This window comes from Fundulus heteroclitus, unplaced genomic scaffold (assembly GCF_011125445.2).
Source record: "Fundulus heteroclitus isolate FHET01 unplaced genomic scaffold, MU-UCD_Fhet_4.1 scaffold_676, whole genome shotgun sequence".
Taxonomy (NCBI): domain Eukaryota; kingdom Metazoa; phylum Chordata; class Actinopteri; order Cyprinodontiformes; family Fundulidae; genus Fundulus; species Fundulus heteroclitus.
Window position 1 is genome coordinate 1 of NW_023397117.1, and position 64,605 is coordinate 64,605.

General features: G+C 39.9%; 1 protein-coding gene and 4 long non-coding RNA genes across 6 annotated transcripts; 3 read left to right on the plus strand and 2 right to left on the minus strand.

Moving 5' to 3' along the window:
- The first annotated feature begins 4,433 nt into the window (after positions 1–4,433).
- LOC105921842 lies at positions 4,434–13,202 on the plus strand. Its single transcript, XR_001165542.3, has 4 exons — positions 4,434–4,488; positions 8,345–8,371; positions 8,460–8,645; positions 11,155–13,202. It is a non-coding gene; the product is annotated as an uncharacterized LOC105921842 (long non-coding RNA).
- A 9,795-nt stretch (positions 13,203–22,997) lies between these two features.
- On the plus strand, positions 22,998–24,753 carry LOC105921843. Of its 2 annotated transcripts, none has more exons than XR_001165543.3 (4): positions 22,998–23,145; positions 23,661–23,684; positions 23,776–23,955; positions 24,209–24,753. It is a non-coding gene; the product is annotated as an uncharacterized LOC105921843 (long non-coding RNA). The 2 variants fall into 2 exon arrangements; XR_002427544.2 differs by having other exon boundaries at positions 24,212–24,753.
- Positions 24,754–34,987: 10,234 nt separating this feature from the next.
- LOC105940270 (interferon-induced protein 44-like) lies at positions 34,988–37,744 on the minus strand. The gene is made up of 5 exons (XM_012882755.3): positions 37,554–37,744; positions 36,996–37,130; positions 36,536–36,704; positions 36,133–36,233; positions 34,988–36,033 (listed from the first exon to the last, which is right to left on the minus strand). Exons 1-5 carry the CDS (start codon positions 37,605–37,607, stop codon positions 35,872–35,874), a joined length of 621 nt encoding a protein of 206 aa, XP_012738209.2. The 5' UTR covers positions 37,608–37,744; the 3' UTR covers positions 34,988–35,871.
- A 1,332-nt stretch (positions 37,745–39,076) lies between these two features.
- Positions 39,077–39,623, minus strand: LOC118561585. Its single transcript, XR_004930149.1, has 4 exons — positions 39,579–39,623; positions 39,299–39,316; positions 39,188–39,205; positions 39,077–39,091 (listed from the first exon to the last, which is right to left on the minus strand). It is a non-coding gene; the product is annotated as an uncharacterized LOC118561585 (long non-coding RNA).
- An 11,511-nt stretch (positions 39,624–51,134) lies between these two features.
- LOC105940266 lies at positions 51,135–55,314 on the plus strand. Its single transcript, XR_004930150.1, has 4 exons — positions 51,135–51,191; positions 54,096–54,121; positions 54,206–54,385; positions 54,563–55,314. It is a non-coding gene; the product is annotated as an uncharacterized LOC105940266 (long non-coding RNA).
- The last annotated feature ends 9,291 nt before the right edge of the window (positions 55,315–64,605 follow it).

Below are 64,605 nucleotides of genomic sequence, written 5' to 3' on the forward strand. Positions count from 1 at the left end.
CGAGAGTTTCAAGGCAGCGCCTGTAAACTCCGTTTAGTCGGGGTCGGGCAGTTTGGAGGAATGTTGGCCTTGACAGCTGCGCTTGTTAGCAGCGGCTGGCTGGCTGCGTTTCCTTGGCAACGCAAGGCCTCAGTCAATCGTTCCCCCAAATGTTTGTTTGTTAAGTGTATGTGATGGACGGTTGTACTGGAACTGACTTTTCGATTGCAATGCAAATTGTAATTGACAAATAAATTTGATTGATTGATTGATTGATTGATTGATGATTGATTGATTGACTACCCGATCCGTACCGGTAGCATGATCCGTACCATTAGCTCATTTGCGGATCGGGTAGTGACAGTGTCACTGCACGCTATTATCCAAGATTGTGACGACCAGTGCGGCAGAGAGTTATAGATTAATTAGCGACAGTGATGGGCGATTTTTTTGTTTTTTTCTGTGTGTGGTGAGTGGGGCACAAGGGAGGGATGGTGTGAATGAGTTTTCTATTTTATTTATTTATTTTTTTCCCAGGTATGGGTGTGGTCCGCTCCCTCTCCCAAGAACATCTCAAGTCTCCGCTAGGTGCGGAGCCCATCCCCCCACGTCCTGCCCTCCTCCACTTCGTTGGCGGGCGCTTGGCCCTCTGGCGCATTGGTTGGCTTCGGGTTTGGGGCGGGTTCCCGGGCGTGCGCCGGCCCACTCCCGGCGGCCTCTTCGCGGGGCTTGGCCCCCGGGGGGCGGCCGGGGGCCCTCGTCGCGGGGGCGGGGCACCCCTGGGGCCTCTGGCCCTCAGGGCCCATGGCCGGGACCACTTCAGCGGGGCTAGCTGCCGGCGGAGCCCACGGGCTCGTCCCCGCGGCTCTTGAGGGCGTCGGCATTGCGGTGGCTGGGGGATTTCCTCGGGGTCGTCTCTGCTCCTTCCTTGGGGGCGGGGGGGGGGTTGCAGATATCCTGTGTCGGCCCCTCCTGGGCGACCTGCTTTAGGGAGTCCGGGGTTACGGGTCCCCTGACGCCTGCCTCTGTGCTCGGGGAAGGTGGGTCTTCGGTTCTCCACAATCACTATCAAGCTATTTCTGGATAATTTTCACCTAAACTAGTGTACTCTCACATCTCCCACAGGTGCTGGGTCCCAGGTATTAAGTGTTCACTTATATACAGTAATCTTATAATTTATTTATTTATTTATTTATGTTCTCTCACTTTCTTTTTTCAAGTATCACATTACACATGTCAGCTTACATAATAATATATATGATTTAGCAATGGCATCTAGGTGTTATTCGATTGTATCTGTTGCTTTATGTCTGTTGGTTGTGCTGTTCTTTTTGCATCTCTCTTTCCAGGTGATGGAGCAGACGGAGAAGGTTTTATCATTCTCTCCCTTTTATCTCCTCTTTCTTTCACTTCTACTCTTTTTTTCTTTTCTTTCTCTTTCGCTTTTTGTTCTTCCTTTACTCTCCCATTGTCATGTCCATATAATTTGAAATTCTCCTTGCAGGAATCATAATAAAGCTATTTACAAGCATAAATCAAGTGGAGCACTATGGCGAAAGCTATTCGCTCCACTTGTAAAAGCAAAATCTGTCGAGCTCTATCTGGCATTGAGACATCAATTCCTATTGCCATATTGCTAGACAGGACACTGGGGAAAAAAAAAAAAAGAGAAAAAGAAGAAGAGGCTCTATTTGTTATGTGTCTGTCACTACCCGATCCGTACCGGTAGCATGATCCGTACCATTAGCTCATTTGCGGATCGGGTAGTGACAGTGTCACTGCACGCTATTATCCAAGATTGTGACGACCAGTGCGGCAGAGAGTTATGGATTAATTAGCGACAGTGATGGGCGTTCCATGGGTTTATCATCATCATCTGATAGCAGTTTGGAATATATATAAGACTTTCTTGATAGCAACCTGACTTTTGACGAAATACAGCCATACCAGTTTGAGGCAAGGAGACCAAAAAGGGACGATGTGAGTTAAATCTGTCTGCTGCGGCAGCCGTCTCCTTATTTTTGTGTTATTCTTCTCAGTTTGTTGTTCTTGCCGATGAAATATCTCGGTGTCCCTTTTTCTAAAGTCGCTTGTAAATTTCATGAGTTGTGGGTTGCAGGGCTTGTTTCTGAAAGTGAAGTCGCTTGTGCTCTAAACTAAGTGACACTGCCACACAACAGACACCAGCTGAATATCTCTCCGCCTCATAACTGAAAGGTGAAAAAACTAATGTTTTTTTCACTTTTACCCGATGTATTGCAACATCAACTACCATGCACGTGTGCATTGTTGAATTTCAATGGTGAATTCCTCTCAAAATCCGAAATAATTGTTGTTGATCACAGCTGTGTACAACACTTCCTATTGAATTAGCTTGTAGAGCGCAGTGCCTCTCCGCTAAGAAACGTCACAGGATGTAATGTCAGGTGGCCATTATTGCCCGGCAGCCCCCAGTATCGTGATCGCGTCAAAAATTTATGTTTTTATTTCTTTACTGATTAACACTAAACTCATTAAATCACCAGGAACGTATTAGTTTTAGGTATAGATAATAATCCCCAGATTTTTCCTTGTTAACCGGACTTTCACTTTAAATCATCTCCTGTTTCACCGTCTCCCCATGATTGCTTCAACGCCATATTGTGGTATCACTGACTAATCGCGTCATGTTGTAATAACGCGAGACTTGAGCTGTGAGCAATTCAAATTCATGCTTGGATATCCGTAGTCGCATCAGCGCGTTCTAGATGACAGGTACTGGCTATTATTCTTAATTCTATGAACGCTGTTTAAAATTTCGGGCTCTCAAAAAATAATTTTGGTCTCCAAAAGGGGGTGCGTGCGCCTCCTGCACCCCCGCCTGTATCCGCCACTTGGTGTAAAGGTGAAGGTAATCAGTATTTTCGCACCTCAATTAGTAGCTCAAGAAAATATTTCTATCTAAATATTTTAGCCTAAATATTTAGGCTAAAATATTAATCTTTTTATTTATTTATTTTTTTCAATACGACCCTTATGTTTAGTCATTTCTGCCAAAAACTGCAGCATTTTGATTTATTCCATCTGAATACAGTGTTTGCAAGCCATACTCTGATTGGATGGAACGAAATCTGTCTGTAATTGGCTGGTGAGGTGGACAGTTTTTGAAGTCGCAAGCACACAGAGAGTCGAGGGAGTGGAGAAACAGTCGAGCGGAGCGGAGAAACAGCCACGCGAGCGCACAGCTGGTGTTAAGCGTGGAAGGAGCAGGTCAAGCGCGCAAGCAGATTTGCGTGCGAGCAGAGACAGAACCGAGCGCGAGGACAGTAGGTTGAGAAGAGATTATCAGAGTTGAGGGTGCGCTCATAGCGCAGCGGGTAGCGCGACCGACAAACGGAGGACCCACATACAGATTTATAACACACTGCACCATATGATTTTGTGTAATTTAATGCTGCTTAATTAAGGTGGTTACTATGAAGACACTTTACTTCTTTAGACATATTTAAAGGAGAGACATTATGCTTGTATTGCTTTCTTTTTCTCATTTTAATCATTCAGTTGGGGTCTATAAAAAGTGGAACTGCAAAGCTATGTTCTGAATTTCTCGTTATCATTGCTCCACAGCCCGCTTTTTGTTTCCCCTGTTCTTTGTTGCACCTGAGAGCAACTCTTTTGGTACCCTCTCTTTTAATGCAAATGAAGCACTTTACACCCCACCTGCCTCGGAGGTCACCCACTTTGGCCATTTTTGTGGTATACTGGTGGACAGAGTAATGAATTGTTTGAGTTAACACACCCAATGAAACATTGTTACTTTCCTGCTGCCCTATCTGACATAGGTGAATAGGAGGCTTTTGCAGCACTTCAAGTCATGCTGGGCAGGAACCAAAATTATTTGAAGTAAAAATCCTTCAGTTTGGACAACAAAAAAATGTCAGACTCACAGAATTGGCAAGTCTTTTTAGAGCTAAGCAGCAAATACTGTGACATAGTCAAAAAACAGAATTGAGTAAACAGAATGGCTTGAAAAATATGACCCAAACAGGACATAAAGATATCTATACAGCACCTGGAAAGACTGCATTAAAAATTGCTTAACTCCAAGTACATAGCAAAATATAATTAAGTGCTAAAAAGGAGGATTTTGCATGATATATCCCCTTTTAAAGAAAAAATTAATTTGAAAAAAACAAACAAAGTCACAACAGAAATCACACATCTAGGAAGAAATTCTTTATTATGGTACGAAAAAGAAAGAAAAGAGTAGAATCTACACCAGTGATGCAAATTGAATGAAATCACTTACACTGTGTTTTAATTTTTGCCATTATTATCCTTACTTACATAAGACATTCAAGTGAGCTGTTACACAGTAAATGCCCTGATGTGATTGGTTGGGTTACCTGTAAGCTACGTGGCTTGTTAGTCTATAAGTGAAAGTGAAAGTGTCTACTGACATGTTAATCCAGCAGCGGCTGTCACTGTCTCAGCAGGAGCACCAGCAGCACCAAAAGTAACACCGCAAAGGTAACAATCGAGCTTTTTAACAATTGCATTGATGATGAATATTAATTTGACAGAGTAACAAAAGTCATATAATTCAAGCATATATTTAATGTTATTTTGATAATTATGGCCATGTCCTGTTCCTCAAAAAAACTTTAATGCAGAAAGATCCAGAAAGCTTGATCACTGTGCAGTTTTTCAGAACAGAGAAGCTTCCCCCCACAACAAGGAGGGTAAACCATGAGATGTCATTGTTAATTCACCTGATCGTTAAGAGACTGTCGTATCTAAGTACAGTAATGGAAAGTTAAGTACAGGAAAAAATATAGTTTAATGAAAAAGCCGAAGCCTTAAAGGTCCCATGAAATCACTGTATAAACCATTTCATGTAGTCGATATTGGTGCATATGTAATTTTTTCAAAGAATTTCGTAAAAAAAAGAACACCAGCTGGTTGTTTTGTCAGGCCAAAGGTCCCTCCTCAGTATAAAGAATGGTTGTGATAATGATATGAAGCTCTACTAAGTTGACAAACCTTTTTTACATTTGACAAATGACTACAATCGGAGGCGGTCAATTCTTAACGCACAATGTTATATAATCATATTTTAGCTGTGCCACAGTAATAATTGAACTAGTTTGTTAAGTGAAGTCATTTTTGTTTTAATTTCTTTATTATTATCGTCATCTATGGTTTAGTTGTTCCTGGGTTTTTAAAAATGTCCAGTTGAAAGCCTCCCTCTCTCTCTTCCCTGCGCAGCCTGATTGGTTCCACCTGTCAGGCTGCAATTATCACTGATTTGTTTCCACCTGTTGTCACCTCTATATACACCCACCTCATTCTTTTCTCGTTGCCTGTCTGTAGCGTTCAACTCCTGCTCAGTTTCAGCCAGTATTCCTGTGTCAGCTTTGTTTTGTTCAGTCAGCCAGAAGACTTGTCAGCTCTGTTCCAGCTCACCCTTGGCCAGAGACACTGTTCCAGCCGTCTTCTACCATAGAAGGATTGAGAGGATATGCCAGCAGTGGTCGACAGGGGTGGCTGTTTGTTGGCCATCTTGGATTCAGAAGAAATTTACTTGCAGTTACAATGCCTGACCACTGAATTTACCTCAATGGTGTGTGGCAGCAGAGAGCATTCTAGACACTAATATGCAGTTTTACCATAGAAACCATAGAATTAAAGAGATATTTACTTTTTAGCAGTGTTGTATAAAGAACTGAAATCTCGGAGTCAAGTAAAAGTATAAGTATCTCTCCAAAATATGACTTTGGTAAAAGTCCAAGTCACTGACTGAAATGTTACTTGAGTAAAAGTCTTAAACTATCTGAAATGTCTTGTACTTAAGTATGAAAATTACTGTAAAAATAGATGTACTCAAGTAATGTAATAAAAAGTATAAGTAAAAAGTAAAACAAAGCAAATGCAATTTGTACGACAGTTTTTAGATTTTGGTAAACTTTGAAAGTCAAATTCACTTAAAATAATATAAACAACCAAGTGCAGGAGAAATTTAGACCAAGTTTAGACAGAAAACACAACCTTTTTGTAAGCTTTCAGTTTTCCTTCTTCAAGTAAGGTCAGTGCTATACACCAAGTGCATGCAAAGGGGGTGTATACTAAGAACATGGTTAAGTGATAAACCAGGCTTAGTTAACCCCCCCCCCCCCCTCTACACCTGCTGCCACCACACCACACACACACACCAAAAAAAGTCAAATTAACTGTATACTTCATGCACTGGAAATCTCTGTATTTTATATTGGATATTTTCAACCCATCTATTGAATTTAGTGCACTAGTTGATCTTTTCTTCATAAGAGAACAGCAAGCACTGCAGCCAAAATATGGCCTTTTTTGACCTGCTGTATATTAGCCAGTCCTTAACAATTTGTTTCCCTTTCATTGCAGGAGGTAGAATATGTTAGATACTTTGGGAATTCTGTGCCCTCTGAATCTCTGAAAAAGGCTTTGTTTTTGCCATTAAACGCACAACATTCATTCGATCAGAATCAGTCAATTTGGTTGGCCATAACATGGGATCATTGAAATTTACGCTGTGATCCATCCCCGAGCAACTATGCACAGACTATCCAATCGGGCAGTAAGCCTCTCCACCTGCACTGTCTCTGTTATCGCTAGGAATGGCTCTCTCTGTCTCCTCCTCAAACACACACATTGTCCTAATGGTCAAACCATTTTATGTTTGGGTGGGGGAGTTCATTTTACTGATCATTTTATTTTTTAAATAAGTTGAATCTGCGGGATCTGACATCATCAACGAGTAATAGTTATAATGAATAATATTGATTGTTTTAATAAAACAAGAAAAGAATAATGGTTAATCAAGTGTTTGGTCAATGTAAACGCCCAAGAGGGGTTGAGTTCTACTCATCAACTTAGAAATATTTCATGGCTGTGAAAGAGAAATGTTTGATTGAGCTACTGTATATCCTGTAAGAGATATTAAGTTTATATTAAGGTAGATTTACAACTCATGTTGGAAAGCTTTTGATAAAAGTTTTCCTTTTTTCCGGTTGATATATCATGATTGTTAAAGTGATCTTGTGTGTTATTTGGTTGACTGATTGTACATTTTGTGCGGAGTCGTAAGCGCAAAGTTTTTTGTTTTTTTTTTTGCTTCAGCACAGTAGTGCGCTAACAGCATGTTCTTATGTGTTTAATAGTTCTGTGCTTTTAACATGAGAGAGTTTGAGATTTGGACTTGTTTTTTTCTTTTAAGTTGGACAGGTTTTATGCTGGTTTGGCCTGGAAACCATCCTTGAGATATGGCAACCTGTAGAGCTGTTTTATGACTCAAAAGTCAAGAATAAGCAGACATGCTGATAAACATAAGCGCTGGTGTCAGGCTGAACACTGAAAGAAAAATTCATACCAGCAGAGGTTCTGTAATTACAGCAGGAAGGGAGCACAAGGATCAGAACAAAGCAGAGTTCCCTTCTGCCTGCAGCAACCCAAGTTTTTTCAGTTTGGCAGAGTTTTCCTGCTTGGTTCTGCTCCTTGTGCTCCTAGCAGTCTAGCTAACCCTCCTAGCGTGAATGTTTACTCCAGTGTTGACTTCAATGCTGACGTTTCAAACAGAAATTAATAGCACTGCTTCCAGCTCACTCTCGCTTGCTCTCGCTTGCTTCGTTGTCATTTCTTGTAATTATTTGGTAGTCAGACCGAATATCCATCCCGCTCCACCGACACCGACGGTGACCACCTTCAGAGGCCAGGGTGTCTCTCTGAAGGCTGAACGTCTGACCCAGCGACCCGCCCCTCTCCAGCTGTGATTGGCTAGCACGTTGCCTTCAGTCGTTGATTTGATTGGTTGAATTGTATGATTGACACATTAAAGATAGTACTAATTGAAAGATGGCCACTCCGAGGTTAAAAAACAAACAAATCCACTTCCAGTTCCATTGGGCACGCTGATGCCTCGCTTTTTTTTGTAACGAGTAACTAAACCAAACATTGAAAATGTATTGGAGTAAAAGTATGCAATTAAGTTCGGAAATATAGTGAAGTAAAAGTAATCAAAAAAAATTATACTCAAGAAAAGTACAAAGTACTCCAAAATATACTTAAGTACAGTAGTGAAGTATTTGTACTTCGTTACTATACAACACTGCTTTTTAGTAGCTGTCCACTACAGTGACCGCTATGCACCAGAGGGCTAATGACAGCTTATGACGTGAATCTTTTAGGATCTGTATAAAATGTTTTTAATCTTGATTTGTCTTATACAGTAAACCATATAAAATTGCACCAAGCAAGTTAGAAATAGTACACATATAGTATTGGACAGTGTATTTTTTTAAAGGCCTTGCATAATCACAGAGGGACATTATCATGTTCTTTGTGTTTGTTTCTAAAGGAAGCTACAAGATGCCCTGTCTTTCAAGTGAGTGATCATCCCAGCTCATGTAAATACGGATTGCTCTGTTTTGTTCTGTGCTCATGCCCTTTCTGCTTTATGTTTTGTTAAATAGAACCAGTTAAAGTCGAAACAATCACTAAAGGGGAAACCCTCGGTGCTGATGTAGCTCTGATGAACCAAGTGAAATGGAAAGTTAGGCTGGAGGGAACAAACCAGGGTGGACAATGCACCATTGTTTTCTGCCCAATCACCTCCCGTGTTGGCTCAGATGTGGAGGCAGCCATGCAAAACGTGCCATGTAAGTGATCAACTTTTTCATATAATTTTTCTCTTTCTGCTAAAAAAAGAGAAACAATTTCACTGTGGCACTTCAAGTGTATACAGTATATACACCTTCACAGTGCTGTGAAAAAGTATGTCTTCTGTTTTTTTGTCAAATATTTCAGGTCTTCATACAATTAAAAAGGTCAGACAAAATAAATCCAATGTCAAATAATTTTATTAATTATGTTGGGAGGGGGGAACTTTCCAAAATTCATTAATCTGATTTAAGAACAAACCCCACCTCAACCCTCTGTTACTTAACTGATATCATGAATAGATTGAGACTGATATCTTTCTGTGTGAAAAGTTACAAAGGTATTTGTAACACTTTTAAGCCTCCCAGGGTAATTGGGAGCCATCATCCACAAAGTAAGGAATCAGGGACAAACACAATTATTACATTTTGCTGATAAAATTCCAATTACTCACTTTTTATATGGTGGGGGGATCCAAAACTCACTGGGGGGGATTGTACTATGTGTTGCATCTGGCCTGGGAACCCCTTTGGCTCCTCCAGCATCAGTTGGAGGATGTAGCTGAGGACAGGGATGTCTGGCTTTCCTTGCCTAACCCTTTATGCCTACAACTTTTTTGTTATGCGGAAGAGAATACATGGATGGATGGAATAATGGGTGACCTGCTGTGATGGATGCAACCCTGAATTTTGCTCTCTACCAGAAAAGCTTGAAGAAGAATATGTGGACATCAGTCCATATATTCCACATATATTGGCTGGCGCTGGTCTACAACCACAGCTTGTCATAACTAATCAAGAGGATCTTAAAGATGAATAGAAACATTGAGGGACATGACAGATTGTTAGCTCTGTTTGTAGTCACCGTCCAGAAATCGGTATAAATTGTCCGGCCCGCCGAACAATTTAGTCCGGTCCGGTGGCCAAATGCATTATCATTATCCAACGGCTGTATCTCCTCGCTGCATCGACCGATCTGCACCAGATTTTTTGTGAGTCATGGGCCGGAGCCGTGGCGGTGCGCGAACCCCGCCGGCCGGCACCGCGGCGGTGGCCAATAGGCCGGAGCGCGATTGGCTGCGAGGGCCGATCGACGCCGCTTGCGGCTTTAACATCCTTCATATGCGGCCTATCAGCGTACCTCGAGTCGCTGTTGCACGTTCCATAACAACAATGTTTAAAAACCATGGTTAGGAGACATCTTAGACTTGGAAAAAGCAGTCGTTTTACCGAGTAAAACCAAGGGTAACTACAAGAGTGGAGAAAAACGCATATTTGCCCTGTACGTGATATGACGTCACATTCTAAAAATAGCTCGCTCGCAGAACGCCATTATTAGTGCAATGGAATGTTACTGCTTCATGTCATACATCACACGTCACGGCATGTTCCTACAACGAACTTGGATCAATAGTGACTTGACTCGGACTCAACTCAGATTTATTTATTTTTTTTAATGACTTGGACTTGGCTCGGACTTAAACACTGGAGACTTGAAACTGGACTCGGACTCGAGGCATAGTGACTTGACTACAACACTGGTTCTCCCTGTGCATGCGAGGTTAATTTGCTTCTCTAAATTCTGGTTGTTTGTCCTGTCTGCCTCTGTGTTGCCATGCAATGGACTCCCAACCTGTCCAGGGTGTACCCCGCCTCTCGCCCAGTGAATGCTGGAGATAGGCACCAGCAACCCTTGTGACCTTTATCACCTTTCCCCCTCATTGTCCAACCGTGACCAAACCTGAGATTCAGAAGATTCCTCTATTAGACTTAGACAATAAAGTTTGCACAGGATAATTTATATGGGTTTATATCACCCAGAATAATTTTATGTTTTGATCAAATATTATAATGTTTAGATAAAGATTTAAGGAAAACCTTTATTTTAGGTTACAAATGTGTCATGAGTTACTCTTGTCTCTTACAGTTTTACACCTTATGTTTTTAGGGAGACAAACTGGTATTATCCAGTAAAATTACTCATAGCAGGGTTTGTGTTACAGCATATGTGGAGCTGAAGTCATGGGTCAAATTTCTTTTGACGACAATGGCCTGATTTACAAGAATTTAGAACTGATTTAAACATGACAGCTCTGCTGCTGACTAAGATAGAGTGTTGCTTGGTGGGGGTGGGGGGTGACAATGACATGACAGATCCTAGATTCACCATTGAGTCATCCTGGTTTCATAGTACGTGCAACAATTTGTTTTTTACACCAGTGTTGATATACTTTACTTCTGTGTATAATACGAACAAATACTTAAATTCTCAATTTATGGCCCAATGACAACGATTTAAGCTTAGAGGGTAGTTTTTAGCTTTCTGCCTTCTTGGAAACATGAATTTAGACACTTTTTATTTCCGAAATTACACTCTAAATATTAAATTTAGATTGGTTTAATAGTTAATAGGAGTCCAACAAGGATTCCTTCTGTGAAAAAATATTTGGGGTGTGATGCTTATGTCGTTTTAAGTGGTCATCTGATAATCCTCTTCCTTTTTCTGCAGTGGTTGAAAGGATCATCCTAGTCTTGATGCACCACACCAGAGATCTTGACTACTCAACTGCTGGGACGAAGTGGTCAGATATATATCCAAATATTGACCTGGAAGTTCATGTTCTCTTCCATGAAAGTGTCCCAGGGTTACTCACCTGTTCTAAGAACACGGAGGCCGTCTATCAAATCCAAAAATATTTGGAACCACATGTTCAAAAGGGTTGGCTTTGGAGATTATTACCTATTTTGTTATTATGTGGTATTGTAGTTCTGTTTGTGGTCCTGTTCCTTGTTTTACTGAGGTAAAGCACAGATAAACAAACAAAACACAGTGAGAAATGCAATGGTTCTAGGTTATTCTGCAACAAATGTTTATGCATTAATCAAGTCATCTAAAAAATCTATATTATATTAGAAAAAAAAATTCACAATATACTGCAACATAAATGACATAGGTCAAAGTAAAATGAAGTAAAATGAATTATGTAGAAACTGCAATTAAACAAATTGAACCGTAATTCAATCAGAAGTACAAATTGAAGGAAAAATAACTTGCTTCTAATGAAATATTTCTACGTGAACTATAAATAATTTCCAGTTATTGATAGTTGGTATTATTATTGTTTGTCTGCTTTAAACATGAAACCAAAGCTCTATTGAAGTCTCCCACCCATACAAAAATTATCTGGAGAATCATAGTCTGCATGAGTGCAGCTCACCCAGTCAATTTTCAACATATTGTATTAGGAATCTAACCAGGAGCCAGTGGAGCTGCTGTAAGACTGCAGTGATGTGATGAAAACAGGGTTTTTTGTTAATAATGCAAGCAGCTGCATGCTGAACCAGTTAAAGCTAACAGTGGGATTTTTGAGGAAGACCAACAAAGTAAAAGATTTAAGTAATCGATGTGAGAAGTTGCAATAGTATTGGACACAAGTATATATGGATTGAGGGAAAATAGAGGGACAAAGACAATTAATATTGTGTAGATGAAAATGAGCAGAATGGGAAATGTTATTGATTTTAGGGGTGAAGGCTTTAGTGCTATTGAGGATGACACCCTCACTCTTAACCTGAGGTGAGGAGGAGACTGTAGAACTATCAAGTGAAAGGAAGGAACTGTCAGCTTTGGATAACACAGATCTGGTTCCTACAGGGAGGAGCTCAGTTTTTTCACTTTTTAATTTAAGAAAGTTGGAAATGAAGGGAAGATTTTATTTTAGATAAGCGGGGGTCTAGGCAAGAGGGCAGTTGCATTGTATTTGGCTTACAAGAAAGACAGAGCTGGGTGTCATCTGCATAATTGTGAAAATGGATGTTAAAGTTCTAGAAGATGGCTATGAAGGGGAAAGAAGGTAGATAAGAAAAAGTTGGGGTCCAAGGATAGAGCCCTGGGGAAAGCCGGTTGTAACAAAGGATGTTGACGGGAACTAAAGGATTTAAGTTGTACAAGCTGAGTGTGGCCAGTAAAGTAAGAATCAAACATGTCAAGGGGGTGTATGTGATTCCAGTTGAAGATAATCTGTGGAGAAGGATGGAGTTCGAAATTGTATCGAAGGCAACACACAGATCCAGAGGAATGAGAATGGAAAGTAATCCAGTGTCAGCTGCCATCAGAAGCTCGTTGGTGATTTTTATGAGGGTGGTTTAACTACTGTAGTGCGTACGAAGAACACACTGTAATTCTTTATAAAGGTTATTTGTAAAATGGGAGTGAAGTTGGAAAGCAACTGTTTTTTCTCAGTTTTTTAGTACTTTGGAGATAAAGGCTAATTTTGAAATGGGGGGAGAGTATTTTAGTTGTTGGGATCTGAGCTAGATAGCTTCAGTATTTGAGTGATAATTCCGATTTTGAAGAGGGTAAGAGCAATTCCAGAGGTAAGTGATGAGTGAATTATGGCAGTTTTGAATAGGTGGAGCACTTGAATGCAGGGCTTAATTAGGCCTTTTGGGAATGGATCAAGCATAGAAGTGAAAGATTTAGATTTACAGTTGATGTTGGAGATGCTAGAGCATGCTTCAAAGTAGAAAACTGGAAAATAGTTGACATAAAGGATTTCAAAAGGAAGAGAGGTGATGAGTCGTTTGAGAACAGGTGGGGGGGGGGGGGGGTTGTATGTGATGGCTGGACAATGTTATTGAACTGTGAAAACAAAGTCCTGAAGTTACCTTCACTGGAACAGATAATATCACAATAGCAACTGTATTTAATTTGAGCAGTTAATTCATTTTACTGTACTGTGTGGTACATGTAAGGTAAATGTTGTCAACTTGAACCTCTTCAAAAGAAAACTAGACTAACAATTCACAAAGAAATGGACAAAACTCAGAGGGCAGCGGTAAAACAGGGGGCAGACAGTTTAGAATGTTATTCAAACAGTTATCATAAAGAGGTGCAAGAGGAAAGGATATCCACTTTAATGCCCCTATTTTTTAATGAGATAACTTGCAGAGTCTTAGTTATGGAGAAACAGAGATAAATGTTGAATGTATGGAGGAAATAATCAGCGATTTAAAAATCCTTTGCTGAAAACTTGTAGAGGTTGATGCCAGAGCCAGAGGTCCTGGGGATGAAGTCCAGGGTATGGCCTTTGATGTGTGCGTTTCCAGACAAAGTTACCACCAAGGTGGAACGGTTATTTTTACCTTGGCTAAATTAAGTCTTAAATTAAATTAAACACTTTGTGAGTTTAAATTACCTTTATTTTGTTTGTTAAAATCAAAAACACAATTTTTGGGGGTTTATTTTAGCCATTTAGCCATTTATCATTTTAGACCCAGTTTTAAAAAGACAGGTCCGATCCAGTTTTACTTTTAGGTTGTTTGACTATTTTTATCAAAGAACATCTGGCAATGACTATCAAAAGTAATGTTTTTACATTGATTCACATTAACATGCTTTATCTTTGATCTGCCATGTCACATGTTGATTTAGATGTTTTAGGCATCAGTGTTTTGGTTTTTCACTCACCAACCGAATACACACTCATTGGAAAATCTGTAAAGATCTTTTTATGGGCTGCTTGTTTTTATTAATGTAAAAATAAATTGGAAAATGATACTGTCACCTTACTCACCTATCTTGTTCCATACGTCCACAGACCTAGAAAATTTTTTTTAACTATATACTGTTCCAGATTACTTAAGAAAACTATTTGGGAGTTTCAGCATCTTTGTGCCTCTGTATTATTATTCTCTGTATTATTATCTTTAATTTTTATGTTTTGTTTTATTTGCTGTCATGTTTCATATTTGCCTTCTTCAAGACAAAATTAGACATAAAAACCTAGAAAATTGTACTACTCTTAGAAAACTCAGAAATCTTAAATTCTTGGAATATGCACGGTGACAGGAAGTGACTCTTGTGTTAACATATATATTGTGTAGGCTTACTGTGTAAGGCAGCTGCAACCAGATCATTTTGTTGGATCTTTCCTTTTTGTTTAACCTTATCTTCATTAAATAGTTCCTTAATTAAAGTGTTGTCCCTTTGTCTGTCTGAGGTTTCTCTAAGAATCTCTGGTTGTGCACCAGTAGGTTTGGTTTGACTATGAATAGCTATTAATAACTATCAAACGATGTTATGCAGAAAAATTTTAATTATATTAAAAATTAACAAATCCGGGAAATGCCTGATTATTCTGAAATACTAGTCAAAGGCTATCATTCTCAGTCAGCTATTAGAATACCTGCCTGCAGATGTGTGGTATTATAGAACAATAGATGTTGTGAAATAGCAGACACGCACAAATATACAGAACAAACACAAACAATTTATCTCCAAATACAAGAATTTACTAACAAAATAAATCATCATCCGGTTAAACTTCTTTAGTCAACAAAATTGTCAACTAAGCTTGTAGCATTCAACTAAACTACTACAAATAAGTTAAAAGAATAAGCAAAACCAATGAACTCCAGGAAATAGGAACAGATACTAAAATTGAAACCAATAATATGACGCAGCGATATCACCATTTTGTGTGATTATGTATATTTAAGAACCAAGGTTTAAGGAATTTTGAATGAGGTCAAATTAGCTTTAAATTATTTAAAAACAAAACTGGTTTGTGTTCAAACAACCAATTCCCAATGCACAGCAGAAGGGAAAGTAAAATATTTTCTATTGAAATTATTTTTATTAGAACATTTGCTGAGTTTCAGATGCTGAAGTTGTGATGGTGGACTCTCTAAGTTCCTGGGTGTTCACCTGAACAATAAACTGGACTGGAGCCATAATATTGATGCTCTTTACAAGAGAGTCAGAGCAGAATTTATCTGATGAGAAAGCTGAGATCTTTTGGAGTGCAGAGGACACTCCTGAATACCTTCTGTAACTCTGTTGAGGCGTCAACCTTCTTCTATGGTGTGGTCTGTTGGAGCAGAAAGCTTATCTGTAGCTGAGAGGAAGCGGCTGGATATTCTCATTAGGAGGGCTAGCTTTGTCCTGGGATCCCCTTTGTATCCCGTGCAGGTGGTGGGAGACAAAGGACTGTAAGATTAATACCATCACTGGTGGACAATACCCCATGCATGGAGCTGTTGCAGAGCTGGAGAGCTCTTTTAGTGTCAAACTGCTGCATCCCAGATGCTCTAAGGAGCGCTTCTGCAGGTTGTTCCTCCCAGCTGTATAATTTACGCTGTTCACAACAGACTCAATAACATCATGGCAATTGTTGCACAGGTTCTGATCCAATCATTAAACGTTTACACTGTCTCCCAGATGGTGTTGTAGCTTGCACATGCCTTAGTTATGTCGGGCCGCTGCTGCACTATCATGCAAATTGGATATTATACTACCATGTTTCTGTAAATAGGCTGGATTTTATTCTACTACTTTGTGCAATATCTACTCTGGTATTTGCTTTTTATTCATGGGTTTCAGAAGAGTGACGATGTGCAATGGTGCATACACCATTGCACATCCACTGCAATAATTTTTTATTTCCTGTTTTGTTTTCACTTTTAAACAGTTTCTCAACTAATTTCGCTCAGCAAATAAGGTTTTCAAGTTCCTTCTCTTTTGTCCCCTTTTGGCCTCCAGACAGCAGAGCATATAAATAACAGTGAGACCTTTTAGAAACCAGTGGCAAGCCATCCCTCTCATAGCTGGGCCTTCTCTTCCCAGCTGAGAGTCGTAACCCAGTACTGGCCCTTCCACCCCAAACACCACCACTGACAGGCAAACTCACAAAGCTGCTTGCAGTTGTAACTGATAACTTTGTAAGCCCTTACTTGAGCAAAAACTTTAACTATTTTTGATCACATAGTCATAGATTAAGCATAAATGAGGAACATCAATTATCTCTGTGCTCATCCACAGCCTTAATCAGACAAACCACAGCCTTAATCCTATGCTTTTTGCTCCTTTACAAAATTCCTTTCGACATCACGGGATATTTGTGAAGGTCTCTATGTACACATTTATTCTCCACCTATGATGCCTACTTGAAAGCAAAGGTCCAAACTTAGCTCTGGTGGAGTGCAGAAAAGTTTACCAGAGTCTGTGTGTACTCCCTTGCAACATTACTGGGCTTTGAACCTTATAGCTTGAGCAACCTAGGCTTTTTTGGGGACTAGAAATAGGAGCCTGTTGGGTGACAGCCAAATTTTAAAATCCTTCGCGGAAGCACTTAAGTCTGCAGTCAGCACTTCTCTTCCGAGGAGACCTTCGTTTCTGCAAGTGGTCTTTAACAAATTAAACTCCATCTTTATTTATTTAAGATAATTGAGTTTTCCCAAGATAATTTCAGTGGGTCACCACATACATTTTTATTAGAGCTGTCAAAATCAATTTGTTAATGAAAGGAATTAATCTGAGAAATTAATTAATTTCTGCACATAAATGGTTTTTAAAAATACTTACCTGTACACTGTTATCGCACACTGTCTCTTTCTCCTGCGTTGTTTACATTTCAATTGTTTACTGTTAAATCACTGCTGCACTTTGTCCTGTAATTTACTGTAATTCTCAAGCTGTATGCAAACGGAATTTTGTTCTGTACGCACTCTGTGCATACAAAATGACAAATAAAGTTGTCTAAGTCTAAGTCTAATTGTCACAATTTGTCTATGGATGAACCCAGAACCACACACGGGACTTAAAATGAAAGTCTTTATTGAAGGTTTGATGGGATGGAGGGTGATGTAACCAGCGAGGTAGAACTGCATGGGAACAGGGTGATGGGGTTGGCAGGAGCTGACGGACCGGAGAGAGACTTCTTGGAACCAGGAGCACGCAGCAGGGTCTACAGCTAGGCAGAGAATTGACAGTTCAGGGTAGAACCCACCAGAGCTCGGCAGCAGGCTCTTCTGTAAGGCAGAGGGGAACCGGAGCAAGGCAGCAGGATAAACAGGACAGGTAAAGGGTAAAATGGACAGAGCTGCTATGAAGTATCTATGTAATAAATAACTAAAATATATGAAGTGTGATGTCTGAAGTTTTTTAAAATCCATGTTTTTTTTGGTCAGTTCCTGAAAAATACCAGTATAGGACACAAGGGGTTTGCCCCGACAGCAGCATAATCCATAAATACTATAATAAACTGATTATTAGTGTGCATGCAACATTATTGACAGCGTCTTTCTCAGTCTTTGATGTCCTAAACTATCGCAGTTTTAACAGGAATAGGCAGAATTATTTTATTAATTGAGGCTCCAAATCTACTGACGAGACTGAGAAACACACTGAACCCACAGAGGAACTTTGTGTGATACTGCAAAGTCTGCAACCGCAGTAAAATACTACACAAAAAGAAAAAGCTGAAGGGAATGAGGCTCCTCATTTTTCTTCACAGACCTGTGACAGCGTGCTCTAACTGTAGGGTGACCAGACATCCCCGATTTCCGGGGACTGTCTCCGTTTTGGACCACCTGTCCCCGGCTAAAGCTGTCCCCGGAAATGTCCCCGATTTTATCGAGGGGGAATAAGTGTTGCGGTAACTGCGTGCGCTGCGCGCACCACTAGATGGCGGTAATGATCCTTTTGGATGTCACATGCCATTAAAACACAAAGAGGAAGAAGAAGAAGAAGAAGAACGCACCACTTTTAAAACAGAAGAAGAAGAAGTGGAAATTCGTTGTTACAAGGGGAGCTGCCCTGTGTCATGGTAAGTATTTTGATCGGGCTGATCCTGTGATAAATGTTTGGTTTTTGTCCAAGTTAAAAATTATCAATAAAAAGTAAGACAAGACCACGAGTTGCTGCTCACATCAGTAAAAGACACTTGGATAAAATGTAACAGAATAATTGAAAACTCCTTGTAAGGCGCTAAACTGGTACGCTGGTTCTCCAGGGATCAACAAGGGTTCCTCTAAAGATGTTTTAGAACTGATTGGAAATCTTTAGTTTATATTTCAGATAGTTGGAAGTAGAGTTATTACTAGATGTTTTGCTGATTTATGAGCATAGACTTCCAGGCTTAGGTTTAGCTTTTCTACTGCTCAATTTGGATATATGAAAGCTCCTCATGAAAAAATAGGAGTCAGTAACAGGAGAACTGAATGAAACAAGATCTACATGATCTGAGAATAATGGAGGAAGAGATAACCACCTGTTTAATGTCCATTTATTATGTCGTTTTTGCTTGTAGCTCCTAATATTGTGGTAATTCGATTTGTAGTATTTAATTAGATGATATAATAAAAATAATAACTGGAAGTTTTCATGTTGTACATTCTAATGTTTTTGGAACTGATTTTAATTATATAATGTCTGTTTTAGAATAATGTAAGATTGATACAAGAGGAGAGAGGAAGAGGATAGGAAGTCAGAAAGGAGATTAAATGGGTGGAGGAAAATAGGAACACTGATGGAAAGAACACTTGATGAGAAGAGATAAAATTTTACTTAGAGTATTATTAAAGTTCAAGTGATAAAGCGTTGACATGATTTAAGTGATAAAGTAACGTAGTGAGTAATGTAGTGTGTGAAGTTTGCTATGTAAAACAGAGTGACTCAGGTTTGAGTTGAGAAGCCTAATTGTCTGAGGATATAACCTCTTTCTGAGTCTCTGCACTGAACATGAGTTTCACTGCACTTTCCTAGCTGTGGCAGAAAGAAGAGTCAGATTAGTTGTATTTTTTCTTGTGTCTTAAAAATGTCAGTTCTGCCCATAATACATTCTCTTCTCCTCTTATTTTATCCAGAGTTCTGGATACCGGGGCTGATGGCTCTTCAGACACAGAACGCCTTGAAGAAACCAGAGATGATCTCATGTTAGCTGAATCACTGACCGGAGTTAACTTACCTTATAGAAGCAAAAACAATATACTGGCACATCAACTACTACCATACACATAATGTAGTTATACACACTTTGTGTAAGTTTATACATGCTCATGCTGCACACTGATCCAAGGGGTCTCCAAGTCTGTGCCTTTGTTTCACCTCACAACACCAAAACCCATTTTCTTGTCCCAAACAGGCTCCATGCACAGCTCCACTTCTTCCTGAAGCTCAGCAGCTCCTGATTAATCCAGGTGTGTCTGACTTCAGTAACCAGCCAGACACACCTGGATTAATCAGCTTGTCCAGTAAAGAAAGAAAGGAAACAAAAGAGCTGCTGAGGTTCAGGAAGTAGTGGAGCTGTGCTTATAGCCCATTATGGAAATAAATTAATCTGCTTATTTGAGATGCACAGGCCCCTGCTGTGGCCAGGTGACAATAAGAAACATGTATCACCCTTTACGTGCGGGCTTGACCTCTACTTCTTTTTTATGTTAATGCAGAAAACCTATTGCTCATAGGTATGTAGACATGAGCAGAATAAGTATTTGTTGCACTTTTTTAAAAGGTGGAGGAACTCTGTCTTCACAGAGAGCCACACTCTAAATGTTTGTATTTACTGGTTTTTCTTTTCCTCATGTCACTCTACCCTTAGGAGGTGGCAGAGCTCTTTGGGCTACACAAAATTGAAAAACCCTGCTAACCACCTTAGACCCCTCCACTCCCACCCCCATCACTTTGCCCCAACCCAAAGACACAGTTCTAGTTTTCTATTAACACTATTTATTAATTTTATTAATCTTAGGATATACTAAAAGTGTGGAGAGGCACATTCCTGGCTTTTACACTTGATTTTTGTTGTTTAAATATTAATAAATATGTAAAAATAAATGAAACCATTACTGTCCCCGTTTCCTAATTTCGTCTTGATGAGATGAATTGTTTTTTATGTACGAGCAAGAAATGTCCCCAGATTTGATTTCAGAAATCTGGTCACCTTATCTAACTGTGACCAAGTGGCCAACAGCATTGACACTGTTCTAAAACAAAGTATGAAAAGGCTCAACATTATACATAAACTATATCCCCGGTGTGACTCATTGGCTAAAAGCTGTGAAACAGAATAGCTGATATAGCAATAAAGCTAGCATAGCAATGTAATAGAGAAATAGTAAACTAATAAATGACAAAAGTCCTGTTGGTAGCATAGCTATCATTATCCTAGCATCTATGCTAACAACAGAGCTAAGAAGACAAAGCTCTTACCTTAATAATCGAAAAGGTATTGTTCCACAAAGAACTTGTAATCTTTGTCGAGTTTGGAGGCTGGTGTGGCCAAAAGCTTTTGTGCCAGTCTGTGCACGTTTCCCAAACAAAATTTTGGTAGATTGGTGAGGGACTGTGTGAATTCCCTATGTAAAAACACTGCTCGCGGAGAAAGCGGAAGTAAAGATACCCTGCTTCACCGCAGAACGGAAGTTGCATGACGTCACTGTGAAAAGGGTCTATTAGGACCTCCTCCTCACACATCACGTAAGGTCGTAGGTGACGTGACGTCATAGCTGCCATCTTGGGTAGGTATGGTGTAGCTAGCTAAGCTGAACTAGCTTATTGGAAAACATTGAGGTGTCCGTCTGGATTCTCAAAGCGGTTTTCTGCCTTTCAACGCTACAACGTCCAATGTCAACGTCTTGAATATGATGTTTAAACAACTATGAGTTGAACTAAGATTTGCTACCTCTCATTTTAATCCATTTTTGACTTTATTTCCACATATATTTTGCATGTTAGTTTAGTAGCGAGTAGAATTCCAAGGTTGTTGAATCAGAGAATTAATGTAACAGGGAATTGCTTTTGGTTCAATAAAAACAACAACTGTGGAATAGTAATTGTTTGTTTTCATTCCAATTCACAGTTGCATGGTTATTCAGAATTCATAATTATCTCCTTTTGAGTTAACATCTGATATTAACATAGAGACATTATCATTGGATTGGTGATAAGGAATAAGGATTTAAACTCTAATTGCAGTTATATTGGGGTTCTCATAGCTTGCCGGATAAATCTCTTCGGTCAGGAGCCGATCAGATAATCTGGTTCCGGCATAAATAAGTTCATAACAGCTAATTAATAAATGCATTAGTAGTATAAATCATTATAAGCTTATAGCTCTAGCATCACTACCATTTGAATCATATTGTCATAGCTACTAATTAAGTTTGAATGACTCATTAAAATTATAATACCAAATTATAATTAATAATAATAATCATATTCAGTGAGCTTCTGGCATAACATCATCAAGGTCATTAGTCTCATACCACACGATGCTACAGTAATTTTATCACTTTCATTTTACGTTGAAATGTGCTAAAATATGCTTGGATCAAGGTACTTACAGACTTACTTCCATACACAAAACCCCTATTCTTATATTCAGCTGTCACTTTATACATGTTGTAATAAATAATACTGTATATATTTCAGTGATCGTATCAAGGCATTAAAGGTATACTATGCAACCGGGGTTGATTTTCCAGCGAGGCTCCCCCCAGAGGGCGAAAGTAAAAGTGCACTGTCGTAAAGATGCTCAGCTGTTCTGGTTTCTCTGTCAAGCCAGGCGCGGTTGTTTTGAGCTTAGCAGACAGGCGAACGCAACGAAAAGTCGAAAAAACGGCAGTACAAACAATGACTAACACAGTGAAAGTATAAACATCAAGCTTTCCGCAGCGCTATCTTGGCGAGGCGGCCGCCGCGGCCGCCTTGCCGCGGTAGCGTCTCGCCAACATTAAAAAAAAAATAAAAAATAAATAATAATAATAATAAAACTCGATATGCTTGCATGTTTATTTGAGGTTAACACGCGGTTCTTTGTTGTTGCTTTCGCGCGTGCATATAGTGAATGGAGGGCTCTTGCAATTGCAAGTGCGGTATTTCCCCCACAGACCACCAGGGCGGCCGAGAAAACCTTTGTTCGACCTGAAATGACTAATTTAATCATCCAAAACGGTATGGAACATATTAATTAACTGAAAAATGTTGCATAGTATGCCTTTAATTTATTGTATCTGTAATACTTTACCGGCTGCTTGAGCTGTTCTTTTCACATTTTCTTCCTTCTTTTTCTCTTCTACATTCTTGTTTTAGTGTCCATATAACATGAAATATTCCCTGCATAAATTATAATAAAGCTACTTGCATGCATAAATCAAGCGGAGTACTATGTCGAAAGCAGTAAGGCTCTGCTTGTGAAAGTAAAACCTGCTGGGCTCTTTTTGGCATAAAGACAACAATTCTTGTTGCCACATTTCCAGACAAGACACTTAAAAAAAATGTGCTAAAATAAGTTGACAGTATATATTCTTCTTTCCTGGTCCACTCTAAGTTGACCTACCTCCAGAACTGTAGCTTGAATAAAGTAAGGAAGCTGCTAGTATGTAAACTGCATGTCAATCAGCACTTGAAATAATGGCTTTATTTTTCAAATATTTCTTTTGTCACGCTTTGCAAATGCCTTTCATTATTGTGGGGAATTATTCATTGTAAAAAGTAACAACAATTTTCTTGTACCTCCCTTTCTCTCTGTGGACTCTGCAGGGAACAGGATAAATCACATGGTTTCTCTCCCACTAAGAATGAAAGTGAAGCTGCTACAGTTCCTTAAGAACCACTGGTTGAAGCCAGAAATGGGCAGTCTGCAGTGTCCATTGTAGGTGCTTGGCGAGCAGGAGATTGCCTTTTTTGCTTTTCTGGAGCAGGACATTTACAGCAAAGGTAAAAATGCTTTTCATAGTTACAGTGAAACACTTTGTTTGCTGTTTCTTTTTTCCTTTTAATTTAATGATATTATTTAGATAATGTGCTTATGTTTCTTAAGTAAACCCTGCAGTTAATTCAAGGAATTTTATTAAAATTCTGTTTGTTTTAGGAATGGAAATCAGATCATTGCTTTATTATGTTCTATTGCTTCAAAGCTTAGATGTGCAATCTACCTCTACTGTTAGTATGAATTGGTAGGTCTAGCCTGACTTTAGGATTGATGCTGTTTACATTTACAGTAGCCGTGTTTAAAACAAATCAGTCTTATCTTACATGCAATATTCTAACCTTCACTTAAACATCAACCTCAGAATAGATCAACCATCTTCCTGGTATTATGTAAAAGAATTTGCACAGTAAAAGTAACCCCTGGATCATGTTAATAATTCTTGTTGAAGTTCAAGAGTAGTTGTGTTTCATCTCTGTAGAAAAGCCGAACTAATTATACTGCTTTTCTTCTCTTTTAATAGATCTAAACATGTTAAAGACTCCAGGTGGGTGTCAATGTCGACAGACACATACTAGTAGCAGTTATATTTCAGCTGGTTATAATTTTGCTCTTTTATCTTTCGCTGTTTCACAAAGTGAAAGTTCAGAAAGTCACTTCAGGGCACACCTTCGGTGCTGATGAACAACTGCTGAGTGAAGTGAAGAAGAGGATACCACTGACAATCACAGAATGGCTGCAAAGCTTGATCATCGTTTTCTGCCCAGTCACTTCTCGGGTTGGATCAGATGTGGAAGCAGCTATGAGTCGGGTGCCAGGTACCAGTTTTATGATTTATCTCTTTGGACATTGTTAACCAAGAATAAAAATGTTGAGATTTAAACTCTGTATTAAAAGTTTTAAACAAGAAATCATAGAAATTGCAACAATCAAAAACAGTTTAAACAGTTAACATTCAATAATATAAAAAAATAACTATATAAATCAGGACTAGCTTTAAGTACAAAAGTATTATAGACCAACTCTAAGCATGCCAAACACCAAACCTTGTGTTCCTTTTTCTTGCCTCAGCAGGAGATCAAAAAGTCATTCTGGTTGTGATGCACCACGTCCGAGATGAGAACTACTCCACAGCTGGGACCCAGTGGTCTGAAACGTTTCCTAATGTCATCTTGGATGTTCATGTTCTCTTCCATGAGACTGTGCAAGGATTACTATCTTGTGCTAAAAATGGGGAGGCGGTCAATCAAATAGTTTATACATTACTTCAACTGTCACCGGATCAACAGATAATAAACAGTCAGACACAAGGGTTACTAAGATGTCGTGACGAGCCTTCAGGGATATGTTTTCCCTATTGGAAGATTGTTCTTGCATTTATTGTGGTTGTGTTTATCATACTCCTTATCATTTTCTTGTCATAGTGGAGATCAACACATGGAAAGTTAAAAAAGGATATGTTTCATGTATAAGACGTTCACTGTGTTCTCAATAAAACTCAAAATGCATTGTATTTAAAAAATTACACCAATTTTTTCTTAAAGTAGACCATGTAACAAATACTGTTGAAAACAGATAACATAAATAAAAATGGTTAATTTATGGCATTGTTATTGCTCAATCAATTAATCAATCAATCTTTATTGTCAACTACAATTTGACCGCGGGGTGCGATTACTTTCCATCTATGTGATCTCTGCTCTGTTTCTCAATAAAAGTGCTGGAACTTCATCACTGCCTTCTCTTCATTAAGTAACGATGGGAATTCAGTTATTATTGTTCAGAATTCCATCCACAGGGTGTCAGGGTGCAGTTTTGCCTGCTGCACCCTGAGCATTCCCTGGCTCATTCCTCCTCCAGTGCAGCTCTGATTCCACTCACCTTAATCACCCACACCTGTCAGTCTCTCATCATCCCTGGACTCAATCCACCTGCAAGCTCCACTATAAAGGCTCTTTTCAGTCTCCTCTTCCCCGCGGTTCGTCCTCCTCTTCCTGACATGAGCGTCTCCCTTCCCTCCTCGTCTGGTCTGACCACACTCCTCCCTATGCCCGGGTTCCGTCCTGAGGCTCTCCTACCAGGCTCTGCTCGGGTCCCATCCCGAAGCTCGCCTGCTGCCTAGGGTTCCGCCCCAAGGCTCACCTGTGGTCCTCTCCAGCCTCCCTCGTCTTCCACTCAGACGGCTCCCTTCCCATGTCTTCCCCCAAAGCTCTTTGGACCTCCTTGTCTTCCACCTCAAGCTCCAGCTCGGATCTCATTCCGAGGCTCACCTGCCAGCCTGGGTTCCGCCCCAAGGCTCACCCACGGTCCTCCAGCTTCCTCCCGTAAGCCTGCTCTTGCACTCAGCTTCCATCTGTTCAACCCGGTAACAGACTCTGGTTTTCTACCTCCACAACTCAACTGTGTTTGTGTTCGGGTTCATCGAGACAAATCATGACAGTGGGGAGAGGTGTACAGGGGAACGGTTGACTGAGGCCATGCGTGCCAGTTCTGGGCCCTTCCGCCATAACATCCAGAGGAGTTTTGATTAGGGGGGAAGCCGAAATCCAGAATTCACTTTTGTATTGAGAGCAAGCTGCACAAGTTTTCTGTCAGCCTTGAAGTCTTTGTCACGGGGCTCCACGTGGCGAATCCAATATTCCGAATTTGTTGGGCTTTTCCGCCTTGAAGTGAGCATGCACATCCAAGATTTTATCCCATCTCATCTTTGAGTTCATCCAAAGATGAACATCGTGATGGATGCGATGCGTTCCAGCTTGCGGCTCTGTTCATCCAGTTTACGGTTCTGCTCATTCACAGCCATTGTGAGGGCATCAAATGCGGCCGGAAGCCTGATCATGGCCATAATTGCACCGACATCCTCTGTAATTGTAGCTACATCAGATATCCTCCAAATCCAAATAGAAGAAATCTGAATATCATGAAACCAAACCTGTATATGTCTTCGATGTCCTCGACTGACAAAATTGAAAAACGCACCATTCTCCACTTGTTCCCGGAGTCTAGGGTGTATCCCAGGATCTCTGTCCTGTCAGGACAGGATGGGTCCCCTTTACACTGCCTTCCCATCGAAAAAATGTCATCAATTGCATTGAGAGACCAGCAGACCAGATCCATTGTTTCAGAATTTGGGTAATATGAAGAGAGGGCTGAGTCATATAACTCACGTTGACCGCAGACCGCCACTATCAGCTTGTCTCCCATGTTGAATGAAAACTGCTTCTTCTCCACCACAGTCCTTCACCCCACGTCACAGCCATATCTAGTTCCTGATTGGTTCTTGCAGCGCGACATGGAACAAAATTGAACTTTGTCAACTCCAACAACTGTCGCTTTGCATCCATTGCAGGATTCGTGTCACCCTAGCTTTGCTTTAATCATTAAAGGTGTGCGTTTTGTGTCCCTAAAATTGCCTCTGTGACTTCACTTAGCATCGCTATGCATCACATCACTCTGGTGATGCACCTGTTCATAGGGATATCATGTAAATCCGTTGCTTGGCCTGACACATTCGCGTTCAATGTGAACTTACCTTAAACAGCCCAAATATGTTCATATGCAGAGAGGCTCTCTGTCCTTCTTCTGTTATTTTATGCCTCCTTTCTGGCCAATAGGACAGCAGGCATTTTTGCATGCCAGTTTGCACTTAACTTTCAGAGTTACTAAATATTAAGGAAGAAACTGTGCCAACTCTCAGTTTCAGCTTTGGAAAATTGTTTTGCGGGTAGTACGTATTTACATTTGTATATTTTCTCCCAAAAATCTGTGAGGATTGGTTATTAGAATGTGGTCTGCCTTTTCATGAAGACACTTACACAAAAAAAAGTTTGTTCTCGCTGTTCTGCTTATTTTATAGACACCGATTTTTTTTTTTTTTTTGCTCCTGGTTTGGCGATCAGCTTTGTACACACTACTCACTTTGTACCTGTTTTAATATGTACAAACCTTTAGAAGATCAGGCCCTAGCCTTTTTTATCTGGTGAACAAATTGAGAATTTCACAGCATCAAATGTGCTAGAGTTATTTTCCAATTTCATCATGTCTACCTATTCCACAGAATCAGAAATACTTTAGTGATCCCAGAGGGAAATTATTGTTTCAGTACAACCGCCATCACATACATCACAAACATTTCAGGGGGAGACCATTTACTGAGGCCATGCTGCCAAGGACACTGCTTACATGGTACCCACAGGGCACTGCCATTACTCTGTGGAACTAAAATGACATACTGTAACAGGCGTATCTGTCAGCAGTCATAAAGGAATGTAATATGGAAAGTGAACTTGGCTCTTGGTTGACAATTTATGACTCTTGATTAAGGCTTTTGTTTGCTGTCACCAGCAATAAAACCTATTGAATCTGTTGCATAATTCTAAAAAACTGCACTGCCATCATCATTTAGTAATTCATTCACCTGCTATTGGATTTCTTTTAAACCACGGAGCTTCCCTGAAACAGAAAAAGTAAAGATTTGCTCTGACATGGTTGTTCTTTTAGCATCTTCATTCAGTGTTTCACCACACTGCAGCCGAAACGTAGGAAAGGAAGGGTTTTAAAAGCTGCTCTCTTTCAACCTGGCTTTTTCATATTATAGGACCGATAAGATAATAATATTTTTGTGTAAATCCTTATAGCACTTTGCATTTTTTAAACTTGAACTGTGCTAAAGTGGAAAGACTGAATGTCTGCAACATCCAAAAGCATGGTATCTCTGCTTGATCAGAATAACTGCTGTTTTCTCTCCTAGACATTTGCACAGAAAAGTAGTGTAAAATAGTGAAGCTGACCAATCAATAATTCATTGGTCAGCTTCATGAAATCATTCATCTGAATGATTTCTAAGTGACAAAAAAGTTTGGAGTATTACTGAAAAGAGTATTGCAGACCATATGATGCAATATCATTATATCATGGCTCTTTGTTATCAAATTGATGATATAAAGTTGAACAAAAAATTATTCATACCCCTGAAGTATTTAAGTATACAGATACACCTTAGAGGATTTAACTGTTGAGACAAAGTTCAATATTTTTGTTCCTTAATTCAGAAAGTGAAACTCGTATATTTTATGGATTTGTTACATACAGAGTGAAATATTTCAAGTATTTTTCTTGTTGTTTCGATTGTTATGTCTTATAGATAATGCCTGCCCAGATAGCAAAACTTGTTAATTCAATGATGAATTATGGTAAAACAAAAAAGGTTGATTTTTGGATAAGGGAGTTGATTAATGGTGGATCAACAATTATCCAATTCTAGCCAGTTAACGAATGTTGAAAATATGTCATTGAATCAATGTTTTTTGCCGCCACATTCTATTGATTGAAATGCCAATGTCTAATCAATGGTGAATCAATTTATGTATTTTGTGACCTTTTGTTGACCTGATCCAAATAATAAATGCATCCCTCTCTTCAGGTGTTTTGCCCCAGCCTTTAAAAACAGCAGTTATTAAACCACTGATAAAAAGAGTAATCTGGACAAATAACATCTGCAGTTATTGAAAAAGCTGTGTTTCAACAGTTAAATCACTTCCTTACAGTGACAGTTTGTTTTTCAGTCCGGTTTCCATGCTCATCACAGCACTGAGACTGCACTCGTGAAAGTGTTCAATGGCATCCACATAAATACAGACTGTGGAAGAACCACAGTGCTAGTTCTGTTGGACCTCGGTGCAGCATTTGACACTGTTGACAATGATATATTATTAAACTGACTGGAGAGCTGGGTTTGATTATGATACAGCACTCAATTGGTTCAAATCCTACCTGAAAAACAGGGACTTCTTTGTATCAATAAGTAACTTCTCATCAGAGCAGAAAAAAGTCACATGTGGGGTACAGTATGCCAAGGTTTAATCCTGGGACTCTGTCTATTCAATGTCTATATGGTCCCACTAGCTGAGGTTATAACAAGAAACAAGATTAGTTATCATAACTGTGTGTTGTGAGGCTAAGAGACAGGAGGACCCAGAATTCGACCAGACAAGCGAGGTATGTGAAAAAACAGGATTTAATGAGTTGATCTTGGTAACACAGGGAAAGGCAGGCTCAGTGGTCAAAATGATAATCCACAAATGATATACAAAAAGGCAGTCCAAAAACTCACACAGGGATAAGGCAAACTTAGATGATCCAGAGGTAGATGTAACAGGCGCAAGGAAAACATGGAACTTAAACTCACCGGCGGCTTGACACGAAAAGACACGATAGAACATGACAAGACAAGAGATGACCTGGCAGGGAAGTGTCAGAGGAGACAGACCTAAAAAGGCAGGAGAACAAAAGAGAGAGAGAGAAAGCCAATTAACCAGAAACAGGGGGAGGTAATCAGAGGGAGGGAAGTGGCTGCAGGAGAAAAACAAGCTGACAGATAACACGTGGAAAGGAACAGACACTAAACCAACCCCAGAACATAAATAACCATGAAGAACAAACCTAAGACAGAAGATAAAACTAAGACTAAACAGAGCACAGACGGGAGATCAGAACTAATACAAAGACCGGATAAACTAAAACAGTACACAAGCTAAACAAAAATCCAAAACAAGACAGAACCCAGAACAGAAACAAAACCTGAGGCGGGAGAGAGGAACAACTGATCAAATAATAAACAAAACAAAACCCAGATTATGACAGTGTGCATAAGATACACAGCTCTACATTACAATGTCACCAGGGGACTCTCAATCCATTCATGCATTGAATGGATGCTTAGAACAAATGAATGCATGGATGTGCCAAAACCTTCTCCAGCTGAACAGAAAAAAACTGAAGTTATTGTCTTTGGACCTCAAGACAGAACTAGCCTTCTACCACCTGAAGAACATTTCAAGGACTGACATCCCAATGAGATCTAGAGAAACACATCCATGCATTATTGTTAGACGCATTGATCACTGCAAAGGTGTCTTCACAGACAGCTGATCCAGCTGATCCAGAATTCTGCTGCTCGTGTTCTTATTAAAACCAGGGAGATAGAGAACATCACCCCAGTTCTAAAGTCCTTACACTGGCTCCCTGTAACTCAGACTTAAAAATACGTCTGTTAGTTGATAAATTCCTGTACGGCTTAGCACCAAAATACATTAAAGACCTGTTGTTGCTGTATCAACCCTCCAGACCACTCAGATCTTCTGGTTCTGGGGCCTGTTTCAATAAGGAGGTTCAACCAACTCTGAGTTAAAACTTGAACTCTAAGTTGACTTAGCCTGAGATGGGAAACTCTGAGTTTTGGGTTTCAGAACAGCTGAAATTAGTTAGTTCAATCAACTCTGAGTTGCCTGACTCTGAGTTAAGCGCGTGCACCACTACTATAAAAAGCCATTATCAATGGAGCACAGATATTACGAGTCACCATGGCAACAGCGTCAGACAAAAAAAGGTGTGCATATTTCTCACCAGCAGAACTGGTTAATTACTTTTATACAGTGTTGGGTGTAATGAATTAAATTACTAAGTCATCTAAATACTGCAATTAAATTAAAGACTATAAAACAATAGTGGATTTAATATCAAATTTTAAAAGGTATATTTTTAATTTAACTTACTCCCTCTAGTTACACACTTTGGTCAATTTAAGATTAATTAATGCAATTGAATATTGTTTATTTGAAAGCATTAGAAGTGCAGTTTCTTGTCTCTCCTTGTATTGTTCAAGTGGTTGAGGTTAATTTGGGATTTAGAAAGTAATTAATAAGTAAGTAAAACAAATTAGTAAGTAGACCAATACTTTCTAGAGACAGTAATTATTACATTAATCTAATTAGACTTGTTGAAGATAAAATTTGTAGTTAGTAATTAAGAACTATTTTAGAGTAACTTACCCAACTGTTATAATATCAGAGGTGAAACTAGAACAACAGTATTTTATTAAACCTTATTTAATTTTCATGGATATATGCAATCCTGCAGGCATCAAAAGAACATGGCAGCAGCTGAAAATGAAATATAAAAACATATTTCAAGCAGGTAAGCCTTGAGCACATCATAGGAGTAGAGTAGCTACCTGGCTGTACAAACATTTGACATATTAAATGACTAAATGGCATTCAGTGTAGCATTTTTGACATATGTCTAAATGTTCATTCTCATTTGACTTCTACTCAGCCAACAGAAAGAAAGCAGAGGCTCGTAAAACAGGGGGAGGACCTGCACCACCACCCCTGACAAATGCAGAAGAGATGGCCCTGAGCCTAAATGCTGGAAGGCCAATGGCTGAGGGAATTCCTGGAGAGACTTCATCAGAGCCAGTCACTCCAGAAGATTTAGGTGCCTTCATAAAATGTAAGAGGTCTAGCTACAGTGTGATTTTCTTTATATAGACTAAATGTGATATTTCCATTTATATTACTTTGAGTTGGGTTTTTTGTTGGTCCCAACAGATTCGGATGGTAATATCTGCCTCTTGGAGCCTCCTGTCCCAACAGTACCCCATACAGTTGTCAGTAGCCTACTCCATACACCATCAATTATGACAAATAGTATTAAAAAGTGTACTCTATGAAATGCTCATCTTCACAGGATGATGGGGATGGAGAAACCGTTTCTGCTGCCACAGACAGGCCTACAGAGGTAATTTTAATATTATATGTCTACACATCAAACAATCTACACATTCACATTTATATGTGGAGTAGCCTATAGAATCCAAGTTTATATCTATAAATGGTCATTCTTATCTCTACCCCCCAGAGTGTAGAAGAACAGCAGGAGGAAGGTCCATCAACTTCTGGTGCACAGATGGACACAGTTCAGTGATTTACAGTAAATGCCACAGTTTCATTCTGAATTTTAGACTACATTTATGATGTAACTCTAATCTAATGTATTTTCAGTTGCCAGTTAAGGAGTTATGTAGACTTCTTCTTATTAAAAAGATAGAATAAAACAGCAAAGAACTTGTATACTTGGACCGACAGAACCAAAAGGCAGATGTGGAAATCGACATTCTGAAACTAAAGCTAGAGGTGAGTGTATGGTCACAGGTGAATTCTAGGAAGTATTAAAACTATTTTAAAATCTTTTTTTTTTTTTTTTTTTTAGCAAATGAAGAACACCATATAAATTGCTGTGATAGGATAGAGATATTACAAAAAATCCACTCTGGGCCTTAAAATCCTTTCCCGACGTAAATGTAACTCCCTACGAAGTAATACAGCCTCTTCGTCAACAGGATCATCCATAAAAGGACATGCCATTTCATTCCCTTCGATGCGCTCTGCGTGACTGAAATGTGCGCAATGAATATGTCCCCAAAGAATCAATGAGGTGTTTAAACACCACTTCCTTTTTTAAAAAGGGGAGGAGACCAAAATAAACTCTGGGTTTTCTGAAGAAAACCTGCTCCTGACCAGGTTAGGTTCACAGAGTAAATTGCCATGGTAACTGACTCTGAGTATAAGTTACCTCTCTTTCAGAAACGGGCTTGACTTACTCTGCTTTCTCAGGTTTAACTTACCTCCCTTTCTGAAACAAAAAACCCAGAGTTTCCCTCATTTCAGGGTTAACATACTCAGAGTTTTCACTTAACCTCCTTTCTGAAACAGGCCCCAGGTCTACTCTGCATACCCAGAACCAGAACTAAACATGGAGAAGCAGCATTTAGTTGCTATGTGCGGAGCCGTAGCTATGCTCCACAAATCTGAAATAAATATCCAGAAAACTGCAAATCAGCCGAAACACGAGTTCCTTTAAATCAAGACTGAAAACCCACTTGTTTAGATTTGCTTTCAGCCCATAACAACAGGAATATTGACCAACATATTTGATGTGTATTGATGTTTTCACCTGATACAATTTAATGTTTGTTACTGGTCCCACAACCAGTGACTTTTTCAAAGTGTTTATGCTGTTTTTATGTTTTCATGACATAAAGCACTTTGAACCGCCTTGCTGCTGAAATGTGCTATACAATTAAACTTGACTTGACTTTTTGTAATATCCTGACTTAAATAAGCCTCACTTATTAGCATTGAGTAATCACTATTAAAATAACAGCACATGTAAACAGCATTGAAATGGATCAGGCCAATACTTGAAGTAATGTGATGGTTCTTTAAAACATTAGGCCTGCTGCTAGACCCCCTTAACTACAGAGAGCTTCAAGATGGTGGTCGCTATTGTGAAGTTTAGTTTTACTTTGAAGGGCTTGCTTCCTGTCGAGCTGTATATTGTATTAGAAAAAACTATGGAAGGATTATGTAGACACGGAGCAATACAGATTTACCGTGTAAAGTGTGGATGACTTGGAAAAGGAAAAAAGTAATTTTTTATAGATAAAGAATTTTTAGTATAAATTCCCGGTTTGCACGCGTCCTTTACTTCCAGTGTTTAAGGAATGACACCGATATAGGATCTGTTGACATAACAAGTGGATTTTTAAAATAAAATATAGTAATTAAAGGCTACCATTTTGTAGAATATTCTTGTATTTCACTTTTACTTGTCCCCATGTTCTAGTGGGTCCCATGGATGCTCTGATATAAAAGAACAAAGTAAATATGAAATTATTAAATGCAAAAATACATACTGTAAAAAGTGATAGAAACAACTAACATGGACAGCACTTATGCATTTAATTTGTCTATTTTTTGCCAGCCCTCTCTCCTCTCCAGCCCTCTTTCAGGTGTTCCATGTCGTTTTAATTTATAACTCAAATTCGGCATAACCTTCCATTAAAAGCACGTGTACTGCTTGGGAGAAGAACTGTGGGCGTTCTTTGGCCATGCTGAACAGCCAATAGCAGCGCTGCTGATCATTGTTTCTACTATCGATACATTTCCCCTTTTAAACAAACGCATGAACGCACAGTTATCTCAGGTATCTCAATCCAGCCATACTAATCATAAACAACAGGTGTGTTGGAAGAACCCAATTAGACGGACCATGATTAACCGGATGAAATCATCTTGGAAGTCTCATTTGATCTTGGATGTTTTAAGCAACGTACGTAGAACGGGCCCCTGGTCATCTGCCTTGTTGGGATTTGTTTCTCACCTTCCACATGACAACACTCTATAGACTCAAGGACTTGAGGGCTGGTGTCCTTTCATTGTTGCTTTTTTTGCTGACCTTTATAGACTTTGTCTCACTGAGATCCAAAATCTCATTTACAAGAAACACCTTTGAGATGTGTCTCACTGTCAACACACCTGAACACATAATTAGTCATTTGCAGGACTCTGTAAAGTGTATGAGATGGTAATTTAGTCCTTTAATCCAGGCGTGTTGTACTTGGGTCGGGTCGCAAGTACTGGAGTTTGAGACCCCTGCAGGGTTCAGGTCAGGTGAGTTTGCCAACTACTCAAGCACAGTACCACCATTATTATTACTGAATCGACTTTTGGAACTGTTGACAGAGTGTGCTCTAAAGGTTCCCTGTAGATGAGTGGGGGGACTTTTTTTATTTTGAAAAAAAAAAAACTAATTGAATTGGCATTATATAAATAAAACCGTTATGTGTTAAAATACATATTGTTATAAATACATTGTTGTCACATCAAGCAGACATTCTTTTGCAGCACTCTTGCACATCCAGATCCATTAAAAAAAACTTAGTTACTTTATTTTTTTAACTAAGAGAAACATCCATCCAGCCATCCATTTTCCAGCATGTCTATCCCTTATGGTGTCACGACGGTGCTGGTGTCTATATCCAGCTGTCAATGGGTGATAGGCGGGGTACACCCTTGATAGGTCGCCAGTTTGTTGCAGCTAAGAGAAACGCATAGAGTAAATACACACAGACTCATGAGTTCAAGCCTTTATTTATGTTATGATGGTCTCCATTTAAAGCTAATGAAAACACAACAGTTAAGATACGATGATTAAAGAATAACTGTCTATTTCAAGTGAACTCAAGAGGTAGAAGAAAAACATGTTAAATTCAGGCATTATTTGTAACCTATTTTAATGCATGGAGCAAAAGTAAAGTGAACAGGTCACGGATGCTTTACTTTCTGAATCTCTTTGCAGTGACTAAACTGCTCCTTTATCACAGTTTGTTCATTTGTAAATTTGACAAAGATGTCTGATGACTTTAACGGAAAACTGTTAGTCTGCCCGTTTGGTGCACTCGGTTTAATTAATTAAATGAATCCTCTTCTTCCATATTTCCAACACCATCAATATCTACCTTATTCTATCTCTTCATCCACATTTTCCTGGTTATACTTTTTTTGACTCACCCATAATATTCAGACTACACATTTATGTTATTTTATGACATTTCTATGGTGTTTACAACTGATTGGTCAGTTAACCAGCTTCAAGTGTAATTCACACTTACATTTATGTAAAGGCATCCCACCCCCAGACACATTTTGAAAAATAGCACCAAAGAGGTCCCAAGAGACAAGAATGAGCGGTGGGAGTTTTAAGCATGGGCTCGTTGCTGCAGCGGTCAGGACGAGTGAAAGTGACCTGTCGAAACATCACATGGTTTTTGCCACAAGACTGTCTTTTGAGGTGGAGGATGATTTCCTCCCTAAACGCAGGGGATGTTGACGAAAGCATGTTCAGGAAAATTCAACTGTAATAGCCATCATTTAACCCTAACAGGGCATCACTAAGACGGTTTTAGGACAAATATTGCAGAACTTAACAAGTTTACATCTATATGTAGAAAAAATGCACAGTGACATCATCTGCAAACAAGGTTGATTTTGGGGTGACAGGCATACACTAAAAGAAACAAAAAATGTATTTGTTCCACACACTGTTCTGTAGCTTTACAGTTTTGCTGCGTAGTCGTCTCCAAAGTCAATCATCAGTTTTAGCGCACTCATGATCAGAGTGTCAATGTCTGGATTCAGCTCAATTTCCTTACTGTAGTTCTTCACTGGGAGAATGCGGTTCATTGGAATCCCCACGCTGGAGCTGAAGTCACCCATCTATATTGTAGAAACAGCATTTGATTCTGAATCAGATGTCTTATTTTTGTTTTGTTAATTTTTTTACTCTTGTCTCGAATCAACCTTTCTACAACTCACTTTTTTCTTTAAATACTTGCTCTTGTAGACATTTCTCAGATTTTTTTCTGTTTCACCACAGGCTTCATCAACGTGGGTGAGAATTGCCAGCTGAGGAATACCTGTGGGAACACAGATTTTAATTTAAATGTTCAGCTTTATCTTTTCTTAGCATTAGCATTACATTATTAGCATTACATATATTTTAACAAGTACATGAAAGAACACTACTAAGGTTTGCTGGAAGAGCAAATTTAAAAAAATGAGAAACATTTATGACCTGAAAAAAGACCTCGTAGAAAAATGGTAATTTTTTTGTGTTTTTTCTACGTACATTGTACAACCCACTGATTGTTGAAGTGAAGTATTTAAAGTGTTTACTCAGTTTTTACTCAGTTTTATTTTTTGTTTGTTTGTTTCTTACCTAGATCACTGGCTGCTTCTCTGATTTCCTTCATTTTTCGCAAAAAACCTTGCTTCATCTGTGATGCATTGGCGGTATAAATGCAAACCAAAACATGGACTCTGTCACTGATGGACGGGGAAGAGATGTAGCCTGGATCCTCAGCAGAAAGTGGAGATGAAGGATTGAACTGTGGAAACATAACTAAGTTCATTTTTTTATCTGCTGTATATATATGTGACTACACTCATACACCTCATGTACCCTTTTCTCCTTTTGATTATTGAGCCGATGTGACACGGGAATTTCTCCACTGTGAGATGAGTAAAGTCTATCTTATCTCATCTCATCTTATTTTATCTTAGCGTTCAAATATATTTTCTTTAAAGCAAGCTAATTTTAAAAGCTTGAATATCCAATGGAATAAAGACATGCCTTTTGGGTGATTGCTGAAAAATAAAAAGTGAAAAGGTATTTCTACCTTATAGCCCTCCTTCACGTGCCCCCTCAAGGCCAGTTTGATATCTTCGGTTCTGATTCCTGATCCATCTCCCTCCTCCAGACCCATGATGTCATTGAACACAATGGGGTAATTCTTGATTTTAATGCTGTCATACTGAGAGAAAAATAAGTAACAGATTTAAAACCGTTTTTGTAAACAATGTATATATAGTTGTTTACATATTTTAATTTGTGAGAACTCAGTGCTACTTTAATCTTGGTGGATTAGTCCCAACCAAATCAGTAATCACCAATACTCCTGTTTTACTGGGAGTATTTATGAGATTGTAAAGGCTTGATTAAAGTAAAAATCGTTGAGAGCAAATCTACGTTTGATTCTCTAAAAGACACACATGCAGGATACCTAGAGTGTTAATATGTAATGATAACGATCTATTAATTTTGTAACATATTATCTTACATTAGGTTTTAGCTAACATTCTACTCAACTGAACAGATACACCAGGAAGACAAGCGTAAAAAGTCATGAACTAAAAATATGAATGTCCTTGAAGCCCACTAAAACACTTATATTGACCTTCTTGGTGAAACTAGAAGAGAATGGGGCACAGGCCAAAGCTTCGTCAGTCATCCTCCCTTGTAAGACGTTGTTGACAGAGTTGATGAAGCTGGACTTCCCTGCACCAACTGCTCCAAAGAGCAAAACTCTGATCGCTTTGGCTTCTTGATTTTGAGGTTGAAAATTCTTCACATATTGCAAAACTTCCCTTCTGTGATATCTAAAAAATGAAAATAAAGGTTAAAATTGAAATATTAACCGGCAGAATAAACTTCTGGCTTCTCAGCAGCTTTCTGGCTTCATTTACATCTTTTGGGATTGTTTAGGTACCAATTTAAAATTGCACCCACTTTTTTGAGGACACTACCTATAATCAATCAGCACATCTCTTAAAATGTGAAATTTTCCTGTATTGAAGATCAACAAGAGCGTCCCATTTTAAATCAGTGAGAAAATGGGTTTTGTCTGGTTCTTAAGGACCGTTAGCTTGTCTACAACTTCAATATGTTCTAAGGCTCAGGTTTTTGGCTGCTTTTCTACCAATCAATGGTGGAAAAAGAGCAGGTTTGTTCGTGAAGAGTTGGTGAAAAACATCACAAGCTTGACCTGCTTATATGAGACTTCACATTTGTTTGTGACTATAGATGTATAATATGTTACATAACATGTACACATGTACCTGTACCTTCATAGTTACATATATTAATGATTTACATTTAAGCCCATTTTATTTTAAAGTAATTTCATTTATAACTTAGGTAGTTGAGATATCAAATTGTATCTTAAGTTATGATAATGTGTTTGCTAATAATGTTGGAATGGTGAACAAACATTATTGCAATTAATCCTTGTCATTAATACATAAATTATAAAATGGCCCATCTGGAAAGAAAATAAACAAGCAATATTCTGATAAACCAATCAGAGAGATTGCAAGTTAAGTAATTAAAAGAATGCAACACTGTAAAACTGTATTAATGAATGGGTCTGTTGTAGATTTATAACATAAGAACAGAATCATAAGTACTTATAATTTTAAAATTTGTGTAAAATGTACCTTAACTAAACATACATATGTTATAACCTGCGTTTATATCAGGCTCCAACTCCTTTTTGAAAATTCCTATCTCCATTTCACAATATGTGGCCATTTCATCTAATTCATACTCATAAAGAAATAATGTATCAAACACACATTGTTCATTTTGATCAACACCGATGAGCGAAACCTAAAAACATGGAGCATTTTTATTTTCTTCATGAAGAATAAAGAATTACAAATGCTGCAGACACACAGATACAATTTTACTCACTCCCATTTTAAGTCTCTCCATGGTGTTTTCAAAACTGCAATGGAAAATAAATAACAATGTTTTAAATAATCTTAGTCATGTAACAGTAAGCAGAATTTGTTTTTAAATTTGCATTTCATCAAATACATAATTACAGTTAGTCAAACAATCTAGCAGTTCAGTTAATTTTTGATTAAGGACCAAAAACACTTTTTGGTGTAAAAGCACAAATAAACAAGTCCTTACGTGGAGATGGTGGAGGATCTAAATATAACATAACAGATTAAGATTGGTTAGGTCAAAATCATGAATAAAAAGTAGTCAACTTTTTAATGTAAGAGTGAAAAAAATTGTATTTACCTTGTACAACTTGAACTTCTAAATGATAAAACAGATACAATAAATTGATTTGAAACCTTGTCCTGAAGAGTATTTTGCAATTTAGTGTGAGAGTGAAAAGAAAGTACTTACTGCGTTCAACCCGAACTTCTAAATGACAAAACAAATGTAATAAATCAATTTAAACCTAGTCATGAATGGTATTTTGCCATTACATTTCAAATCATGCTTTCAGTACTATACTTTCAGGCTTCATTCTGTCGATCATCAGACCAGCTTTACTGTTAGATACTATGGTGTTTGTTTTTAATGGTTGAACTGTAATTTTTTTTTCACTTAAGTAATTTAAAACTGAAAGTAAATCAAAGTATGTATTACATATATCACAATCAAACAACCAAGTATTACTCACCTGGCTTTGACGAGCTATCTCCCATGATTGGTACAAATATGTGCTATGAGAGAGAAAGAATGAAGAGTTAGTATTTTCCCTCCACATTGTTTTTTCTTTTGTATCTTTGTTTTAAACTATTTTGTTTATAGTTTTTTTGAAGCTGTAAAGATGATAACTTATGTCTACTGCTACAAATATGAAATAACATGTTTGAACCATTACAAGCAATCATGTTTAATACAAACATCAACATGTTATTTAAAAGAATCTGTTAAAATTAAATCAGAAAATATTTTTTAAATATTGTCTAAAAGTGTCCCAACACATTAATTCATCAGTCACTTCAGATCCACTGGAGGTCTTTTCTTTAGGGAACCTACCTGAGGAGTCAATATGCTGCAGGTGTGATATAGGCAAAACCTCAAAGGTATTTAAAGGATTTTTCTTTGTTTCACTTTTAGTTTCCATAGATCATGTGATTTATAAGAAAAGCCAAGACAAGAGCTTCCACTTTGTCTAGGTTTCAAAGGTTTCCTTCTTTATGGTAGTGTCTTTGGACCCTGTCAGAAACATGACATATTAACAGTCATCTCATTTGTAACATATTTATAGTATCCAAAATGCATGTTTTCTACTACACAATATGTAACCCAAAATATGCCACATTACATTCTTAAAGAAATTACTTTTTTTTCAAATATAGATCTTCAACAAAAGATGAAATACAGACAGCAACTACAAGCATCAGATGTTAGCCAGTGTTAGAGATTATGAGATTACAGAGACTGGACTGCAGTATCGATTACCATGGAGATTCCAGATAAATGGACTCTGGAGGCACAGAGTCTGACATACTTAGATTGAACAGTTTGACTGATTAGGGGAAATGTGTTAGCTATGACACGTCTGCATTATAGCATCCTCTCCACCAATGTGATGAATGGAATACTGATATACTGTGTACGCCTCTGAATGGCTGTATACAAGGGGTCCTGCTTAATGTATGTGTAGGGAATGAACGGGGTTCTCTCTGACGTCTGGAAATTTGCCTGTCGCGTTGCTGTGTATGAGAGTCCAGTACTGAAGCTGTAAAAATCCCTCTGCATTGATGATTAAGTATGGTAAAATATAGTTTTGGTTTCAAGAGTATTTTTATTACTACAGAAGTCTACAATAGAAACCCCACATTATTTAGAAAAAGAACCTGTGGTGACCGCAGCAGGTCAGTTACTAATACCAGTGTCATGACTATAAAGTTTTCCTATCTATTTTATAGCAGGGTTTAAAGTAAGAGCTGTTTTTTTTTCCAAGGCATGTATTGACACATAAAACACTGTATGCAATCCCCCCCCCCCCCTCTGTGCATTGAACAAACATTTTCAACTGTCCGAAAATTACAATACATACATACAAAAAATAAAGTCAAAAACTTAAAGTTATCATTAGCAAAATTGGTAAATGTTAAGTGGTTTAAGTTTTTTTTATCTTTATTTTTGCTTTTTAATTGCTTGTTCTGCTTTGTTTTGTTTTTTAAGGATTTTTTCAAAAGATGGTTTATGGTTAAATGTTAAGATAACATTTTCATTCCCATTACAATACAAATAAATCCCATTGAGTAACATTTCTCGAATAGCAGCAATCAGTTATGCAAAAGAACAGATTATGCATTTCTTGCTCAAAGTCCACAGTTTAGGTGTTGGTGATGTGTGTGTCTACTCATAATGTAGCTATGAATACGGATGTTCACACCCATACGCTATGTTTTTCGTACTATTTAGGTGAGCATATGGTTAAAACATGAGAAATATATATTTTTATCAATCAATCAATCAATCAATCAATCAACTTTATTGTCAATTTCTTCATATGCTCCAGACATACAAAGAGATCGAAATTACATTTCTCACTGTCACACAGTGAAGACAAGACATATTTACCAGACTAAGTACACAGACAACATAACATTCAGATAAAAGTAAATAAGAGGGCACATGCAGTGAAGAAATAAATAAAAGCAGCAAAATTTGGTTTTAAAATTGTACATGGACAGTCAATAAAATATTAAATTTTAAAAGTTTTGGTTTTAAAAATTTTGGTTTTAAAATTGTACATGGACAGTCAATAAAATATTAATGCAAAAATAAAATATTAGTGCAAAAGTTCTGTTTTTTTAGTATAAATAGGAGTCATTATGTAAGTGCTGTATTTTCTGGATAAAAACAACAAGTTTCAAAGTGCACAAGTGTGCAGGTGGAGTAACGCAAGGCAAGGCGGCCATCTGTGGGTCCAATGTCCAGGATGTTATGTAGCTGCGGGTGGAGGGGGAAGAGAGTTCAGCATCCTAACTGCTTGGTGTATGAAGCTGTTGGTGAGTCTGGTGGTGCGGGAGCGCAGGCTTCTGTACCTCTTCCCAGATGGCAGTAGGTCAAACAGATTGTGAGTGGGGTGACTTGCATCACTCACAATTTTGGTCGCCTTTCGGGTGAGGTGGGTGATGTAAATGTCCTTCAGGGAGGGGAGTGAAGCACCAATAATCCTTCCAGCTGTGTTCACTATGCGTTGCAGGGCTTTCCTGTTGTATTCAGTGCAGCTTCCGCCCCACACAGTGATACAGCTGGAGAGGATGCTCTCAATGGTGCCTCTGTAGAATGTGGTCATGATGGCTGGTGGAGCACTTGCTTGCCTGAGTTTCCGCAGGAAGTACAGGCGGCGCTGAGCTCTTTTTGCCAGTGATGCGGTGTTGGTGGTCCAGGAGAGGTCTTCACTGATGTGCACCCCCAGGAATTTGGTGCTGCTCACTCTCTCCACCACAGCACCATCGATGGTCAGTGGCAGGTGCTGGGTGTGACCTCTCCGGAAGTCAACAACCACCTCTTTGGTCTTGCTGACATTCAGCAGGAGGTTGTTGTCCCTGCACCACGTGGTCAGATGGTCGACCTCCAGCCTGTATTGAGTCTCGTCGCCCTTGGTGATGAGACCCACCAGAGTTGTGTCGTCAGCAAATTTCACTATGTGATTGTTGCTGTAGTTTGCAGTGCAGTCATGTGTCAGCAGGGTGAAGAGCAGCGGACTGAGCACGCAGCCTTGGGGGGCCCCTGTGCTCAGTGTGATGCTGCTCGAGGTATTGTTTCCAACACGTACAACTTGAGGCCTTTGACAGAGAAAGTCCAGTAGCCAGTTGCAGAGGTAGGTACTGAGTCCCAGTTTGTCAAGTTTGCAGATGAGTTGTTGTGGTATTATGGTATTGAATGCAGAACTAAAGTCTATAAACAGCAATCTCACATATGAGTCTCTTTTTTCCAGGTGGGTGAGGGCTGGGTGGAGGGCAGAACAGATTGCATCCTCTGTAGACCGTTTGGCTCGGTATGCAAACTGGAAAGGGTCCAGGATGGGGGGGAGAATGTTTTTTATATGTGACATGACAAGCCGCTCAAAGCACTTCATAATGATGGGTGTCAGTGCCACAGGGCGGTAGTCATTGAAGCAGGATGGAGCAGTTTTCTTCGGCACAGGTATGATGGTGGCAGCTTTGAAACATGATGGGACGATGGCTTGCTTCAGGGAAGTGTTAAAGATGTCTGTGAAGACATCCTTAAGTTCCTTCAGTGTACGACTTGGGATGTTATCTGGACCTGTTGCCTTACGGGTGTTGATAGCATCAAGGGTCCTCCTCACGCTGTCGGCAGAGAGGCACAGGGGCTGCTCGTGTTGAGGGGGATAGATCTTCTGTGGACAGGTGCTGTTTTGTGCTTCAAAGCGAGCAAAGAAGCGGTTCAGATTGTTGAGCAGGGAGATGTTGCTCTCACAGCTCTGTGGCGTGGGCTTGTAGTCTGTGAGGGCCTGAATGCCCTGCCATAGGCTTTGTGCGTTCCTGCTGTCTTTGAAGTGGGTGGTTATCTTGTGAGTGTATTCCTTTTTAGCTTTCTTGATGCCACGGGACAGGTTGGCTCTTGCTGTTCTCATGCCAGCTTCATCCCCAGCTCTGTGGGCTTTATTCCTTGCCCTCAGCAGCCTGAGGACATCCCCTGTCAACCATAGCTTCCAGTTAGCCCGAGTGATGATGTCTTTTGTGTGAGTCACATCATCAATGCACTTGGTGATGTAAGAGGTTACAGTGTCTGTATAGACCAGTTCATTGTTATTGTTTTGATGCGGGTTTTTCGCGCATGCGCGCCGGACTGGTAGGCAAAAGGCGAATACAATGGCGGACGCAAACAGAGAAACTGACGAGTTCTCCATGTATTTTTCTTCTTTAGATAACGTACTACAAGATCGTTTTAAGAGTAAGTTGATGGTCGATGGTATCAGATTGCCAGATCCACAAAGCAAAAGCCTGAAGGGACGGAGCGAGTCTGTGAAATGCTGGCCAAGTGTCCCGACATATACAGCTGCCTTATAAACACGTCAGGCCAGTACAGACGAGAGAGCATGAAAGCCCCTGAAACCACTGGACGGCTACAGTTATTTTATATCAGGAAAAAGGCTCCAGCAACGCCCGCGACGCCATGAGGGATTAAGCGGTCAGAAAATGGATGGATGGATGGATGTTGTTCACACATGTTTGTGCAACAGCACAAAGTGGCGTCAGACAGCAGAGGCCCGGTAGGTAAAAAAAAAAAATTTTCACTACGGATTATTTAGGTGTTTTTGTCTTGTTAAAATGGGTGGCGGTGTCGGCGACATTGCAGCGTAAACACAGAAGTACTAGCGCCCGTAAACGGGGGCGTAATAGCAGCAGCAGCTGCTGTAGCTGCTAACAGCAGCGGCTACAGCTGCTAGCAGCTACAGCTATAGCCGCTGCTGCTAGCGGCTACAGCTGCTAGCAGCTACAGCTATAGCCGCTGCTGCTAGCGGCTACAGCTGTAGTTGCTAGCAGCAGCGGCTTCTCCGGCCCGTGTAGTGTTTACGGGCCGGAGTGTCTGCCGCAGCCCGTGAACGGGCGGAGCAGCCACTGCTGCTACCGCTTCTCCGGCCCGTGTAGCGATCGCCACCTCCCCTCCGCCGCTATTTAAGTAGAACAATGACTAGAGCAGAATTAAGTTGTATTTACCTGAGATGAATTGTAGACTGCAAATTCTGTCGTAGTATGATCGCTCCCCCAGTCCATTGGGAGTGTCTGCCTGCGCTCTTTTCATTGAAAATATCCATTTCTTTTTTCGTCCTTCCTCCTTCGGTAAACGACAGAAACGTACATCCAACGATTTGGAATGCCTCTCTGTGCAACCGGGAGCACAACAAGTCGTAGGCATTGTTTAGATTCCAAAAATAAACAAAGTAAAAGTACGCTCTAAATCACCCGTTTTGTCATGTAGTAGACGAGAACAGTACTGTTTTTGCCTACCAGCAGGACCCGGATGTAGCGCTGACGTCACGCGTGAACTACCCTATACTCCTCTATGTCTATCTGGTTGTTGTAAGTGGCTGCCTGCTTAAACATTTCCCAGTCTGTTGTGTCAAAGCAGTCCTGAAGAGCATTGGAGGCTCCCTCAGGCCACACTTTTACCTGCTTATGAACCGGTTTGTTCGCTTTTACCCTTTGTTTGTATGCGGGCATTAGCATAACAGTGATATGGTCAGAAAGTCCAATGTGGGGGAGGGGGGTGGCTTTGTATGCTCCTTTGTGTGTAGTATAAACCAGGTCCAGGGTGTTATCTCCTCTTGTTGGAAAATCAACATGCTGGTGTAGCTTTGGAAGTACAGTTTTAAGATCAGCATGGTTAAAATCTCCAGTGAAGATGGTGAAACCGTCTGGGTGTGCCGTCTGTTGTTCACTGACAGCCTGGTACAGTTCACTAAGAGCCGCGTTCTTATCACTGTTGTTGTTGGTAGGCGGGATGTATACTGCGACTAGCAGAATCGCGGTAATTTCCCTTGGCAGGTAAAAAGGACGGCACTTAATGATCATAAACTCTGCTAGTTGTGAGCAGTGTTTGCATACTACTACAGTGTCCCGGCACCATTCGTCACGGATGTAAACACAGATTCCTCCTCCTCGTGATTTACCTCCCTTTACAATGGTCCTGTCTGCTCGATAGCATGCTAACTGCTCCAGTTGTACAGCAGAGTCCGGAATGTTGTCATTTAACCAAGTCTCAGTGAAGACAAACACACAGCAGTTACTCACTGTCCGGTTCGTTGATCTCAGCAGTCGTATGTGGTCCATTTTGTTATCCAGTGATCGTACATTTGCCAGGAGAACGGATGGTATAGCTGAGCAAGTTGGGCTGGCCGCCAGCCTGGCCCGGACGCCTCCGCGCTTGCCCCTCTTCTGCTTCCTCGCACACTGCTTCCGACGCTTCCTTTCCGGGGGAGGAGTAGCAGGCGAGTCCGGCGTTTTTGCAAGCCGGAATAGTCCGAGTTCCTTTAGCGTCTCTGTTGCAAAATCCAAAACGCTGCAAGACTTGCTTTTACGGATGTCAAATAAAAACTGCCTGCCGTACTTGTAGTATAACATAATTAGACGAGACGAACACGTAGAACAAAACACCGTACGGTTGGAACAGAGAGAGGTCGCTGCGTGTGCACGCTCCACCTCTGAACCTCTGATCTTGTGTTACATTAAAAACAACAAAGGAAAGGCTAAATGATACATGGCTTTAATTTCAGAATGATGCATCATAATAATAATCTCTTTCTGGGGCTTAATAATCCATTTTTTCATCCATCCTCAGGAGAAAGTTAGCGGTTCAAGACTGTCTCCCAAGTGCAAAAATTCACCCTGAGTCCAAATCTTTCTTTGTCTTCCTCATCTTCGGTTAACGTCAACTAGAAACTAGGAATGCTCTCTATCCTCAGATGCTGTCATTTACACGGATTTCTCCTGATACAGAATTGGGAACGATTTCAGCATCCTGGTAAAAATGTTCCCATAACAGAGTGCTGTACAGCTCAATTAGGTTTTTGCGCAACGCATTCATGTTAGCGCTTCTCTGCTGCAAGTCCAAAGCTTTCTTTATCATGTTCGGTTAACGCCAGCTGGAAGCTATGAATATTCGCCAATGTTATGCTGTCATTTTTTTCCACTTTGGTCATCAAAAGAGTGTCCTTTGTCCTCAAGGTGTAGGTGGACAGCAGAGTCTTGTCCTGAGCAGGTAGCTCTCCTGTGTTGCGCCATGCGTCTGTGGAGAGGTTGTTTGGTTTCTCCAATATAAAGATCAGAACATTCCTCACTGCACTAAACTGGATACACCACTCCGCTCATCTTAGGTTTGAGGGTTTTGTCCTTGGAATGCACCAGCCTCTGTCTGAGGGTCCTGTTTGGTTTGAAATGTACTGGGATTTTGTGTTTGGAGAAAATCCTCTTGAGTTTTTCAGAGACTCCAGCAATAGATAGGATGACAATGTTTTTGTATTTATTATTCTCACAATTATGTTCTGCATAATTTTCTTGCTGATTTGACAAAATCAGCAAGACTCAAGGACTTGGGGTGGGTTAGGGTACCCACAGGTTTGGAGGGCATCTTTGATGTGTATCGGTTCTATGTGCTTCCCTTCTGTTTTAGTAGGGTGTTGAAAGGTTCCGATGACAGAAAGTTTGTGCTGCAATGGGTGGTGTGAGTCAAAAAGAAGATATTGGTCTGTGTGGGTGGGGTTTCCTATACACTTCAATGTTAAGGTTTCAATCTCCTTCCATGCTCACCTAACAGTCCAGAAAAGGTAGCTTGTTGTCGTTGGCATCCTCTCTGGTAAACTTGATGTTGTTGTCCACAGAGTTGATGTGTCTTGTGAAAGCTTCCTCTTCTTTTAACTGGATTTTGACAAATGTGTCATCCACATATCTAAACCAGTGGCTTGTTATTGTTTCTCTGAAGGTGCCCTAAGCTCTCTTTACCATTTCGTCCATGTATAGATTGGCTACAATTGGTGACACCGGAGATCCTATGGCACAACCATGCTTCTTTCTATAAAAATGATCACTGAACTTGAAATAGGTTTTGGAAAGACAAAGGTCCAGAAGGGTGTAGATCTGGTCCGGAGTAAAATTAGTCCTGTTGTTTAGGTCACTGTCTTGTTGAAGACGTTTTCCGACTGTTTCTACTGGTTCTGATGTAGGTATGCAACTGAAAAATTAAGTGACATCAAAAAGTTTCTTCTAGCACCATCTTTAAATGTTTTACTTTGTTCGCAGTCTTTGGAGTTTTCTATGTAATGTGGTGTGTTTCCCACCAGGGGTGCTAAAACCTAAGTAGCCCTCTTTTCTCTTCAAGCATGGAGCTTATTGGCTGACACGCATAACAAAAGCCTCTGCGGAGCCACACAAAGGCGGTATACAAATGAGCCGTGGCTTTCCCCACCCTGACATGCAGATATCGGTCAGGGGGATTTTAGGTTGAAAACATCCCAACTTTACACACAAAATTTACTGTTTTAAAACTTTTGAAACAGCCATTTAAAGAACTGAGGGGTTTGACAAGCATATTTTGCAATAAAACAAAAATCACAATTTTCTCAGAAAGATACGGTTTTTCACGTGTTTCTCAGTTTGTGCTCTGCCGACTTGTCCCTACTTTTGCTGTGGCAGGTCACATATATACTAATTTCTAATCAGTTGCCAATACGTGGGCTGATACTACTGTTGAATGAACTGTATATTTAGCCATGTTTGTGATGCTGAATTTACCAACTTTACCACCACCTCTTGCAATTTTCACATTGTGGATATTGTATGTTGCAGTCGGACTCGTTGGCATACTAAGTTATAAATATTTCCAAATAACAAACTTGCCTTAATCCGGCACTTGTTCCATGTTGCCCTGTGTTTGCTCATCACTAGCTGCTGCGTGTGCTCTGCTTGATGGCGTAGCCAGCGTTGCAAACATAGAATTGAAGTGACTGAATGGCTCTAGCTGTATTGTTGTGTATGATATTAATAAAAAAAAAACATGAAATGACTGGATCGGAATGCTAGATTGCCGTGAATCATTTGATATCCGATCCTGCTAAATAGTCAATATCAGAGTCAAGATCATATCCGGGTATCAGATTGGTGCGTCTCTACTAATTTCTGTGATTCCTTATGGTAATTTGCAAGTGAGTATTGTGGATAGAAAGTGAGTTTTTTCCTTTTTCCTTATATCTTTATGTATGGTTAATGAGACCAAAGACAAAAAACAGCCAACCAATGCCTTGATAAAACCACTGTAAGATATGTAGTATTGTTTAATACATGATATAAAAGGTGACAGCCACAGCTAATAGTAGGGTTTTTCTTTTTAGATGTGAATCTGTAAATACCTGGATCAAAGCACCTGTAGGTGTTTGCGAGAGTTCACTTGTATATGTAAGGTTTATCCATAATCAAAATGCTCAATAGTGGTTGTGAAGAGCCAAAGACCCGCCCCCCCCCAGAGGGCAGAGTCATGCTTAGTGGAGATCTGAGATGTCCCAGGAGAGAGGGCAGCCCAAAGACAAACAAAAAACCAGATACATAGTCACATTCACACTGTTCCTACCCTTGTGCCGCCAGATGTACACTCTTCACACAAACAAGAAAAAATAATAAAATAAATAAATAAAAAAGGACGTTGTGCACACCCTCGTACTCACCACACACATCCTATACTCCCAGGTCCAGGTACCAGCACCCAGGAAGGGTATCCAGCCTCCAGACCTGGGAGATGATCCCCATTATCAGGATGGGGGGACCAACCCAATCCCAATAGTGTCCAAATCCGACATACCCGATCCATACTCCAGCCCTAATCCCACTATCTCGCTCCCAGCCCCGGCGACCCACGAGCCCAATCCAGAGATGGGGCCAACACGATCCGAACCAGCCAGCCAGAGTCAACCTCACAAACCTGGAGGCAATGCCTCTCCCACACCCTGACTTCCATACTTAAACTTTATGCCCTAATCCTGGGAAGAGCAGAAATGCAAGCACCAGCCGACCCCCAGGACCCAACGTCCGTCCCCATCTCAGACCCTGGCTAGGTGGTCCGCTCCTCCTCTAGGCCTCAAACTCCAGATCAGACCTGACTACCTGCCTGATCTCTGCCCATTGTGTACCGACCTGATTTGTTTCCTGACTACCGAGCCTGCCTGCCCTCGTCCAGCCTGTCTGCTGCTCTGTGTATCAAACCTGGAACTGTGACCCGACTCAGTCCTGGATCGTCCCTAGGCACTTCTCCGGCTCTCTGATCTCCTGGCTCCGACAAGCGACCATTTCCCCAACCTTGTCTTTAGCTTCGCTCTACGGCTCGTCCTGCTCACGTTCGTCTTCATGATTCTGACCTTCTGCCTGTCCTCCGACCTCCGATACACCTGCGTCTGGGACTCTCTCGTTTGTGTGCAAGCACTCTCAGCTAAACGAGGTCACTAACCTGTTGTCTCCACCTGCAGAGGTTCCCGCTGTAGACGTCGACACCACCCTCTCCGTTTCTGCTCTTAATAAACTATTAAACCTAAACTATTTGTCTGCCTCGAATACTGGGTCCACCTGTTCTGAGCCTAACACTTGCAAAGGTTTTAGATAAACACCAACACCCCATCTTTTAAAATACAATGTAATACAATGTTTTATTTTTTGAGACTTTTGTTTATTATATCTTCATTGGGTGGCATCTTCAAGATCCATTCAACCAACAAAGATCCATTCAAGGCTCTTTGTTGGTTTATTCATGTGCTGGACATTGAGTCAAATGCTCTGTAAATTGTGAGGAGCTTCAATTGTCAATTACCCCCTTCATGGGCCTTCCATTTTTCCAGTACTCCTCATCATCCACACTCTGTCACTGGTTTAGCTCCATGTCCCTACAATCATTAGCTGTATAAGCTAATGAAGATAATATTAATAAAAAATAATACCCTTTCTTGTGGTCGAGCAGCGGTACTTGACCGGAGCTTTTCAGAAGTTCACTACAGGTAGATGATGAGTACCGGAAAAAATGGAAGGCCCGTGAAGCGACCTTCAATTTAGTCCCGCCCCAATGGCTAAACAATGCCGGTTTGTAGCGATATAGCTGAAGGAACTTTGCAGTGACAATGAAAACATCTCTCATTGAAAAAAACGGCAGTATAAAATAAGAATATCATAATAAGTTTTTACTTTCTAACAATGTTTGATTTTTCAATATCAAATTTTTCAATGTCAAATCTCTTTTTCAATGACATTGCAAGTGATTTTTCAATGTTTGAATTTTCAATGGAAGCAGTCACTGTTTTAGCTCCATAACAGCTCAGCATAGCCTGTGATTGTTCTTTTATTATTGATACATTTCTTCAATGCTTAAGTTGTCTATGTGCCAATTCTGTTGCAGAAGCCAGTATGGCATATGAGAGCTGCTGCAATCATGCCGAGAGATTTGAGCCTTATTATCTGTCAGCAGTCATAAAGGAATGTAATATGGAAAGTGAACTTGGCTCTTGGTTGACAGTTTATGACTCTCATTGAAGACTTTCGTTTTCTGTCAGTAGCAATAAAACCCTGTTGAATCTGTTGCTTGATTCTACAAAACTGCACTGCAATCTGACCGTTATCATTTAGTAATTCATTCAACTGCTATTGGATTTCTTTTAAACCATGAAGCTTCTCTGAAACTGAAAGCAAAAGTAAAGATTTGGTCTGACGTGGTTGTTCTTTCAGCAGTCTCATTCAGTGTTTCACCCTACTGCAGCCGAAACACAGGAAAGGTAGGGTATTAAAAAGTTGGTTTTATTTCGTTGTTGGCTCTCAACTTCACTTTTAATATTATAGGACTGATATGGGAATCAGAGTTTTGTTTAAATACTTATGACAGCTCTTTGCGTTTTTGAAAGTTTAACTGTCCTAAAGTGGAAAGATTGGACATTTGCGACATCCAAAAGCGTAGTGGTAACTCAGCTTTATCACAATAACTGTTGTTTTTAAAACATCATCCACGATACATATGCTACCAAAACATTTGTACAGAAAAGTAGTGTAAAATATTGAAGCTGACAAATCAGTGACTGTGACTTGATCTAGCTTTCTCTTTTGCAGTGAAAGTGTAACGTAAACCTTGGGCACTCCCATCTGAATGATTTTTAACTAACAAAGAACATTACTGAAAAGAGTATTGCAGACCATATGATGCAATATCTTTATATAATGGCTCTTTGATATCAAATTGATGATATACAGTTGAGCTCAGAATTAGTCATAATCTTGGCAGATTTAGGTATACAGGTACCTCACAGAAAATTTGACTTGTGACAAAGTTCAATATTTTCTGTCCCTCATTTCAGAACAGGAAACTCATAGATATATATATCAGTGTTTTTCTTGTAGTTTTGATGATTCTGTCGTATTCATATTCACAGAAAGTTAAGTGAAGGGAAAAAGTGTGGTAGGAAAAGGTGCAACAGGGCTAACTGCAGCCTTGAGAGGATTGTCAGGCAAAGTCCCTTCAAGAATTTGGGGAGTTTCACAAGACTGTCACTCAGCTGTCTGTCCACTATTCAAATGAAAGTAAAGTTTACATTTTATTTGGAAATCAAAGTCCCAGAATCTAGAGGAAGAGTGGAGAGGCTCCGAATAAATCAAATTGCCAAGTGTGTGCACACAAACAGGGAATTTGACTTTGGGTCCACTTTTCTCTCAAAACAAATATACCAAAAAGGAAAATATAAATACAATATTTGTAAATATGTATATATATATATATATATATATATTGTACATGAACTTTCCAGAGTCAGTGACAATTTGAGGGGTACCATGTCATCTGCAGGTTTGCCCACTGTTTTCTTTTGTGTGTGTGTGTGTGTGTGTGTGTGTGTGTGTGTTTTGTTTTTTTTAGAAAGTCAAAAGTCAACTCACCTGTCTACCAGGAGATGTTAGAGCAAACACTGATTCGGTGACCCTGGTAATACTGTGCTTGAGTGGTCGCCTGACCTGAACCCTGCAGAGGTGTCAAAGTCCAGTACCTGAGAGCTGTCCTGCAACTTTTTGATATGACCCAAGTCCTGCAAATGACCTAATTATGTGTTCAGGTGTGATGACAGTGAGAAAGGCCTTTCTTGTAATTGAGATTTTGGATTTCAATGAAAGAAACTATAAATAAGGGTTTCAAAGGAGAGCAACATTGCATGACGCCAGCCTTTGAGGACTTGAGTCTACAGAGTGTTATCAAGAGGAAGATGTGTGACTCAAATCCAACAAGACAAATGACCTGAAGGCAGCTATCAAAGCAACAAGGGCTTTCATTACATCGCACAGAACCATAGGCGGATCGCCTCTATGCCACGGTTCATTGATATAGTAATTCATGCAAGAGGAGACCCAACCCAGTATTGAGTTTCTAAAAATGTGCTTAAATAAGTAAATTACTTATCAGTAGCCAGACATTTCTGTTTAAAAACTTTTTTATTGATCTTATGAATATTCTAATTTTGACAGAATTTTGGGTTTTCATGATCTGAAAACCTTAATAATTAAACCTACAACAATAAAGACTATGTGTAAGGAATCTAAATAACACAAGGGTTTCAATTTCTGAAATGAGTGACAAAAAAATTCTGCTTTTCCAAGATATTATGTTTGAGAGCATGTACCTGTAATGTGGCTTATTTAAAAGATTTCTTTGAAATAACTGGGTCAAAAAACGCTTCCTGGAGATTCCAATGCCGCCTTTGCCTTCCCCGAAAGCATGAAATTCTATCTTTCAAAAATTCACCATCAAATTTGAAAAAACATATTGAGGTAAGTTAAGTTGCTAAACGCTGTCGATGTTAAATTAATTTGTGTTAGTGAAGTTTTATGTAATCTTGGCAAGCTTTTTGTTGAACTCGACTGCAGTAAATAAATACAATTACTGTATATTGTTATAAGCTATGTTATGAGCTTGCAAGTAACAATGATTACTGCAGTCGTGATCACGTCTCCCGCCATGAATGTTACATATAAGTTGACGCTAAACTCCTTCACGTCCTGGTTATTAAATAAATGTTAGCGCCATTAAAATAATCTCCATGTAACAGTTACAGTTAAAACTAAATACGATAGGTACACTTAATGACATTATATAAGCCGTTAGGTATTATGCTTGGCAAGTACTTTTACTTTTAGATGTTATGATTGTTTTTCTTCTTAATGGAAGGAATATTAACAGAGTGGATTCCTGACTTGAATCAGATGGAAAACCTGTGAAGGAAGCTGAAAATTATGTTGACGGCAAGGCGACCTTTCAATCTACAAGGACTTTTCACCAAAGATAAATCATTAAAACACCAGTGGAACATGCAAAGCTGGTCAGCAAACATAAGAAGGATTTGATAACTGTAAAGCTAGTATAATATGCATTTTTCCATTGATTACTGGGAAAGGAATAAACAATTTTGTATTTAATTTTTTTTTAAATAAAATCTTTTTTAAATTATTGATATTCCTTTTAGACAGTTTTGTTTTTTCAGAAATGCCTTGTGTTTCCTCTTGAAAACAAAATGAAAATCTAAATCTGCAAGACTGTATGATGAATTTCGGGCATAATCGGAATTAGCACACAAATGGTACAAAACCTTTATGGATTGGATAGATAAATATTCCTTGTATCTTACATTGTGCTTCTTTGTGTTAAGCAACGGAAACATGTGGAATCCTGCAGGTGAGTGAATATTCCAGCTGATATGCAGCTTGCAAGGATTTGTACTGTTTTGACTTTGTGTTGTGTTTTTTTCTCCTCCACCAGTTAAAATTCAGAAAATCACCACAGGGGAAACTTTTGGTGCAGATGCAGTTTTTATGAACCAAGTCAGGAGAACAGTGAAGCTGGAGGAAACAAAGGGGAATGCTCAACACATCATTCTTTTCTGTCCAATCACCTCTCGAGTTGGCTCGGACGTGGAGGCAGCCTTGGAAAATGTGGCATGTAAGGAATCGCAGTTCCACCTTTTCCCTTTTTTGCTTCATAATAAACTGAATTGTTGATTATTTTATTTAAAAAAAAATACAGGATTAATTTTAAATTCACGAGGCCAACATTGTCCTCTTTTTGGGGTGTCCATCTCCTGGCTCCATCTTTCATTTCACTCCTCTCTTTCGACAGATGGTCAAAGGGTCATCCTGGTTCTGATGCACCACACCCGAGATGCTGACTATTCAACAGCTGGCAGAAGGTGGTCTGAAACCACTGAAAAGGTCGCCTTGGATGTTCACATTCTCTATCACGAAAGTGTCCAAGGATTGCTACGCTGTGCACAAAACGATGTGGCAGTGTCACAAATGCAAACATTTTTATCACGAAACCAAAATAATTCAGTTGTGAATTTGGTCTGGGGTTTGTATGGGTTTTACTGTTCGCTGTTGCTTTGGATTTTGTCTCTGGTCTGTCCCTGGACGAGGCTTTGGAATTGGTCCTGCAAACTGGTTTCCCGTTTGGTTTCAGGTGTGGTGCTTTACATACGAAAACCAAGAGTGATTAAAGAAAATCTTCCTTAACAATAAAATTTAAATGTACATATAGAGTTTCTTGCCTAATGTGTCTTGCACACACACAGACATTGCCATTTGAACCCTGTTTATACAGGCATAGGTAAAGACACAAAGAAAACGAACTGCAGCAAAATCAGAGGTATTATCATTATGTAGAGGTACAGAAATGTAGAAATCTGACATTGTTTTTAACATAAACAAGCTCCCGTGCACATAAACCATAACCTGACCAAACATATGCCAAATGCTTTCACTATGAAATTAGACTGAGGAAAAAAAGTAATATTTAAATATTGATTTTGCAATTAATAAACCATGTTCTACTGCAGTGTTTTTGACTGTAAATCTGGTATGATAAATTGTTTATTTGACCTAGGTGCAACTAAATAAAACTCTTTAAATGAATGAATCCTTGTCACTGTTTTTAGTGCACGTTCGTACCTTGAGTTAGACTTCTGCTGATAAGTAGTTTAAATTTATGCTTTGGAACTGTCTCCTATCTCTAAAGAAAAAAAAAATCTATGAATGTTGAAGAAATAATAGATTATCATTAGCTCTGGTATGATAATGTCTCTTGAATACCTGTTATAAACTCCTCACTGGCTGACATCGTGATGAGGTAACTTTCGCATTCTTTAGGGGTAAAGTTAACTTTACCCATTAAAACAACACTAAACTTACAGATAAAGTTGGTGGCTTAATTTTGCTTAGATGGAACTAGATTTGTTGTCAAGGTGGATGACATCAGGAATGACTCTAAATGTCAGATTTAACTAAAACTTTATATTTTTTTTGTTATTTGTTGTTAAAGCTTCTAGGACCTCTGACAATTTCGAATATATTTTTTGTACAGCTTATGGAATATATATATATATATATATATATATATATATATATATATATATATATATATATATTTATATATGCCCGTCTGGCACCCAGACAGGAGAGAGTCAGCACATACCTGAGCACCCAGCCCCGGACACAGAGGACCACCAACGCATCAGCGTGTCAAGGCGCCAGCCAACAGAGGTGGAGACTTGAGATGCACTAGCAGAGGGGGCAGTCCAAAATCTAACCAGACAAAAAAACTAACAGAGAACCAGTTCCATAGTCACATTCCCAAAAAATATATAAATCTTTTTTAAAAATATGAGATGCTCTACACACACTCGCACTCACCACACACGCCTATTCTCCAGGTCCAGGTACCAGCACCCCAGAGCTCCCAGACCTGGGAGGTGAACCTCATCATCAGGATGGGAGGGACCACCCCAAACCCAACATACCTGGTCCATGCGCTAGCCCCAACCCCACCGCCCCGATCCCAGCACCGACGACCCAAGACCTCAACCCAGAGATGGGGCCATCATGATCCAAACAGGCTAGTCAACCGGAACCCAGAGGCGCTGCCTCCCCTACACACTGCAGTCCATACTTAAGCCCTACCCCCTATTCCTGGGGAGAACAGAAGTGCCAGCCCCAGCCCAGACCCTAGTTAGGTGGCCCGCTCCTAACCTGACTCCACCAGATAGATTTGCTCCGCATATCCATCTGGAAACCTTCCGTTGAAGTAATTTTGGGAAGGGGCGAAAATACTGGTTAGCTGATTGGCCTATGTTGGTGATAGACGGGCAAATGAACCAATCAGATCAACGAAGCATATGACGTACTCGTCAACATGCTTCGTCGTCGCTCGTAACCACAAGCCAAGCTACTCTTGCTGCTGCAGGTAAAGGCTCGTTAGCTCAGCAAAGAAATACTCTGTAATTCCGATAAAACCTGCTCGATAGCCACGCTAACGCTAGTTTCATCGGCTGAAGCCGCCATGTTCTTTAGACTGAACTGTCGCGCTTCTCGTTGCGTCACACCTCAACCCGCCTCAAAGCCAACGCTGATTGGACGTTCGTTTGGTGAACGGCTCCAAATTTTCTTTAACGGAGGGTAGCCAGACTGATCTGCGAGTGAAACCTTGAACGCTCGCGAGATCAGGATGGTCTCACGAGGCTAGCCCGCTCCTCCTCCAGGCCTCAAACTCTGGATAGCAAACTGAGATCAGGGGTGTGAAAAAAGACTCCAAGCCAGCCTCCGCCTGCTCCAATGTGTTGTCAAGTACATTTAGAACTGGAAGGGCTAAAAGGAGGGCCCACCCCGTTCCGGAAAGCACACCTTACCCAGAACCCTCCGTGTCTACATGCAAATGGTGGCAGGGTAAACCATGAGCGGTAAGGCATACACAATCAGCCGCCCCCCACTCCCCCATTAATGACCTACATATGTGTGTTGTGTTAATGTTACAAACGAAAGTGTCTAAGTTATTCAACAGAATTGGGGCCAAGGACATCACAAGACAGCGGGGCTGGTAAATGCTCCCCACTCCCAACGATGTCCCCACTCTCCAAGGTCCTACATGTGTGGCAGCGTGATGGAGCAGGCAGAGGGAGGGCATCCGGGAATGGGGAGGAAAAGACTGGGGAGCAACATGACCTCCCAGGAAGCCATCTCCCCCCGCTGACGCCAATAGGCACCCCTGTTCTCCAAAAGCCCACCCATAGAGGGAGGCAATTTTTTTCTTAAATATTGATTTTTATGAACACGGAAGTCGGCGCATGTCAGTGACAAACTGAGTAGTATGTTTATTGTTGATACTGCATTGCACCGGACTTCAAATCAAGCTGTTAAGCAGTAAACAGATATTTTCTGTTAGGCTCCTTGTTCCTGTGTGACTAATCTGTAAAAGTGAAAGTGAAAGTTGCACACTGCTTCTTCATCCTGCAGTCTGACTTGCAGTCTCCACGTTGCAACACAAAGAACCAGCAATACAGCAAAGGTAGGAATCATGCTTGTTAATAATGTTGTTGTCATTAGATAACATTAAGTGATACAGAGAAATAAAACCAGCTTCTGTTAATAGAGCAGACTTCTACCTTGCCTTGGTATACAGGACAGTTCCTCTCTAAACTAGAACTGTCTTGAAAAAAAAAGATTTGTATAGGCATATCTCAATAAATTAAAAGCTCATTGAAAATTCTGTTCATTTCTGTTGCAAAAACAAATTACCGAAAATCAAACTAGAAAAATTTAAGCCTTTATTTAGCCTATAATACAAGGAGAGGACACAGCAGTATGCATTCAAAATCTGAGCTTTGATGACCTTATGCACTTCTAAGGACGGAGAAGTGTTGTTGTCCTAAATAACAAACCTTGCAAAAGCTCCTTGCATAGCTGCATTAAACCACCTGTCCGTAACACAGCAAAAGTACACACACACAGAGAGCTCTTATCTGTAACGGGAACACCAGTGTATCTGCGGAACGTATGTCTGACTTCTCAGTGTCGTAGTTTGTACCACAGGCTTGCATTTTAAAGTTTTCAAAATAGTTGCCTAGGCCCTCCTCCTTTGATTGACACCTCTTTTGACCAGCTGCGTTGATCTGCAGTTTAAACAGAGCCAATGTTATTCACCATGACTCATTTTTTATGCTTCCAACTTCAAATGAGAACCTGTCATAGAAACGACATATCGCTTTGAGATCCTTTACATTTTCAGCTCATACTGTCTTGCATCAGTCTGCAGCTGCATGACAAAGGAGAAAAAAAACGAGAACAAAAAATGCAAAATTTATGTGTTCCAACTTCAAAATTGGTTACCAGTACAACGAATACCGAAAGGGTCAATAACAGCATCTTATTACATTATAGTATGTTTTTAAGGTGTTTTTGGCATTTTGGGGGATGATTTTTCTATGATATTCAAATTTATTAGTAAATAGAAAGAAATATTGTGAAACCAATATCAGAAAAGATATTGCAACTTTTTTGACAATCATTGTTCTGATAAATGGACTGGCTCATGTTCTTTGTGTTTGTTTCTAAAGGAAGTCAAAAGATGTTCTGCCTTTCCAGTGAGTAATCGTCTCCGCTCATGTAAATAAGGACCTTACTCCTATTTGTTCTGCTCTGTTGATGTTTTTCTGCTTGATATTTTATTAAATAGCACCCGTTAAAGTCGAGACAATCACTACCGGAGAAACCCATGGTGCTGATATAGCTCTGATGGACCAAGTGAAATTGAAGGTTAAGCTAGAGGGCACAAACCGGGATGGACAATGCATCATTCTCTTCTGTCCAATCACCTCCCGCGTTGGCTCAGATGTGGAAGCAGCCATGCAAAACATGCAATGTAAGTAATCAGACAACAATATCTTGACATTTTTTCTGTTGTTTGGTGTAAAAACACTTTCACACAAAGCTAACCTGTGTAAATTCAAAAAAGCTCATCTTAAATGGTTATTTCATAAGAGATAGAACCCAAACTAACTTTACCCGTGTGGAAAAAGTACTTTCCCCACTTGTAAAATCATAATTTAACTAATTAACCACAGTTGTTTTAAAGTTTAGTTCTGCTTCACTAGCCACAGCAGGCCTTATTACTCTCTGATCTGTAGAATCAAGAACTCAGAGAAAGTCCAGTCTGACAACATGAACAGGAATGAAATATCTCAAAAAGCAACACATAATGCTATTATCTAAAGAAATTAAAGAACAGATGAGAAACAACATCACTGACACATCCATCCATCTGGAAAGGGAACTAAGGATCCAGGACTAAGCTACAGTGAAAACCTATTACCCAAAAAATAAAATCCCAGGAGTGCATCAGAGACTCATCCAGGACGTCCAAAAGGAATCCAAATCTCACTTAAGAAAAATCAGTCTCACTTAAAATTTGTTTATGATTTTCCAATAACAAATACACTGGCATATATGACAGTAGTTTCAAGGGGGGAAAAACAATAAATGATTCCTTTGATCTTCAGGAAGATAATCTATGGACTGGCGAGACAGTCTAACTCTCGTAACACATGGCACATAAAACTAATTGGTGTGATGTTATTTCAGAAAAACAACATCACACCAACAGTCAAATATGGGGGCAGAACACATCTGAACAGCTGAAAAAAACAAAGAAAATGGATTTCTCAGAGTGGCCTTGTCAAAATCCAGCCTTACATCTGAGTGCTACTCTGTGGTAATGCTTGAAAATTTTCAAATAAATCCATTGGGACTGAGCCAAATTTCCCCTAAACTAAAGATAAACACTCTTTCCTAAAAAGCAAAGAGATTTGATTATCCAAGAAATAAAAAATTAATCAAGTCCAGCAGTAAAAAATTGTCCTGCAATTTGCATTGCAGTCTGCAGATTCATTATTCTGGCGGTAGGCTCGCTTGGTTTGGCTTTCCCAGGTTCTCCCAGACTGCTCCTGCGGAACGCTCAATGGTGGGGTGTTGGATCAAACACTCTGACACCCAGAGGCGAAGAAGCAACAACATATAGCAGTGCTGTTTGAATCTTGTTTTAGATTGCAGGCAACCTTCCTAGTTTTGAATTTGAAGAGGTATGGTGGCAGCTTGTTTTTTTTAAAGCGGAAGTAAATATGGGTCCAACTTCCATTTTTTGTGCGGCACTTCCATTTCATCCCTTCCATGGGCCAACTATCGTTAGATTATCCTTAAATATGTCGTGGCAACATTTCCAAAATTGCTAAGCGGTCAAGTGGCAGGTGACTGCCACAGCATCAAACTATTTGTGATTGGAAGGATGATATGAAGAGGTGGCCTTACATAAGGTATGAGGAACATTTAAAAAAATTAAAAACTAACGAGCACTGAAAAAGGAACCCGCCACAGTCTCCGCCCTCCCCGGAGAACCTCTACTGGGCAGGGGAGGCGGCGCCACGGTCTTGCGGAGGTGGCGAAGAAGACGCTTGAGTGTCAGGACTCGGTGCACTTAGTGGAGGCGACAGATGTGAGGGCGGAGTTCCCTGGAAAACGCGAGTCAGGGGGCCAACCTGGTCACAAAGGACCTGCACCTGATGTTGTAGCGTGCGGACCATTGCCCTCTGACCCAGGATCTGATCCTGCTGGTCATTTAACGCCTGCCTTAGTGCGTCTGCTGGGTCTGACTGACCAGAGTGGTCTGCTGTCATGTTTCCAAGTTTTTTGACCCACAAGCAGAACACACTGAGTAGGCAGATTAGGCCGTTTTAACAAAGTTTATTCAACTAAGCTAGAGAAAGACACGCAGGGATTTCTCCCAGAAGGCGTCTGGGAACATAGGGATCGTACAAAGCTCTGTAACAGAGAGAGAGGGTTACTGAAGGCCGCCACAACGAAGGAACTAATGAAACTAAGATCTTATCGCTAGAGCAGAGAATCGAACCACCGGGGAGGGTGAGCAGGTGCTGCGGAGGCCAGGAGGGGAAGTCCGCAGGTGCTGGCAGCGGGGCAGGTGGCTGCCAAGCAGGGAGTGGCCGGAGGTGGAGGGCAGGCAGGTTCCAGCTGATCGGGCTGCGGGGCGGCGGTGGAGGCTGACAGCTGAGCGTTGCACTGGTAGAGCGCTTGAAATGACAAGGCTTAATGGCACGGCTTGGGATCGCAGAGAGAGAGGAGCGGGACAGTGGCAGACCGGCTCGGCTGAGACTTGAGAGTTGGCGGGTGAAGCTCCGAAGCGGGATTCGGAGCTGTCCAACCTAGGACACAGGAAACAACGGTTACCGAGAGAAAGTTTCGTCACAAGACGTAGGCTGCTGAGTTCCAACCACGTTTGGCTAACACTCTGGCGACGATGTGCTGACAGCCGCTTCCTTTTAAACCGCCCCTGCAGTCACGCAGATGCCGAACACCTACATTCAGCACCTCCCTGCTTGTCAGCAGCCACCTGCGGGAGAGAGAGAGAGAGAGGAAAGCAGAGCCACCGCACCACCCTGACAGTGTGTTTGTAAAATAATTATACAAGCTTTACTGATCATAAAAGAAAGAAACCAATGGTCAGGAAAATCACTAAAAATATGAAAAGAGGATTCATTGGATATATAATATTTTAATACGATTAGGAGCCATACAAAATCAGTGAGGAATGTGAATTCTCCTAATTAAACTAATGAATGGTTAATTAACAAGAACAGGGACATCGAATATTACACATATACGATATATAAGTATAATAAAAGTATAAGGAAAAAGCTTGCATATATAGGTAAAACTATTCAGTAACGTGACCTGTTGGAGAAAATAAGAAATGGAAGAAGAAACAGAAAGGAGGTAACGGGTTGTTGTTTTAAGAGCAAGATTAAGATTTGGGACACAACTGGACTGAACAGTCACACTTTTTAGAAACAAAACAAATATGGAAAAAATGACCATTGGGCATTTTCTTGTGGGAAATGGGAACAGTAGAACATGTTATATTTGATTGTCAGAAATATCAAATACTAAAAAGGTTTGTTAGGAGATAATTTGACAAAATTAAAGAAACATTTAATGTAATAGATATAATACAAAGAAATTTAGAAAGCAAACAGATACAGATTATTATAAGATTTTTTTAACTGATCAAATTGTTTAATGGAATTTGATTATATATCAGGTAATATACCAGTCATTAGCGGTAATGCACAAGACAGTACCTGTGTGGGAGAGAACGTAGACTCTGTAGAGCAGGGGTCTCAAACTCATTTCTGTATTGGGCCACCGTGGCATCATGAAGTCATTGCACCTGTATAGATGATACTTTTGATTTCATAATTTCATTTCACTTCATATAAAAATGTTCTTAAAAATGCATAGTAACATAAACGTAGCACCCTTAGGCCCAGTTTATACAGTTTATCTGCAACAAAAAAAAAAAGGTTGATATTGGGGTGAGTTACACTTTCTGGTTAGTTTTAATGAGTTTTGGGGAAACTGAAAACTAGTGGCAGGATGCTGTTACTACACAGTGAAAACGAAAATCAACATTCGCACAGTTTTAGCCACTCTATAGAATTTAAAAGGATACATGCCTCTACTTCAAAACATGATATACCTTTTTTTGGTGCTTGAGAGCCGGATAAATTGCCTTGACGGGCTGGATTCGGCCCCCGGGCCTTGAGTTTGACACGTGTGCTGTTGAGGCTCCACCGGCAGTTTTGATGATCAACATGGTCCTCCTCTTTTGTTCCCGCCATTGAGCTTGTGCTGATTTTGCAGGGACTGAAGGTGTGGAAATCACCTTTGGACGTCTGGTGGCATCAGCCCGGTGGGTGCTACCCCCTTAATGTGGGGTGGCTTGTGTGGGTCCAATCACTGCCATAAATCTAAATGTGCTTTGGCCAAATGATTTAACACAGACCATCAAGTTCTTTTCATAATCCATGGTGGCACTATGGAAAAATTTATACTGAAAGGTCACAGTTTGTGTTGATACATATTTAAACCGTTTCTCATTTCTTTTCTTTCTTCCACAGCTAACAGAAGGATCATCCTAGTACTGATGCACCATACCCGAGATGCTTACTACTCAACCGCTGGGAGGCGTTGGTCTGAAGTATATCCAAACATTGACCTGGAAGTTCATGTTCTCTTTCATGAAAGTGTGCCGGGATTGCTCACATGTCCTAAGAACACAGAGGCAGTCTATCAAATGCAAGATTATTTTAAACCAAATGCAAGGAACCCTCCGTTCAAGCATGTGTTGCTTTGTGTATTAGTTGTTGTTCTTGTTGTTGTTGTGTTTCTGGTCCTGTTGATCTACTTTATGGAAATAAAACCGAACAGAAACATCACCAATTAAGAATTAGAGAGTCACACCCGGGACAGCTGTGTCAGGAGGGGATATCAGGTTATAATGCACTGATAAATTCATAAAAGAAGGCAACAATTGGTACTCGTTATTTCTGAAGCCTAAATTATTGCACGATTTCCTCCACTGTCTGATTGAAGGTGCCTTCGCAAACAGGACAGACTGAATATTTGACCTCAGAAAGGATTTTGTTGGTCAATAATGAATGTTTCTGTTTACTCCCTCCCTACTCACGACCCAATGACCCTTTACAGATTGAGCAGACATAGAATGGATGGATGCAATGTTTTCATGTAATTTACTGAACATTAATTTATGCAGTTGTCTGCTTTAAATGTGCAGCCAAAGTTTAATTTGAAGCCCCAACCCTTTCAATCTGTACGACCTGTTCTCAGTGGTTAATATGCAACCAGGCGTGCACTGATGGCGTGGGGTTATTGAGTAAGACTCATATGCAGAGACTTTAGTCCTCCATGCGGCTGACCTGGGTTCAATTCTGGCCTGAGATCCTTTACCGCATGTCTTGCCCCCCTCTCAAACCCCCCTTTTTGTCAGCCTACTTTGTGAAAAACGAGCCACTAGTGCAGTAAAAACCAGAAAAGAAAAGACTACACCCAGTATTCAGTTGCTGTACATATATCAACAGGTAATGTTTTGAAAAATCAACATTGGAATTGCATGTTTTGACTGCTGTGGTAATTTGTAATAGTCTAATAACTTCTGGCTTGCAGTGGTTACTGCTTTGCTTGGCTATGCTTCCTGGTTTATGCATTGTGTATATTACCATATTATATATAGTTAATCATGGTCTGATTCTGATTGGCTACATGGTGTCCAGTAAAAAGTGTTAGGACAACTATAAAAACGGTCCAACAGTTACAATGAATGAAAGATATTAAACAGTCTCTCAGCTGCTTGTTATGAAAAAGGTATGATTTTTCAGGAAAAAAAAAAACATTAAAGCATTAATATTTGATTGAATATTTGTTCATTTCATTTTGTGAATGACATGATATAAGTGGGATAATGTCCTT

Bases quoted from the DNA above. Each gene is read 5' to 3' on its own strand.
- LOC105940270 (XM_012882755.3), bottom strand. From the start codon at position 37,607: ATGACTGACGAAGCTTTGGCCTGTGCCCCATTCTCTTCTAGTTTCACC. The intron at 37,131-37,553 runs GTCAATATAAGT...TTTTTCTCTCAG, and splicing joins CTTCTAGTTTCACCAAGAAG to TATGACAGCATTAAAATCAA. The intron at 36,034-36,132 runs GTGAGTTGTAGA...TCTACAATATAG, and splicing joins GCAAGTATTTAAAGAAAAAA to ATGGGTGACTTCAGCTCCAG.